At 34.8% G+C, this 72,089-nt stretch overlaps 3 protein-coding genes across 8 annotated transcripts; 2 read left to right on the forward strand and 1 right to left on the reverse strand.

Moving 5' to 3' along the window:
- The first annotated feature begins 14,096 nt into the window (after window positions 1–14,096).
- On the forward strand, window positions 14,097–39,694 carry LOC120088313 (pentatricopeptide repeat-containing protein At3g18110, chloroplastic). Of its 5 annotated transcripts, XM_039045525.1 has the most exons (8): window positions 14,101–17,746; window positions 17,864–18,067; window positions 35,357–35,447; window positions 36,104–36,851; window positions 38,290–38,362; window positions 38,562–38,632; window positions 39,122–39,187; window positions 39,286–39,694. In XM_039045525.1, the coding sequence occupies exons 1-4, from the start codon at window positions 14,175–14,177 to the stop codon at window positions 36,635–36,637; spliced, it is 4,401 nt and encodes a 1,466-aa protein (XP_038901453.1). In that variant the 5' UTR covers window positions 14,101–14,174; the 3' UTR covers window positions 36,638–36,851; window positions 38,290–38,362; window positions 38,562–38,632; window positions 39,122–39,187; window positions 39,286–39,694. The 5 variants fall into 5 exon arrangements, with proteins under 5 accessions (XP_038901455.1, XP_038901453.1, XP_038901451.1 ...); XM_039045523.1 differs by having other exon boundaries at window positions 38,290–38,632; XM_039045526.1 differs by lacking the exon at window positions 39,122–39,187 and having other exon boundaries at window positions 39,225–39,694.
- Window positions 39,695–54,163: 14,469 nt separating this feature from the next.
- On the forward strand, window positions 54,164–55,084 carry LOC120088703. Its single transcript, XM_039046126.1, has one exon. It carries the CDS (start codon window positions 54,264–54,266, stop codon window positions 54,726–54,728), a length of 465 nt encoding a protein of 154 aa, XP_038902054.1. The 5' UTR covers window positions 54,164–54,263; the 3' UTR covers window positions 54,729–55,084.
- A 4,918-nt stretch (window positions 55,085–60,002) lies between these two features.
- Window positions 60,003–64,372, reverse strand: LOC120087944 (cation/H(+) antiporter 15-like). Of its 2 annotated transcripts, none has more exons than XM_039044968.1 (3): window positions 64,268–64,372; window positions 62,314–63,318; window positions 60,003–62,128 (listed from the first exon to the last, which is right to left on the reverse strand). In XM_039044968.1, exons 1-3 carry the CDS (start codon window positions 64,283–64,285, stop codon window positions 60,971–60,973), a joined length of 2,181 nt encoding a protein of 726 aa, XP_038900896.1. In that variant the 5' UTR covers window positions 64,286–64,372; the 3' UTR covers window positions 60,003–60,970. The 2 variants fall into 2 exon arrangements, with proteins under 2 accessions (XP_038900896.1, XP_038900895.1); XM_039044967.1 differs by having other exon boundaries at window positions 63,868–64,366.
- Window positions 64,373–72,089: the final 7,717 nt, after the last annotated feature.

The raw sequence follows: 72,089 nt of genomic DNA on the forward strand, positions 1-72,089 counted from the left end.
CAAAATGTACACAATAATTTAACTGCATGTCCCCAAAAAGAATTTGGTAACTGAGCATAACTCATCATGGAACGAACCATGTCCGACAAGGTTCTGTTTTTCTTTCTGCCACACTATTTTGTTGAGGTGTGCCAGAGGCTGTGAGTTGAGACTGGATTCCATATTCTATCAAATAGTTATGGAACTCTAAGACCATATACTCACCACCTCGATCTGATCGAAGTATTTTAAGCTTTTTACCTAATTGGTTCCCAACCTCAGCCTTATATTCTTTGAACTTTTTGAATGTTTCAGACTTTTGACGAATTAGGTCAATATGCTCATACCTTGAATAGTCATCAACAAAGCTGATGAAATATTCATACCCTCCTCTAGCTCTAACATTCATAGGACCACAAAGGTCTGAATGTACCAGCTCTAAGGGTTTTTTTGGCTCTAAGACCTTTTTCAAAAAAGATCTTTTTGTCATTTTACCCTCAAGACAGGATTCACATGGCGATAATGAACTATCTTCTAACTTAATTAGATGACCGTTCTTAATCAATCTCTCGATCCTGTTGAGATTTATGTGACCTAGTCTCAAGTGCCAAAGATAGGCATTTGGAGAGACTTTCTTTTTCTTATTATGAGTTTCAACTGTTTTAAATATCTCTATGTTCAAAACGGCCTTTATTTCAGTTGGTTTTAATAAATACAAGTTATTTTCTGATTTTGCAGAACAAATTTTGATATTTTTTGAAGTAATGAACACTTCATCATTTTCGAAAGAAACCTTGTAATTTTGTTCTAGTAAACAAGAGATAGATATTAAATTTCTTTTCATAGAAGGAATGTAATGAACATTTTTAAGTAAAATGTATCTATCTCCTATAAATAACTTCATATCTCCCATTGCTTTAGCTGAAACAACTTCCCCGGTCCCTACCTTAAAGATTGCTTCGCCTTCTGTCAACTGTTTTCAGGAACTAGTTTCCTGTGAGAAAGTACAGATATGATTAACGGCACCTGAATCTATTATCCAGGTTTTATCGTTTTCCACTAAACACACTTCAATAACAAGTAAATCATATTTATCTTGTTGTTCAAATTTCACATTCTCATCTATATTGTTCAAAACTTTATATGAATTGGGAGATAGAGGACAATCCTCTGTTAAAACTCTTTTAGAACCACCAACTGCTAGTAATTTGTACATTGATTCGATTTTACCATTAACTAATTTAGAAGCAAGTATTCTAGAAGAATTCAACATGCTGAAAACATTTAAACAAATTCTAATTTAGTAAAATTGCACCTAAATCCAAAATCAAATTTTAGCAAAACAAGTAATAAGTACCCATAACCATTAGTTATTTGCAACGATACTATAGTGAGTCAGAATAAGTGCTACCGAGGGGCAGTCAAATATTCCTTCACTAAAGCAAAACAATTTTGACCAAACACTATCTCTAAAATAACTTTTATTCCTATAGTCGTTTAGTTACCATTTTTTGTCAGAGATTACTAACTCTTTAGTAATTCTGTAAGTGTAACCCTCCGTTCAGATCTTAGAGGTCAGCCCCAACGATGCTACTAAAATGGAGAGTCAAGGTTGGGAATGTACCTAAGAAATCCTATCCATTTCTGGAGTTTGATTTGTTCTGAATCCTATATTACAACCCTCCGAGGGGATAGCCTGTTGGGTTTTATGTCCTAAAACTCGTGGTTTGTAAACAATAAAACTTATTCTAAAAATTCAATAAGTTGTTATTGAATATGTGAATTGCTTATTTCGTTTTAGAAATCCAATAAACTAAAAGATCTGTGACTATTACATGAGCATTTGAACTTTATGTGGAGACATAAAAGTGGATCAAGTTCAAGTAAATAGTCAAAATAATCTATATAATATATGAATGAGGTAAGATGTCTTATTTTGGTAACACTATTGGATACGGCCCACTCTGTAGTTGGTACAAAGAGTTGTAAAGTGCTACAGACAATGTGATCCTAATTCGTACATGTTATGACATGAGAAGTGAGGGTGTCCTGTTTAATGCGAAGATCGGACCACGAAATCAGTCACTCTTACTTTATAACACTGTTTACTGTTTAATACTGATTATTTCAAAATGATGACCTAGGCAACTTGACCTTAATCCTGAGTTAACTATGTTGTTTATTCGGGATTATCCTTAGATTAGCATAGGTGAGGGTTGGCTTAACAACGTCGGCACAATAAACCTCTATTTCAGGGGTAAGACCGGGTAGATAGCTTGGGACATAGAGTGCAAGATGAAATTACCTCCTACCTACTTTCAGGGATAGTAGAGAGATTGTTCCCTTAAGTGCTGACTTCGGATCTTGAACAAGAGGGACTCGGTTTGTTGATCGGATCACAAACCAATTATTCATTAGAGGATCAGTGGACTTAAGGAACAAAAGGTAATCTCGGGGGTAAACCAATTATTCATTTGACCCAGCCGTTATTACGAAAAACCTATGAATGGTTAACTTACTAATCATGGCTTTAATGGAGTGACCCATTAGTTAACGAATTGACATAATATATCTACAGTGAGGGGAGTGCAACTATGGGCTTTGATGAAATGACTCATTAGTTAACGAATGAAGGTTAATTTGGTGTAAAGAGTTTAGTCAATTAATCTCGGATCGTTGGAGCCCATGATCTATAGGTCCACGAGGTCTCCCTACTAGCTCGTTAATGGATTAGCTTTAGAGTAGTGTGATAAATTAATTCAAAACGTTCAAATTAGAATTAAGGGAATTAACAATTATATGAGATATAATTACGCGTTTAATTTTGAAATTAAACGAAATTGGAGAACTTAATTAATATTTAAATATGATTTGAATATTAATTCATGAATAAGGATTCATGATGGTGGAATTTGTGTAAAATTACTTTAATATTTGACACTAAATTAGTTAGAATTAATTAAATTGTTTAATTGATTGTTTATTATTAATTTTATTAAAAATTAGTTTACGAAATTAATTTTATAAAATTAATAATGTTTTCAAATTTTTAAATCAAATTGATTTTGGAAATCATTTTGAAATTAGAAAAATTGGAAAAACATAGAAAATGGAAAAGTTGGATTTCTCCACTAATCAACCAAGAGCTCACACTAATCCCACTTGACTTTTGATTCAATCTTCCAAGCATGAGCTACTCCTCATGTAGCAACCTTCATTGCATGATTGTCCTGTAATAAATAGAGAAGATTGAAGTAGAAATATGATATGCATCAGTTGAGTTTTTGCTGAAAAACTTGAGTTGAAGAAGGTGTTCTTCAAGAGGGTGCATCAGTGAGCTTTTTCTCTAAATTTTCTTCATTCAAGCTTAGTTTGAGTCCCAAAACTCAATCTAAATCTCTAAGAGAATAGTAGGGAAGATCTTGAGGTGGTTCACAATAAGATTTGGAGAAGATTTGCATCTGAATTCGAGATTCTAAAGGTTCTACAAAGGTATGACTTGAAACCCTCTTATTATTGTATGAGTATGCTTTATTTACAGCCAAAATTAACGAATTAGAATGCTTATTGATCCTTGTTGCTTCTTCTGCATGCTGATATACTCCTACATAATTGTCGTTAAATGACTAGCAAAGACCGCCTAAAGTAAACCAGCAGGCGCAACGTAGGAATCTCACGATCCAAACTAACGAAAAAGACCGCAGGACACGTTGACACATATCCTTCACCCACGTACTATGAACTATTTCCCTCATTCACTTTGCTCTTGACTCATACAAACACTTTTCGAATGGAGTTCACTCCCAGAGTGACACGAAGCGTCATATGAATCTCACGGTGTGAACTTTGTAGGGACGTGAAAGTTCAAGTCAATGTATCATATACTTGATTTTTATTTGAATGACTTCCCCTTATTCACCTGAATCTTGATTTATGCAAACACTTTCCGAATGGAGGTTGCTCCCAGGGTGACACGAAGTACCACTTAAATCTCGATTGTGAACTCTTTGGGACGTGAGAGCTAATAATAACGTATCGTATATGTTTTTAATCTCCCACTGTAGTGTTATAACAACTTTATCATATAAGTTATTAAACTCCCACTGAAGTGTTCTGCTATTAATTTAGGTATATTTATACTTAGGTCCATTTTGGCCAATTAAACAACCCTAAATCTATGTGGTTTATCCAAGTATAACACTTATAAATGGATTTAAATCTATGATGTCTAGGTGATAAACCTTTTTATTACCTCACACCGCTCACGTACGCTTATAAAACCAGTTAACAACGCTCAATTATTCGACCATAATTCCTAGGTAAGAGGTGTTCCGTAGACTGTCAACTTAAGTACCTCCTGTTGGGGATGATGCCCTAAACTCTCGTGTCATGTAGTTTGTAAACACAGTTTTGAACAAACGCTTGTGATGTATAATATATGATATTTTCTTCACTCTTGTCTATGAGTATTGGATGTTTTATTTGCTTTACTACAAACCAATGAACTAAAATCCTTGGTTGTTGTTTGTAACTTAATTATGTACGTGGAGACTTACAAGTGGATCATGTCTTAAGTGATAACCAAAAAGGTAATTGCAATTAGTAGCATTTTTAGGAATAATAACCAAGTGTATAACATCATTTTAAAAAAATGCAAATATAGACAAGTCTATCAGCGATAGACTTCTACCGTTGATAGACTCCCAAGTCTTTCAGCGGTAGACTTCTATCGTTGATAGACTCTTACCAGTGATATTGTCTATCACTGATAAACTCCTACCAATAATATGGTTTATCACTAATAGACTATTCAAATTTGTCCATATTTGCAATTTTTTTAAAATTATGTTATATCTGCTAATACTTTGGGTCTAATGTCTATATTTTCAACTGTCCCTAACCAAAATGGTTTGTAGTATATGGATATAGGAGGGAAACCTTATCCTGGTAATGCTACGGATGTGGCCTGCTTTGTAGAATAGTTACAAGTGTTGTGACTTGCTACAGATGGTCTGATCCCGATCATTCATGTGGGGACATGTGAGCGGGGGCGTCCTATACAAAGGAGTTTGTATAAGACCAAACCACGAAGTATAATAGTCTTGTTATATAACACCGTTTATGATAGAGACTTCACTTCACTAAGATGACCATAGGTAACATGACATCAATCTTGAGTGAGTTAGGAACTCTTGCCTTTGATGGTCGCCAACTCAAACCTACCACTTTAGGGATTCGTCTGATTTGGGAGCTGAGAACTCAGCTATACAAGATGGAATTCACTTCTTCCCCGAAGCAGAGGTAAGTAGATAGATTGCTCCCTTAAGAGCTGATCCCGGGGCTTGAACGATGTGGCGCAACACACCTTCTCATGGCCTGAGAGCTATCCACACATAGTAGGCCTATGTTGTATTGTTCATTAGAGGGATCAATAGTACTTAAGAAGTTAGATGTAACTACAGGGGCAAAACGGTAAATTGGCCTAGCTGACGAGCATCTGTGAAGGTTTATCGTACTGTTGATTGGTTATATCCAATGGACACATAAATATATTTGTGGTAAGAAGAGTTCAGTTGTCGATCTTTAATGGAATGCCTGGTAGTTAACGGATGATGGATCTCGTGGCTAAAGAGTTTAGTCAGCTATTCACGTACCGTTGGAGCTTCGAGTCATAGGTTCATAATGTCCCCTTGGTAGTTCAATGGATTCAAGTTGAGAATAAGTTTTTGGGTCAGTTTGAAGTGTTCAAATTGATAAGAGGGAGTTCGATTATATATGATATGATTGATCTGTTTAATTATATATGATATGATTGACTTTATGTATGAGATACATTATTTGGATGAAAATGATATAAATATGATTTATATCTAGTGGAGGAGAAAACACTATGGTTTATATGTGATATTAAACCATAGTTTAATGAATATAATATGATTATATTTATTATTTTTAATTGGACAATTATGGGATAATTGTGCCGGTATTTTCTCTGTAACTGTGTGATAGTGGGAGGTTTCATTCAGTTTTTGTAACTGAATAATAAAATAAAAATCGTCTTCATTTTGCAATAGATCGTTCATTCGCTCACAAGTTGTATATTGGCTATCTCATAGCAAACCAAAAGCCTACACGATTGCTCAAAGTTTCTACACGATCGTATACATGTGCGCTTCTTTTTAACTGAACGTATAGGATTTGCTAAACAATGGTCTAGCCCTTTCCTAAATGATCGCACGCCCGAGCATTTACTAAACGATCGTCTATACGATCGTAGCCTATTTACTAAACGATCATGTACCGTTTCCTAAATGATCAAGCATTGTCTATACGATAGACCCGATATTCTCCCATTTGCTTGGTCGTGGTATACAATCTTTCTTTCCTTCTTTCCTCTACCAAATCCAACAGAGCCTCACATTCTGGATTCTCACACCGAGAATATCGAGAGTTCTAAGTGGTGGTGTCATCCCCATTGTTGTGTTCGTTTGGAGGCCGTTCGTGGGTAGATGATCGGTGATTTGGTGAATGACTGCTTGGACGTTCTAGCGAGAGCGAGAGGCGTAGTCCCTGTTCGAGAGAACGAGTTCTAAGGAAAAGGAGGGTTCTTTCAACTGGTACGTATTTCTTGTTCTCTCGTCGTTTAAGTTTCGAAGCATGCCGGTAATTTGTTGTTTATTGCATAACTGTTCTGTTAGACCGTAAATGCGATAATTCTGTCACAACGAGCTTAGAACGATTCACTTCCGCTCAGAGGTACTCTTGTATAATAGTTCCTTCACCTCCAGCCTTAGACAGAATTATATACCGGTTGAGTTTGTAACCACTTTTTATAAGATGTCTACCTATTTTAACTTATTAAAATGGTGATTAACCTATGTGAGCATGCAACTTATCTTTGTTATGGATTTTAATGTCTAACTCAATTTTATAACAACTTATAAAAATTAGACAAGCTATTACATCCACAACATGCATCAAGGCATTTCAATTTAATATAACAATTATATTAAATAACTGAAACCCTAAACATGCATTCTATACATTATAACAATTTATAACATATATATAATGCATGCAACATGTTTCCTATGGTGGGATTTTAAATCTAAATGGCATACGATATGCATAAACATGTTTAAATTTAAATACAACATACATCACATGCATAATTATTTAAATAACACTGATATGGTTCAACTTTGGCATCCTAAGCAAGCATAAAAACTAAATTATTACAAAATTGGTCCAAAAACAGCTTCAAATTGGTGTAGAACTGCTCAAACCGACCGAATCAGACCTCCAAGGCATTAACATGGGTGGAATCGATCCAAAGATGGTTGAATCGGACCGAAATTGTAGAAAACCAATCGAACCGACCCTTCTAGTTCGTCCTCTCTCAGCAAACCGGTTCAGTCCTCGATCCTCACTGCTTGGCCGGTTCAACTCGTTGTACGATGCTTGGTTGAAAACTTGCTTGCTCAATGGGCTGGGATGAACAACGTCGTGCCGCTGCATTCTAGCGTTGCGATGCTGTGGGAAGAACACCACGATCTGGGCAGCCACGAAGAACAGCGTTGCAACGCTGCCTGGACAGAAGTAGTTCTGCAGAATTTTGCTCTCGACCTTGCTTGCTTCAATCTCCAAATTATAACCTAATTCGGACTCTAATGACTCCAAATAAATTATAGACTCTAGAGCACACATTTAAGCTCATCAACAAGAGCCAATTACAAATATAACTTGGAAATCAAAGAAAAATCTAATGTCAAAGCTGAAAAACATCCATATCAGTCCATAAACATGCAATTTCAGAAATTCACCCACCAAAACTCAAATTAACATTAATTGAGTGCTTAAATTACACTCTCTAACCAATTGATAAAATATACTAGCATGCAATAGAAGCAAATAGAATCAATAAGCACTCTAATTACATTTAATTTGAGTTCTAAAGCATGTTATTTCTAAATATCAAATGTAGGTTTCAAGTTTCACATACCTTTGACGAATTCTCCCAAATCCAAGTTGCTCTTCACATCAATTCAGCTTTAAAATGTTAGTAAACCACTAAGATATCTTCTCTACTATTCTCAGACTTGAATTTGAGTGGTAAAACTCGAATTTGAGTGAATTTGTGAAGTTTATTTTTCTGGGTTCGAGAGAAAGAAGAATATGAGTGCAGGAAAAACTTTTCTTCAGCTCAATCATCATCTCTCTTCTTCAATTATGAGGTTTTTTTTTTTTTATCAATCTTCAACATGCAAGCACTCCATCAGCCATGAATGTCAACAACTAGTTCAGATTCAAGTGAAAATTGATGTGTGATTTTGCGTGAAGAACACCTCATGCTTGAGTGTTTATGGGAAAAACCCACTATCAAATTCCTAATTTTCAATATATTTTTCTAAATTCAAATTTCAATCAATTCTTTAATTAATTAAAATTTGATTTAGATTAATTCACAATTAATCAAATTTAAAAACAAAATCCAATTTCTTAAATTAGATTAAAATTGTAAATCAATTTGATATTTAATTAATTAAACACATTTCATTAATTAATTGATTTAATATCAAATATTAAATTAATCACACAACTAATTTTAAACATGAATTCTATTCATGTAATTAATATATAAATCAATATTTAAATATTGTAAGCTCTCCAATTTCATTTAATTTCAATAAATTAAATGTTAATTTTATCATATATAATTACACAAACCCTAATTTGAATTTGAGCCTATTCAAATTCAAACCCTAATTTCAATTTGAAATTCAATTTGAACAATTTAAATTGATATCATTCCAAATTCACTCAATTTAATAATTCAAGGTGTTCATGTTTTTAAGCTAGTAGAGGGAGATTATGGACCTATATATCATGAGCTCCAACGATTTAAGATTAATTGGCTAAAACTCTTTAGATCAAATTAACCAGTATTCGTTAACCATCAAGTCACACCACTATAACTCAATGGTTGCACTTTCTTCACTGTAGATGTATTTGTGTCCACATGATTTAAACATAACTAGTAAGTCGACCCTTCACAAGTTGTTCGTAATAATGGTTGGGTCAATATATTGTTTTACCCCCGATATTACGTCTTGTTTCTAAGTTCCTACTAATCCTCTAATGAACAATTAGTTTATGATCCAATCACTAATCGGATCCCTATAGGGTCAATGAGAGAGCGGGGCCCTTTGTTCAAGACTTGGATTCAGTACTTAAGAGAACAACCTTTTTCCTATCCTTAAATCGGGTAGGCGTAAATTCCGTCTTGCACCCTGTGTCCCCAGCTATCTACCCCATTTTACCCTTGAAATGGGAGGCTTATTGAGTTGGCGCTGTTGAACCAACCCCACCTATGCAAATCTAAGGATGATCCCAAATAAATAGGAGTTCGTAGTTAGCTCATGATTAAGATCGAGTTATCTAGGTCATCTAAGCGAAATAGTCAGTCTTAAACAGTGAACAACATTATAAAGTAAGAATGACTTATTTCTTGGTCTGATCTTATGCAAACTCATTGCATAGGACACCCCCATTCCTTATGTTAATACATGAACGAATTAAGATCAATTCGTCTGTAGCACCTTTACAACAACTTGTAATCGCTACAGAGTAGGCCACATCCAATAGTGTTACCAGAATAAGGCACTCAACCTTTTTTGTATACTATATACCATTTTGGCTATTTACTCGAACTTTATCCATCTTTATGTCTCTACATACTATTCAAGTATTCATGTAATAACCATGGATCTTAGTTTATTGGATTTAGATTGTATGAATGCAATTTAAATATTCAATAACAACTTTATTGAACAAATGTCGAATAACATCTTTATTGATAATAAAATGTGTTTAACTTTACAAACTACGAGTTTTAGGACACACAACTTGTTGAGATTGATGTCCTAATTCTCCCAGAGTCTCGTAGTTTGTAAACAGTTTGTACACATATTGTTATTAATAAAATAAGAGTTATTTTATTAGCATTTACTCATATCCAATAAACTAAGATCCATGGTTATTTCATGTAAACTTAAGCATGTATATGAGACATACAAGTGGATAATGCCTTAAGTAATAATCTAAACGGTATGTAGTATAAGGATAAAGAAAGGATAATTTATCCTAGTGATACTACGGATACGACCCGCTGTATAGATAGTTACATGTGTTGTAACGTGCTACAAATGGTCTGATCCTGACCATTCATGTAGAAACATGCAAGCGAGGTGTCCTATACAAAGAGTTTGTATAAAACTGGACCACAAGATGATTAGTCTCTTTATATAACATCATTGATAATTGAGACTTACATCTCACTAAAATGACCATAGATGACATGACCTTAATCCTGAGTGTTTTGGGAGCTCCTGCCTATGAGGGCGGTCCTTTGATTAGTATGGGTGAGAGTGGTCAGATTTCCAACTCAACAAGCCTATCTTTTTGGGGATTTTTCTGATTTGAGAGCTGGGAACTCAGTTACACAAGATGGAATTCATTCCTTCCCCGAAGCAAGGGTAAGTAGATAGATTGCTCCCTTAAAAGTTGATTCTGGATTTTGAACATAGTGGCCACACTCTCTCTTTGGAAGAGAGGACTCAGTCATAGTAGGACTATAAATTATTGTTCATTAGAGGAATCAGTGGTACTTAAAGACTTAGATGTAACTATAAGGGCAAAATGGTTAATTGGCCAACTGTACTTACGAGCGATTTGTGAAGGGTTATTGCACTGTTGATTGGTTAATATGGACATAGAAATGTATCTATAGTGAGAAGAGTGTAGCTATGACGTCTTTAGTGGAGTGCCCAACAATTAACGGATGATAGATCTCACGACTAAAGAGTTTAGTCAGTTATTCATATATTGTTGGAACTTCAAGCTACAAGTCCATAAGGTCCCCTTGGTAGCTCAATGGGTTCAACTTGAGAATCAAATTTTGGGGTTGATTTGAAGTGTTCAAATTAACAAGAGGAAATTCAATTATATGTGATATAATTGGTATGGTGTATGGGATACATTAAATGGAGGAATTAATATAAATATAATTTACATTAAGTACTATAAAATAGAAAAAGAACTAGATGAAATATTAAAACTATAGGTTATAAATATAATATGATAAGTTGGTTATCATATTTATTTATAATATATTAATAATATGATAATTAATTCTTTTTCTCTAATAACCGATTGAGTGGGAGGTTATTGGAAGTTTTATGGTAACCGTTAGATAAAAGGAAAATTGTTTTCCTAATTTTAGAAGTTGCTTCATTCAGAAAGTTCTCACGAAAAAAGCTATCAAGTAAAAGAATTTTACTAAGCGATAGCGTTGACAGAAACTAAACGATCGTGTAGAGTTGACTATACGATAGTCATTCAGCTGATCGTTGCTACACGATCGAGTGGCTAAGTCTATACGATAGGCCGCTGTTTACTAAATGATCGAGTACATCGTCTATGCGATAGACATTGTATCATCTCCCACTTGCTCCATTGTCTACTCGATCGTAGACCTCCAGTCTCTTCCTCAAACCAAGATCATACAGAGCCCACAACTCCTAGATTCTTACACTGAGAATACCAAGGTAACCATTGTGGTGGTGTCCTTACTCAATTCGTGAATCAAGTTGGACTCAATTGGGTTCAAGGAGCTATTGGTTGTTCGTGTGGTGATCATTGTGTTCAAGAATTGTTGTCTGTGGACGCATTGTAGACTGTTCGAGGGATTTTTGAAGAATGGTTCTTCAAAAATACGCATACTCTATCCCTTGATTCTATGGTAGAATGCTGTAATTTCTATATATGCATGACCTGTTAGTTTCTGTTTAAATACTGTAATTGTTTGTGTTCAATCGGAATGGAATTTGGAACGATCCCTTTCGCTGCTCATGGAAATCCTCATGTTTGATTTCCTTCACAACCCAATACAATTAATATTTTCCCTCATAAATTTGAACATTTCAAAAAAAATTTCAACATATTTGATCCTTGTTGGTCTGTGGTGAGCTAGCAAGGGGATCTTATGCACCTACAGATCATAAGCTCCATTGATCCAAGATTAATTAATCAAAATATTTAATTAAATTAACCTTCATTCATTAATTATAGGGCAAACTATTATAGACCCATAGTTGAACTCTTATGCACTGTAGGACAAGTTGTGTCCATGAATATAATCAGTATAAGCAAGCTGATCCTTCACGAGTTGTTCATAATTATAGCTAGGTCAAATGTTTGTTTTACCTCTGTAATTACCTTTTTTCTTTAAATGCCACCGATTCTTTCAATGAACAATTTATTTATAGTCAAACCATAAACTAAGTCCTTATCGGGCTAGTGAAAGACTGAGGTACTTTGTTCAAGACCCAAAACCAATACTGAAGGAAACTACTCATCTACTTACCCTATGCGGGAAAAAGTGAATTCCATCTTGTGAAGTTATATTCCCAACTCCCCATTTAGTCAAATCCCTAAAATAGTAGACTTATTGAGTCGACAACTTGTGCTACTCTCACCCATGCAAACCAAATGATTGACCTCACAGATAAAAGTTAAAAAATCATTCAGAATTAAGATCGAGTCGCACATGATCATCCTATGGAATATTAATCTCATCAATTAACGGATTTACAAAGAGAGATTAAATATTTCACGACCCAGTCTTATACAAACTCTTTATATAGGATACTCCATTCACATGTCTCCACATGAACGGTCTGGATCAAACCATTTGTAACTATTACAAAGTGGACCGTATCCATAATGTTACCAAGATAAGGCACCCAACCTTATTCATATACTATAGACCTTTAGGTTATTTCTTGAATATGAACCATTTGTATGTCAACTACGTACATGTTCAAGACTTCATGCAATAACCTTGAATTTTTTCGATTAGTGGATAAATTAATATTTCATAATTAATTATTAAATTAATCAACGAATAAATTATGAGGCTTTAGGGCACAAATCCTAATATATATGTATGTGGAATTCATATGTCTGTCTGTGTTTTGGGTGTTTAGAATGTTGAGTTCATATGTCAAGAATATTTGGTGCATTCTTTTTACATAAATAATTTGTTTTTATGATGATTATCTTTGTTTGGAAACCTTTTTATTCAATAATTCTACATATTTTTTTTAATAAACTATATATTGCACTTTATTTTATTATTTTTAAGCACACATGTATTGTAAAAAGTTTTGGGAAATGGGATTTATGGTTTGCTTTTGGATCATGCATTTCAATTTTTCCTTTAAATTTAAGCAACGCTTTACAAATTTATGCGTGTGACGTTCCTAACTATGTCATTTTTATTCTAACACTTTTGATATAAACCTTTTAAAATAAAAACACTTATGTGTCTAACAATTTTTTCTCAAAGTGTTTCTTCATACGAGTTTGTTTGATTTCTTACCTGATAAAAATGATTTTATTAATGTTAAGTTACTATAAAATCGGGAATTCAATGTTTTGACGGAACTTATATAATTTTGTGTCAACAAAATGTTTTTATTAAGTATAAACATTTATTGATGTTTTATATATATTTTTTAAATTAATAGTTATTTTAAGCTTTAGATTAAGGTTTTATTGACGATTTTATGTCACGAGCGTCAACAAAATAAAAAGATTGTGTGTCCACAAAGACAAGTTTGTAGTAGTCATAATTTAAAATAATGGTTGTCAGAATTGGTGGAGTGACTGCCGTCAGAGGTCGTCGGAGTTGGCCGTCAACAATAGTGGTCGAATGTTGTTGGAGTTGGTCGTAGAAGTGGTCCCAAAGTTGGCTGTCAGAGGTAGTCGCCGAAGTTGGCCATCAAAGGTGGTCACTAGAGTTGGCCTTCGAAAGTAGTCACCAGAGTTGGCCGTCAGACTTCGACAGAGTTGAAAGCCGGAAGTGGTCATTGGAGCTACCGTCGAAGGTGGTCATCGAAGTTGGTCGTCGAAGTTGAAATCATCGATGTGATAAGAGCTAAGTGCACTATTTATAGATACGAAGTTGACCCGTTCGGTTCATATCTCAACTCATCTCATTTCCCGCACCCAAAAACCCCATGATTATAAACCCAAACACTAACAATCAACGTAAACAAAACTGTAATCTGTATCACCGTTATCTTTTTATTGATAGCATTTTGTATTTCCCATTTGTTTTGTTTGCCATTGCCATGGCATGTTCAGCGGTGCTTCCGTTGGCCGTGGCTTCATCTTCCAAGGTATGTAAACCGACTTCCGCTTCTTCTTCTTCTTCAATTGAGCAACAGAGTGAAATCCATGCAAATACGACTCAGAATTTTCGCTATAGTAGAGCTTCTCCTTCTGTTAGATGGCCCAACCTAAAATTAACCGAGAGTTTTCAGTTACCGTCTCAAACCCATTTCACCGCTCCATCTCCTTCGCAGACCCACATGGTTGATGAATCGGAGGTTTCTCTAAGAACGCAGAATTCCGAAATTAGGGATGGGAGTTATGTAGAAGATGAGTCAGAATCTTCGAGAATGGTAGGCGATGAAACTCGAGAAGTTTTAGGGAGGCCTAACAAGACGAGAGTGAAAAAGATGAACAAATTGGCACTAAAGAGAGCGAAAGATTGGAGGGAGAGAGTGCAATTTTTGACTGATAGAATTTTAGCATTGAAACAGGATGAATTTGTTGCTGATGTGTTAGATGATAGGAAGGTTCAAATGACACCCACTGACTTTTGCTTCGTAGTGAAATGGGTGGGTCGTTCGAATTGGCACAGAGCTTTGGAAGTTTATGAATGGTTGAATTTGAGACATTGGTATTCACCCAATGCTCGGATGTTGGCTACCATCTTGGCAGTGCTTGGAAAGGCCAATCAAGAAGCATTGGCGGTAGAAATTTTCACAAGGTCTGAGCCTGCCATTGGCAATACCGTCCAAGTTTACAATGCTATGATGGGCGTTTATGCACGAAATGGTCGGTTCATTCTGGTTCAAGAGTTGCTTGATTTGATGCGTAAGAGAGGGTGTGAGCCTGACCTCGTGAGTTTCAACACTTTGATAAATGCACGTATGAAGTCAGGACCCATGACACCCAATTTGTCCCTTCAATTTCTAAATGAGGTTAGGAAGTCAGGTGTTAGACCCGATATAATAACGTATAACACTTTAATTAGTGCTTGTTCTCGTGAATCAAATCTTGAAGAAGCAATGAAGGTATATAATGATATGGAGAGACATAATTGTCAACCTGATTTATGGACTTACAATGCCATGATATCAGTTTATGGGAGATGTGGCCTGGCCAACAAAGCTGAGCAACTCTTTAAGGAACTAGAGTCCAAAGGGTTCTTTCCTGATGCAGTGACATATAATTCATTATTATATGCTTTTGCTAGAGAAGGGAATGTAAAGAAGGTAAAGGAGATTTGTGAAGAAATGGTAAGCAATGGATTTGGTAAAGATGAGATGACATACAATACGATTATCCACATGTATGGGAAACAGGAGCAACATGACCTGGCTTTCCAGCTTTACAGGGATATGAAATTGTCAGGCCGAATCCCTGATGAAGTTACATACACTGTTCTTATTGATTCACTTGGAAAATCTAGTAGAATAGAAGAAGCCGCAAACATAATGACTGAGATGTTGGATTCTGGAGTCAAACCCACTTTAAAGACATATAGTGCTTTAATATGTGGGTATGGAAAGGCCGGGAAACCAGTAGAAGCTGAGACGACATTTGATTGTATGCTTAGGTCTGGGATTAGACCTGATTATTTGGCATACTCGGTTATGATTGATCTCTTTCTTAGGTTCAATGAGACAAAGAAGGCAATGTTGTTGTACAAGGAAATGGTGCGTGATGGTCTAATACCAGATGGTGCCCTCTATGAGGTTATGCTTCGGAACCTTGTGAAAGAGAACAAATTGGATGACATTGACAAAGTAATAAGAGATATGCAAGAACAATGTGGTATGAATCCTCAAGTTATTTCTTCAATTCTTCTAAAGGGAGAATGCTATGGTCATGCTTCTACAATGTTGAGATTGGCCATTGACACTGGCTGTGAGCTAGACGATGAGAATTTATTATCTATTTTGAGTACATATAGTTTGTCTGGCAGGCACTTGGAAGCTTGTGAATTACTAGAATTTTTGAAGGAGAAGACTTCAAATTCCAATCAGCTGGTTGTTGAATCACTGATAGTTGTACTTTGTAAGGCTAAGCAAATAGATGCTGCTCTAGTGGAATATGGAAATACAACTAGAGGGTTTGGTTCACATGGCACAAGTTCCTTAATGTATGAATGTTTGATTCAAGGATGCCAGGAAAAGGAACTCTTTCATACAGCATCTCACATTTTTTCTGACATGATGTTCTGTGGTGTCAAAATTTCGGAAAACTTATACCAAGTCATGATGCATATGCACTGTAAAATAGGCTATCCTGACACAGCCCATTATTTGCTTGAACGTGCAGAGCTTGAAGGGGTTGTAGTAGATGATGTCTCTACTTATGTTGAAATTATTGACGCCTATGGTGAACTAAAACTATGGCAGAAAGCTGAAAGTTTGGTTGGAAATGCGAGGCTAAAACTAGCTATCATTGATAGGAAGATCTGGAATGCATTAATACAAGCTTATGCTAAAAGTGGTTGCTACGAACGAGCAAGGGCTGTTTTTAATACCATGATGCGCGATGGTCCTTCTCCCACAGTGATTTCCATTAATGGTTTATTGCAAGCACTAATTGCTGATAATCGATTGAAGGAGCTTTATGCTGTAGTCCAGGAGTTGCAAGATATGGGCTTTAAGATAAGCAAAAGTTCTGTTCTTTTGATGCTTGATGCATTTTCTCGAGATGGAAACATATTTGAGGTGAAGAAAATTTATCATGGAATGAAAGCTGCAGGTTATCTTCCAACAATGCATCTTTATAGGAGTATGGTTGCATTGTTATGCAAGGGAAAACGAGTTAGGGATGTCGAGGCCATCCTATCAGAAATGGAGGAGGCCGGATTTAAACCTGATCTGTCCATATTGAATTCTGTCATCAAGTTGTATGTAGGAGTTGAGGATTTCAGAAATGCTTCTAGAGTGTACCATTTAATACTAGAAACTGGACTGACACCAGATGAGGATACTTATAACTCTTTAATTACAATGTATTGCAGAGATTGTAGACCGGAAGAGGGGTTGTCACTGATGCATGAAATGAAAAGGCGGGGTATGGAGCCTGTTTTGGACACCTATAAAAGTCTGATTTCTGCACTATCTAAAAAGCAGCTAGTTGAAGAAGCAGAGGAGCTTTTTGAAGAGTTGAGAGCTAGTGGATGTAAATTAGACCGGTTTTTTTATCATGTAATGATGAAGATGTTTAGAAATACAGGAAATCATTTGAAAGCGGAGCGCTTACTTGTCATGATGAAAGAGTCTGGAATAGATCCCACTGTTGCCACAATGCATTTGTTAATGGTTTCCTATGGCAGTTCTGGCCACCCTAAGGAAGCTGAAAAGGTTTTCAATGATCTGAAAGCAACTGGCATGAACCTTGATACATTACCATATAGTTCAGTAATTGATGCCTACCTCAGAAACAAAGATTACAGTGGTGGAATCCAGAAATTGATGGCAATGAAGGCAGATGGTATAGAGCCCGATTATAGAATATGGACGTGCTTTATAAGGGCTGCAAGTTTGTCGGAAAGTACAAGTGAAGCCATTATCATTTTAACTGCATTACGAGATACGGGATTCGATCTTCCAATCAGGTACTCAATACTTTTTCTAGTGTTAAAGCAGCAAGACAATGTTTTACATTCTCTTCTAATATGATGCTATCAAGTATTTCTTGGAAATAGCCATTTGAAGGTGAGCTTCTCTTGTAGGCTATTAACACAAAAATCGGGGTCGCTGATTCTGGAGGTTGACCAGTTTCTAGAGAAACTTGGAGTTTTGGAAGATGATGATGCAACATTTAACTTTGTCAATGCTTTAGAGGATCTGCTGTGGGCATTTGAACTTCGAGCAACTGCATCATGGGTTTTCCAGTTGGCAATCAAGAGAAGTATATACCGAAAGGATATATTCAGGTAAATACTATTTTGTTCCAGTTTCTTGTCTATCACATTTATTATGCCTACCATTAGGAAAGGTGGTGTGCACATATAATTATGGGACGCAGAAAGGAGGTTTTTATAGTTCGTCCAACATTTTTATGTCCTTGTGTGCTAAAACCTCGCAACTGTGAAAAACCGTTGATTTATTAATAAGTATAACACCTATTAATGGCTTGGACTGCATTCATCATCAAAAGGTTTTGAATCGTCATGGAAAACTGTTAAAATAAAGAATAGGGAAGAGAAGAACAACAAGATTACGTGGAAACCCTAGTACAAGAGGAAAAACCACGATCTAAAGACTTTTCTTATTCTTTTAATTTGATACACTGAATACACAGGGATACACTTTATAAATAGACAGTAGAAAACCCTAGGGGTCTACACAATTACATAAATGCCCCTAGGTTAATAACCCTATTTTCAACACTCCCCCTCAAGTAGGAGCATAAATATCGACAAGGCCCAACTTGCTTACACAATAATTAAAATTTTGTCTCACTAACCCTTTTGTTAGTACATCAACAACTTGTTGGTTTGAAGGAATATAAGGGATGCATATGTTTCCACTGTCCAACCTCTCCTTAATGTAGTGTCTGTTTATCTCTATGTGTTTAGTTCTGTCATGTTGAACTGGGTTGTTTGCAATATTGATGGCAGCTTTATTATCACAAAACAATTTCATCGGAAGCTCATTATCTTGCTGGAGATCTGATAATACTTTCTTCAACCAGATTTCTTCACAAATCCCTAGACTCATTGCCCGATACTCAGCCTCAACATTACTTCTAGCAACAACTCCTTGTTTCTTACCTCTCCAGGTTACTAGATTTCCCCAGACAAATGTACAATAGCCAGATATCGATCTTCTATCAACAATAGACCCTGCCCAGTCAGAATCAGTGTAGGCTTCAACAGATCGTTTATCTGTTTTCCTGAACATTAGGCCTTTACCAGGAGTTCCTTTCAGATACTGAAGAATACGTTCAACTGCTGTCATATGATCCTCACAAGGAGCTTGCATAAACTAACTCACAACACTTACTGCATAAGAAATATCAAGTCTTGTGTGAGACAAGTATATCAACTTTCCAACTAATTGCTGATATCTTTCTTTATTTACAGGAATTCTATCATTCTTATCACTGAGTTTCGCATTGTATTCTACTGGTGTGTCAACAGGTTTACACCCAGTCATACTTGTTTCTTTTAGCAAGTCCAGAGTATATTTTCGTTGAGAAACTGATATACCTTCTTTTGAACGAGCCACTTCCATTCCCAGAAAGTATCTTAGCTTCCCGAGGTCTTTAATTTCAAACTCTCTGGCCATCTCTGTTTTTAGCCTCATGACCTCTACATCATCATCTCCAGATAAAACAATGTCATCAACGTAGACAATAAGAACAACTATCTTCCCTGATGTTGATCTTTTTATAAAAAGAGTGTGATCAGAATGCCCCTGAACATATCTCTGTGCTTTCACAAAAGTTGTGAACTTGTCAAACAAGGCCCTTGGAGACTGTTTCAATCCATATAGTGACTTCCTCAATCTACACACCTTGTTTTTTAATTGACTCTTGAACCTAGGAGGGGGACTCATATAGACTTTCTCCTCAAGTTCCCCATTCAAAAACACATTTTTAACATCAAGTTGGTGTAGAGGCCAATCTTTATTCACAGCGACTGACAAGAGCACTCGGATAGTGTTAAGTTTAGCCACAGGTGAAAAAGTTTCAGAATAATCTACTCCATAGGTTTGAGTAAAGCCTCTTGCAACGAGTTTAGCCTTGTATCGGTCAATCGTCCCATCTGACTTGTACTTTATAGTAAACACCCATTTACATCCAACTGTATTGTGCCCTTCAAGCAAAGTCACTGGTTCCCAGGTTCTATTCTTTTCTAGAGCTCTTATTTCTTCCATAATAGCAGACCGCCATTCTGGTTTTTTCATTGCAACACTTGTGTCATCTGGAACCACCTCAGTGTCCAAACTAGTAGTGAATGCTTTGAACTCGGATGCCAGATTACTATACGTCATGTAACTATGCATAGGGTATTTCGTACATGAACGAGTACCTTTCCTCAGAGCTATAGGAAGATCAAGTGAAGCATCATGTTCTTTCACCTCTCCAGGCTCCTCACCATGATCGACCATCTGTGTATCAGAAACTTCAGTAGTATCTTCCACATCATCATTAGCAAGAATCATTTCATTCTCTGTAGTTTCAATCATTTCATCTTCTGCAGTTTCCCCTTCTATCACTCTTTTAGTATTACTGCTACCTTCTCCCATGTCTTGCCTGCCTTCATCAGTCTCCATACATATATCAACATCATTAGGAATATACATACCTGGATCTGATGGCGGGTCTGACTCCTGCACTGGAGCCGGCAGTTCTGTTTCAACAGGTGACACTGCTTCCTTCTTGAGATTCTTCCTGTAGTAAGTTTTCTAAGGAACTTGATTGATAGGAAGGACCAGACTATCATGCTCAAAACTAGGGTTCGACAAGGTTTGAATGGACGCTGACTCTAAAGGAATAGCATAAGATGACTAGTTAGACTCTTCATTTATGTTCTCCCCCTGAAGATGACTAACAGAAAAAAACGACTGATCCTCGAGAAAGGTGACATCCATGGAGACATAGTATTTCCGAGACGATGGGTGATAACACTTATATCCATGTTGATGGAGTGGATATCCAACAAAGACACACTTCTGAGCACGAGGAGTAAATTTCGTGCGGTTTGGACCATCGGAGTGAACAAAAGCAACACAACCAAAAACCCGAAGAGAAACATCAGAGATCAATCGAGTAGTTGGAAAGGACTCTTTAAACAATTCTAAAGGAGTATGAAGATTAAGGATACGAGAGGGCATCCGATTAATGAGGTGGGTAGCAGTGAGAACTGCATCTCCCCAGAGGTACGACGGAAGAGTAGCGGATAACATAAGAGACCGGGCTACTTCAACCAGAGACCGGGCTACTTCATCCCATTTTGTTGCGGAGTGTAAGCACACGAGCTCTGGTGGACAATACCTTTAGAAACAAGGAAATCCTTGAAGGAGGAATTAAAAAATTCTCGCCCTTTATCACTTCTTAAAATCTCAATCTTTGTTTTAAATTGAGTTTCGACAGTTGTATAAAACTGTTGGAAAACAGAGGACACTTCAGATTTATCAGTAAGAAGGAAAATCCAGGTGAGGCGGGTGTGATCATCTATAAATGTGACGAACCACCGTTTTCCAGTGGAAGTAGTAATCGGTGAGGGACCCCATACATCACTATGAACAAGAGAAAATGGACTCGAGGGTTTGTAAGGCTAAGAACGGAAAGAAACACGATGTTGCTTGGCACGAATACACACATCACAATTAAAGGAAGAAGTACTAACATTACGAAATTTAAATGAGGAAATAAATACTTCATATATTGAAAAATTCGGATGTCCTAAGCGGAAATGCCATAACATAACATCATGTTCAGAAACAGAGAAATTTAAAGACATAAACCCAGTATGGTGATCATTCCTAGAAGAAGCTTCGTCAGAAAGGAAGTATAGTCCCCTATCGTGCCGGGGCAGTGCCAATCGTCATCCTCGATTTCAGATCCTGAAACAAAACGGAATCTGGTGAGAAAATCGCCCTTACACTTAAAATCTCTTGTTATTTTACTGACAGATAACAAATTATACGATATTTAGGCACATGTAAGGTATCACGTAGAATTAAACCATTAAACGGAGAGATATTGCCTTTTCCCGCAACAGGGGCAAAAGACCCGTTTGCAATTTGAATACGCTCATTACCAGCACTTGGGTTTATAAATAACTCTGAGGAATTCGTAAGATGATCGATGGCCCCTGAATCACAATCCATGGTTTTTTACCATTTATACTAATCAGGCCAAAAGAAGGGAAAATTACCTGACTGTGCAATTGCACTCACCCCAACCGTACTCAAGTTGTGCTTACTATCATCGGGAAGATTGCTTCTGAGTCGTTCATCTACTGAGTCACTTACCAGGCACGACTAGTATTTAGATTTGTCATGAGACTGTCGTCGCCTACTGTTTGGGGGCTTCCCGTGTAATTTCCAATACTGATCCTTTTGTATGCCAAAGCTTCTTACAATGTTCATAAACAGGTGGGGTTTTTTTATTCACCATCAGCACCGGATGGCTTGGCGACGAAGGCGGCTGCGTCAGTAGTAGGAATGAGATTATTCATGGCACATGACCGATCCTCTTCCAGCCGTATTTCAGAGCAGACTTCTCTGAGTGAAGGAGTCGGACGCTGGCCCAATATCTGACTACGGACACTATCAAAATTTTAGGGTTTAATCCAGCCAAAACACATAAACACGATCTGCCTCCTCAATCTTCAAGTATTGGGTCCCATCCTGTGGACAGTTCCATACAATCTCTCTACACAAGTCCATCTCCTGCCACAACATTAATAGTTTATTAAAATAAGAAGTAATATCCATGGACCCTTGTTTGCATTCATGGACCTGTTTGTGGAGTGTATATAGCCGAGAGGCATTTTGTCTCTTAGAGTATAGATCTTGCGCTGCCTCCCAGATATCCTTGGCGGTTGCAGCATATAGTAGTGGTCTTCCTATCTGGGGTTCCATACTATTTACCAAAACAGAATGTAACAACGAATCTTCTCCTTTCCAAATTCGTTCTTGTGGATCACCTGGGGCCGACTTTGGAATTTCCCCTATCAAATATCCAAACTTGTGTCGCCCTTCTAAGGCCATTCGGATTGATTGAGACCTGGAGAAATAGTTCTGACCATTTAATTTTTCCCCTATGATAAATCCTGCAGAATTACCCATCAAACCAGATAAGTAGGAAACATTAGGCACAATAGGTAACGAGTTTATCGGATTTTCTGAATAAACCGGTTGAGGATTTGCATCGAACATTGTATCCAAATCATAAATCTGTTGTTGTAGGTAAGCCAACCGTTGTCTCACATCGTCTGGGTAACGGGTTGAACTACAAGTGGCTGGAAACGGTGCTGGCCGGCTGGGCTGTTCAAGGCTTCAGGCGGTGAACATGGAAGGGTTGGCCGACGCACAAACCACCGGATCGCAGGGCTGTTCAAAACTTCGGGCGATGAGCGTGGAAGGATTGGCCGGCGAAAAAACCATCGGATCGGAGCGGAAGTCGAAGGATCGGGTCTGCCCATCACTGGTCTACCCTCGTTCAACCCGGAACGGTCCGGTTTGCTCCAGACCGGTTCCGATTCTGTTCAGATCGGACCGAGGAGTTTGTTCTTCGCGTCCAAGGCTGTCGCTTCTGCCCAGATTGTGGTCAATTCTCCCACCGTAGATCGTCTGTTCTTCGCGGCCAGCTCCGATCGTGACCGGACACTCCACCCGCTGATCGATTCTTCTCAGAACGTTGTTCGTCTGCTCTTCTCGGCCACCTTCGATCGCGACCGAACAATCTACCTACGATTCCCGAGTTCAGCTCGTTTCTGCGTGGAGAAGCCCAATCGGCGCGATCTGATGTGGTGGCTCCCACTGATGACGACTCTCCGATGATTGCAACTGGACAACAGAAAGTAACTCTGGTAGGGCATCCTGAAAACACTCTTCTACAGCTGCTCGGATAGTCGTTTTCATGTCAAAACTCGAAGACCCATCAACAGAAGAAGATTGGGGTTGATTCTCTTCCATAACGGCTAGGGTTTCGTCACCTAGCTCTGATACCATGTTAAAAATAAAGAATAGGGAAGAGAAGAACAACAAGATTACATGGAAACCCTAGTTCAGGGAGAAAAACCACGTTCTAAAGACTTTTCTTGTTTTTTTAATTTGATACACTGAATACACAGGGACACACTGTATAAATAGACAGTAGAAAATCCTAGGGGTCTACATAATTACATAAATGTCCCTGGGTTAATAACCCTATTTTCAACAAAAACCATTGAGTTTCACACTTCAATGATGTGAAATAATGCTGCCACCTCTTCGACTAGCAGATCTTATCAAACTGCATGACCCTATGGTTAAGCCAAGTGGGCTGAGTGATTTGAGGTAGCCTGCTGTTGGTGGTGGTTAGTGGTGGCTCCCCTTCAAAGATGGATTGGATTCTAGGAATTTATATTTGATGAAATATAGAAGAGGAAAAGAGAAAAACAACACACAGTTACGTGGAAACTCTAGTACAGGGAAAAAATCACGGTATAGAATTCTTTCTTATTAGTTAATCTGATACATAAAGCACACAGGGACATAACATATAAATAGACAGTAGGAAACCCTAGGGGCCTACAAAATTTTACATAAATGCCTCTAGGTTAATAACTCTATTTTCAACACTCCCCTTCAAGTTTGGGCATAGATATCAACAAGGCCCAACTTGCTTATACAATAGTCAAAGCTCTGTTTTAGTAACCCCTTTGTAAGCACATCTGCAACTTGTTGATTTGAAGGAATATAAGGGATACATATGTTTCCATTGTCCAGTCTCTCTTTAATGAAATGTTTATCAATTTCTACGAGTTTAGTTTTGTCATGTTGAATTGGGTTATTTGCAATACCGATGGCAGCTTTTTTGTCACAAAACAATTTCATCGGAAGCTCATTATCTTGTTGGAGATCAGATAACACTTTCTTCAACCAGATTTCTTCACATATCCCTAGACTCATGGCCCTATACTCAGCCTCAGTACTACTTCTAGCAACGACTCCTTGTTTCTTACTTCTCCAGGTGACTAGATTACCCTAGACAAACGTACAATACCTAGACGTCGACTTTCTGTCAACAACATAACCTATCCAGTCAGAATCAGTGTAGACTTCAATAGATCGTTTATCGGATTTTCTGAACATCAGTCCCTTGCTAGGGGTTTCTTTCAGGTACTGAAGGATACGTTCAACTGCTGTCATATGATACTCACAGGGAGCTTGCATAAACTGATTGATAACACCTACTACATAAGAAATATCTGGCCTTGTGTGGGACAAGTAGATCAACTTCCCGACTAACCGCTGATACCTCTCTTTATTAACAGGAACTCTATCATTTTTCTCACTGAGATTTGCATTGTACTCTACAGGTGTGTCAACAGGTTTACACTCAGTCATGCCTGTTTCTTTTAATAAGTCCAGAGTGTATTTTCGTTGAGAAACTGAGATACTTTCCTTTGATCGAGCCACTTCCATTCCAAGAAAGTATCTTAGCTTACCGAGGTCTTTAATTTCAAACTCTTCGGCCATCTTTGTTTTGAACCTCATAATCTCAGCATCATCATCCCCAGATAGAACAATATCATCAATGTAGACAATAAGAACAACTATCTTCCCTGATCTCGATCATTTTGTAAATAGAGTGAGATCAGAATACCCCTGAACCTACCCCTATGCTTTCACAAAGGTTGTAAATCTGTCAAACCAGGCCCTTGGAGATTGTTTCAACCCATATAGCGACTTTCTCAGTTTGCACACCCTGTTTTTGAACTGACTCTCGAATCTAGGAGGAGGACTCATATAGACTTCCTCTCCAAACTCCCCATTTTTAACATCAAATTGGTGTAGGGGCCAATTCTTATTTACGGCAACCGACAAGAGCACTCAGATAGTGTTTAATTTGGCCACAGGAGAAAAGGTTTCAGAGTAGTCCACTCCATAGGTCTGAGTAAAGCCTCTTGCAACAAGCCTAGCCTTGTACCGGTCGATCGTCCCATCTGACTTGTATTTTATAGTAAACACCCATTTGCATCCAACTGTTTTGTGCCCTTCAGGCAGAACCACCACCTGTTCCCAAGTTCCATTCTTCTCGAGAGCTCTCATTTCTTCCATAACAGCAGACCGCCATTCTGGTTTTTCCATCACAACACTTATGTTATTTGGAACCATCACAGTGTCCAGACTAGTAGTGAAATTTTTGAACTCGGGTGCCAGATTGCCAACGTCATGTAACTGTGCATAGGATATTTAGTACATGAATGAGTGCCTTTCCTTAGAGCTATAGGAAGATCGAGCGAGGCATCACGATCCTTCAACTCTCTAGGCTTCTCACCACGATCAGTTATCTGTGTATCAGGAATTTCAGTAGTATCCTCCACATCATCATTAACTGGTATAATTTCATTCTCAGCTGTCTCCTCTTCTACCATATTTTCAGTATTACCACTTCCTTCGCCCTTATTCTGCCTGCAATTGTCAGTCTCCGTACACACATCAACATCATTAGTTTCAGAAATACACGTACCTGGATCTGATGGTGGGTCTGACTCATGTACTGGAGCCGACGGTTCTGGTTCGACAGGTGACACTGCTTCCTTCTTGAGATTCTTCCTATAGTAATTTATCCAAGGAACTTGATCGATAGGAAGGATCGGATCGTCATGCTTAGAACTAGGACCAGACGAAATATGAATAGGAGCTGACTCTAAGGGAACAGGAGCTGACTTTAAGGGAATAGCATAAGAGGACCAGTTAGTCTCTTCACTCATGTTCTCCCCCTGAAGATGACTAACAGGGAAGAATGGCTGATCCTCGAGGAAGGTGACGTCCATGGAGATAGTATTTACGAGATGACAGATGATAGCACTTATACCCATGTTGGTGAAATGGATACCCAACAAAGATACACTTCTAAGCAGAAGGAGTAAATTTTGTGCGGTTTGGACCATGGGAATGAACAAAGGCAACGTAACCAAAGACCCGAAGGGGAACATCGAAGATTAACCGAGTGGTTAGGAAGTGATAAAAATAAAAAGAGGAAGGAGAATCGAAACACAAAGGTTTACGTGGAAAACCCTAGGCCAGGGAGAAAAAACCACGATCTAGACTTGTTTTTTATTATTCAAGTGATACAGAAATACAGGAAGACTGCTCAAATAAATAGACAGACAGGAAGTCCTAGGCCCATAAGAGAATTACAAATAAGCCCCTAGGGCAAACCAACTCTTTTTCGACACTCCTCCTCAAGTTGGGGCGTAAATATCAATCAGACCCAACTTGCTGATACTGTAATCAAAACTCCGTCTTAACAACCCCTTTGTAAGAACATCTGCAATCTGCTGATTAGAAGGGATGTAGGGAATACATATGCTCCCATTGTCCAATCTTTCTTTAATGAAATGTCTGTCAATCTCGACGTGTTTGGTCCTATCGTGCTGGACCGGATTGTTGGCAATACTTATTGCTGCTTTATTGTTACAGAACAATTTCATTGAAAGCTCACTGTCTCGTCGAAGATCTGTCAATACTTTCTTCAACTAGATTTCTTCACATATTCCCAAACTCATGGCCCTGTACTCGGCTTCTGCACTACTTCTGGCAACCACTCCCTGTTTTTTACTTCTCCAAGTGACCAGATTGCCCTAGACAAAAGTGCAATACCCAGACATAGACTTTCTATCAACAGCAGACCCAGCCCATTCCGAATCAGTATATGCTTCTATACCACGTTTACTAGACTTCCTGAACAGAAGACCTTTACCAGGAGTGCCCTTTAGATACGTAGAATGCGTTCGACGGCTGTCATATGTTCCTTATAAGGAGTTTGCATGAACTGACTAACAACACTCACGGTATAAGATATATCAGGTCTCGTGTGAGATAAATATATCAACTTCCCGACTAATCACTGATATCTCTCTTTACTAACTGGGGCTCCATTGTTAACATTACTCGTTTGGCATTATACTTCGCAGGGGTGTCTACAGGTTTACACCCAGTCATTCCTGTTTCCTCGAGGAGATCCAGAGTATACTTTCGTTGTGAGACAGAGATACCCTCCTTCGACTGAGCCACCTCCATTCCAAGGAAGTATCGCAATTTTCCCAGATCTTTAATTTCAAATTCTTTAGCCATCTTTGTCTTAAGTCTCATAATTTCATCAGTATCATCATCGGTCAGTACAATGTCATCTACATACACAATAAGTACTAAGATCTTTTCTGAACCAGACTTCTTTGTAAACAACGTGTGGTCTGAGTGCCCCTGATCATACCCCTGTGCTTTAATAAACGTGGTGAATCTGCCAAACCAGACTCTTGGAGACCGTTTCAACCCATACAGTGACTTCTTCAATCTACAAACCCGATGCTTAAACCAGTTTTCGAAGCTGGGTGGAGGGCTCATATAGACTTCTTCTTCGAGTTCTCCATTAAGAAACGCATTCTTCACATCCAATTGGTGCAAAGACCAATCTTTATTAATAGGAACAGATAATAGCACTCGAATCGTATTGAGTTTGGCCACAGGAGAGAATGTCTTAGAGTAATCAATACCAAATGTTTGAGTAAAGCCTTTGGCTACCAGTCTCACCTTGTATCTGTCAATCAAGCCATCAGATTTGTACTTGACAGTAAAAACCCATTTACATCCAACCGTCTTGTGCCCCTCAGGAAGAGCAACCTGTTCCATGTCTCATTTTTCTCTAGAGCTCTCATTTCTTCCATAACTGCAACCTTACACTCAGGAGTTTCCATGGCAACATGTATATTACTTAGAACCATTACCGTATCTAGACTGGTAGTGAGAGCCTTGAACTCAGGAGATAGGTTACTATATGTCATGTAACTATGCATAGGGAACTTTGTACATGACCTAGTCTCTTTTCTCAAGGAAATTAGAAGATCGAGAGACACATCATGGTTTTCCTCTTTTCCAAGTTTCTTACTGCAGCTAGCCGTCTGATCTATGGATCTTTCTTTAGAAGGACTTCCCACACCATCACCTTCCCTTCCACTGTTCTCGTTAGCTGGAGTTATTTCAGTGTTGTCTTTTCCATTAGCTTCTCCACCCTCCTCAATTCCCTTTATTTTTTCATCATTTTCACCAATCTCTATATCTCTATCCACTCTGCAATTATTAGTCTCAACACAATCATCAGTATCACAAACAGGGATGTTCATACCTGGGATTGAGACCGAGTCAGACTCATGAACTGGAGCCGGAGAAGCGACAGGCGACACTGTTTCCTTCCCGAGATTCTTCCTGTAGTAAGTTATCTAAGGGACTTGATTAATGGGAAGAACAGGACTAGGGAGAACAGGGCTAGGATGTTCAGGTTCAGCCGACACCTCTAGGAGAATGGAATATGTGGACCAGTTAGCCTTTTCACTAGGACTCTCCCCCTGAAGAGGACTAATGGGAATGAAAGGCTGATCCTCGAGAACGTGATATCCATAGACACAGTATTTTCGAGACGAGGGATGATAACACTTGTACCCACGTTGATGGAGATGGTACCCAACAAAGACACATTTCTGGGCACGAGGACTGAATTTCGTACGATTGGGACCGTGGGTATGGACGAAGACAACACATCCAAACACCCGTAGAGGTACGTCAGGAATTAATCGGGTGTTGGGATACGATTCTTTGAAACAATCGAGGGGAGTATGAAAGGCTAAGACACGGGAAGGCATGCGGTTGATAAGGTGGACTGCAGTGAGGATAGCATCGCCCCACAGATAGGAAGGAAGAGAGGTAGCTATCATAAGGGAACGAGCGACCTCTACTAGATGCCTATTTTTCCTCTCGGCTACTCCGTTTTGTTGGGGAGTATAGGCACACGAGCTTTGAAGGATAATTTCTTTAGAGACCAGGAAGTCCTTAAACGAGTTATTAACGAATTCACGCTCGTTGTCACTCCGTAAAATGGAAATTTTTGTGTTGAACTGGGTTTCTACGGTCGCATAGAATTGTTGGAAAACAGAGGCACCTCAGACTTATCGGTCAAAAGAAAGACCCAGGTCAGTCTGGTGTGATCGTCAATAAAGGTGACAAACCACCGTTTGCCTGTAGAGATAGTGGTTGGTGAGGGACCCCAGACATCACTGTGGATAAGACTGAAAGGTTTGGATGGTTTGTAAGGCTGAGAGTGAAGAAACATGACTTTGTTTAGCCTGGATATACACATCGCACTGTAAGGATGATAGATTAATATTATGAAATAAATGCGGAAAAAGATACTTCATATATTGAAAATTGGGATGTCCCAGATGGTAATGCCATAATATAAAATCGGTTTCAACAGTAGAGAAATTCAAAGAAATAAAACTAGTCCTATAACCATCCTTAAAGGAAGTTTCATCAGTCAGGAAATAGAGCCCCCTATCATGCCGGGTAGTGCCAATCGTCGTCCCCGAGCTCATATCCTGAAACAAAACAATGTCGGGTGAGAAAACAGTCTGACAGTTCAGGTCCCTTGTAATTTTACTGACAGATAGTAAGTTGTATGAAATTCTAGGAACATGCAACACATCACGTAATATTAGACCCTCAAACGGAGAAAAATGTCCTTTCCCTGCGATAGGGGCAAAGGACCCATATGCGATTCTAATCTTTTCATTTTCGACGCTCGGGTGATATGATATAAAATGATCAGAAGACCCGGTAAGGTAATCTGTTGCTCCGGAATCCACAATCCAGGGTCGTTTTCCATTAATGCTAATAAAACCAAAGGACTGAGTCGTACCTGAGTGTGCAATTGCACCGACCCCAACAGCACTTAAGTTACTTTGACCGTCAGCTTGAAGCGGAGTCGAGGCCCTGTCATTCGCCGAGTCGCTGACCAGAGCCCGTCCAGGACCAATCTTGTCCTGTGACTGACGTCGTTTGTAATTTGGAGGTTTTCCATGTAGCTTTCAGCACTGGTCTTTCGTGTACCATGGTTTTTTGCCATGCTCACAAATAGGTGGAAGTTTCTTGTCACTGTCAGATCCAGAGGACTTGGTGGCAAACGCAGCGGCCTCAGTAGTTGTAACTATTGAAATATTCATGGCACTAGACCTGTCTTCTTCGAGGCGTATTTCAGAGCACACCTCCATCAGTTTGGAAAAACCGAAATGGGGGGTTTTTTTTTTTTTTTTTTAAGGGGAAAAAACGTTGGGCCGCAATATCCTACTAGCGAACACGTCAAACTTCGAATTTAGCCCAACAGAAAATCGTACACTCGATCAGCTTCTGCAATTTTTGAATATTGAGTCCCATCATGTGCACACTTCCAGATAATTTCACGGCATAAGTCCATTTCTTGCCATAACAAGGATAATTTATTGAAGTACGATTACGTCCATAGTCCCTTGCTTGCATTCGTGGACTTGCTTGCGTAAGGTATATAGATGGGATGCATTCTACTTCTTTGAATACAGCTGCTGTACTACATCCCAAATGTCTTTGGCAATTGCCGTATAGAGCAACGGTCTGCCTATTTGAGGTTCCATGCTAATCACCAGAACCGACCGTAGCAATGAATCTTCTGCCTTCCAGATGCGTTATTGGGGGTGACCAAGTTCAGGTTTTGGTATTTCCTCGGTAAGATAACCAAATTTTTGTCCCCCTTCCAAGCTATTCTGATGGATTGCGACCAGGAGAAGTAATTTTGGCCATTCAGTTTTTCACCAATAATAATTCCTGCAGAATGTTCCATTGATCCAGACAATAAGTTTGTAGTAGGTAAAGAATGGAAAGAGTTTACCGGGTTCTCGGAGTACAATTGAAGATTGGACGGCTCTGGTTGAGCACTTGGTGAGTTCGTGCAAAGAATCATACCAAAATCCGCAAGTTGTTGCTGAAGAGAAACAAATCTTTCCTGAATCTCTCCGGGAAAAACCTTACTTGCGGCTACCAGAGAACTTGCCGGAAAAAGAACGGGCCAGCGCCACTGCAGTCGGACTAGGCAGGTTGATCCACCGGCGGCTACTGGTCAAACTCGAAGCCACGACTGGTCTGCTGTGCCCGAGCACCCGACGGATCCACTGGTAGTCGAGGACCCGAGAGTTCGCCGTGAAATGGGTCTGCTACGCGGCTGGCTGCGCTTCGAACGGACGTCGATTTTCGTCTGCATCCGACGGATCAGTCTGCTGCACTCGATCGGAAAGAATGGTAGGGGCTTCGATCAGACTCCGATGGTCATCGGCACTTGGGATTTCGGCAGATCTGAAGTGGGTCTGGACGTCGCCATCGATAGGGTTCTTTCCGCGCGCAATTGGAGTGCCGTCAATGATTCTGGGCTAGGTGCGATCCTCCATGGCTGTCTCTTATACACATCTAGATGTGTATAAGAGACAGATACGAGAGGGCATCCGATTAATGAGATGGGCGGCAGTAAGAACGGCATCCCCCCACAGATATGACGGAAGAGTGGCAGATAACATAAGAGACCGGGCTACTTCCACCAGATGACGATTTTTCCGCTCGGCTACTCCATTCTATTGCGGAGTATAAGTACACGAGCTCTGGTGGACAATCCCCTTAGAGACAAGAAAATCTCTGAAGGAGGTGTTGAAGAACTCTTGCCCATTATCACTCCGTAAAATTCCAATCTTCGCATTGAACTGAGTCTCGACAATTGTATAAAATTGTTGGAAGATGGATGATACCTCAGATCTGTCAGTGAGGAGGAAGACCCAAGTAAGACGAGTGTGGTCGTCTATAAACGTGACGAACCAGCATTTACCAATAGAAGTGGTAATTGGTGAAGGGCCCCAAACATCATTATGAACAAGAGTAAAATTACTCGAGGGTTTATAAGGTTGAAACCGAAAAGGAACCCGACTTTATTTGGCATGAATACACACATCACAATTTAAAGAGGAAGTATTAACATTATGAAATAAATGTAGAAACAAATACTTTATATATTGAAAATTTGGATGTCCTAAACGGAAATGCCACAACATAAAGTCATTTTCAGAAGCAGAAAAATTTAATGACATAAAACCTATGTTCATCTCTAGAGGTAGAAAGGAAATAGAGTCCCCTATCGTGCCGAGCAGTGCCAATCGTCATCCCCGATTTTAGATCCTGAAACAAAACGGAGTCAGTGAGAAAATCGTCTTACACTTCAGATTCCTTGTAATTTTACTGACATATAAAGAGATTTTAGGCATATGCAAAGTATCACGCAAAACTAAACCGTCAAACGGAGAGATATGGCATTTCCCTGCAACAAGGGCAAAGGACTGGTCTGCAATTTGAATACGCTTATTTCCCGCACTCGGGTTGTAAGAAATAAATAGATCTGAAGAACTGGTAAGATGATCTGTGGCCCCGAGTCCACAATCCAAGGTTTTTTACCATTGATACTAACAAGACCAAATGAGGGAAAATTACCTGATTGTGCAATAGCACTCACCCCAACCGTACTCAAACTGTTCTTACTGTCAACTGAAGACTGCTTCTGAGTATGTTCATCTGCTGAGTCACTCACTAGGGCACGACCAGTGGTCCAGTGTTTGATTTGTCATGAGACTGTCGTTGCCTGCTGTTTGGGGGTCTCCCGTGCAATTTCCAACACTGGTCCTTTGTGTGCCAGGGCTTCTTACAGTGCTCACACACAGGAGGGGGTTTTTTATTGCCATCAGCACTGGGCGACTTTGCAATGAAAGCTGCTGCATCAGTTGTAGTAATAGGGTTATTCATGGCGCATGACTGATCCTCTTCCAGCCATATTTCAGAGCAAACTTCTCTAAGAGAGAGTGTAGGACGTTGGCCCAATATTCGACTACGGACACCATCGAACTTAGGATTTAACCTTACCAAGAAAACATACACACAGTCTGCTTCTTCAAGTTTCAAGTATTGAGCCCCGTCTTGCGCGCAGTTCCAGAAAATCTCTCGACACAGGTCAATCTCTTGCCTAAGCATTGATAATTTGTTAAAATAGGATGTAACATTCATGGACCCTTGTTTGCATTCATGGACCTGCTTGTGAAGCGTATATAGCCGAGAAACATTCTGTTTGTTTGAGTACAAATCCCGTGCAGCCTCCTAGATATCCTTGGTGGTTGCAGCATACAATAATGGTCTGCCTATTTATGGTTTCATACTATTAACGAGAACAGAACATAACAGCGAATCTTCCCCTTTCCAGATCCGTTCTTGAGGGTCGCCTGGGACCAGCTTTAGAATCTCTCCCGTCAAATACCCAAATTTGTGACGCCCTTCCAAGACCATTCTGGTCGATTGGGATCAGGAGAAATAATTTTGGCCATTTAATTTTTCTCCTACAAGAAATCCCGCAGAGTTGTTCATCGAACCAAATAAATAAGAAGCATTTGACAAAATAGAGAACGAATTTACTGGATTCTCCGAGTAGATTGGTTGAACCGGTTGGGAATTTGCGCCGAAAATCGTATCCAAGTCTGAAATTTGTTGTTGGAGATAAGCCAACCGTTGTCGAACGTCATCAGGGCATTGGGTCGAGCCACGAGTGGCTGGAAAAGCAGCCACCAACGGCTGGACAGATGTTGTCGGCGGCTGCAGGTGGTCCTCGTATCTGCCCGACGCACAAGGTTGCTTGGCTCGTTCGAGCGACTGAATGGCTCGATTGGCACCTGGTTTGACCGGCAGGAAGGCTCGAGCGAAGTACTTGGCGCAGACGGCAACACCCCACTGCCATGGCGATTGATCAGACCTGGCGCAGAGGACTCGAATGGTGCGATCGACGCGGACAGTAGCAACCCATGGCTGGACTCGATCGGCTTCGTCTTCGTCCGACCGTCGAAGGCAGCGTCACTCTAGTATTGATCTTCGATCGTGGCTTCTATCTGGCGCAGAGGCTTCCATCGACTACGGTCCTCCATTGACGGCTGGCCCCCGCTCTCCATCGACTGCAGCTGGACGGCTGAAATCAGCTCTGGTAGGGCTGTTTGAAAGCATTCCTTCACGGCCGCTTGAATGACTGTCTTCATGTCAACACTTGAAGTTCCATCGAGTGAAGAAGATTGTGGTTGGTTCTCTTCCATGACGGCTAGGATTTCGTCGCCTAGCTCTGAAACCATGATGAAATATAAAAGAGGAAAAGAGAAAAACAACACACAGTTACATGGAAATCCTAGTACAAGAAGAAAAACCACTGTATAGAATTCTTTCTTATTAATTAATCTGATACATAGAGTAGATAGGGACATAACATATAAATAGACAGTAGGAAACCCTAGGGGCCTACAAAATTACATAAATACCCCTAGATTAATAACCCTATTTTCAACAATATTACTACTCAGCCTTTTTCTACCATGTACAACTAGTTACTCATTCGTTCCAAGATTTGGAAAAGTGTTATATGGATTGAGACTTGGGCACTCTGGTTGCTTTTGCGCTTGATAATGAATGCCTCTTCCCAAGTTGGAGCTACGATGTCATGTGGTGACTTTAGGGGTCACTAACGCAATCATGGGTGACCATGTTGTACAGATGAGCGGATTTAAACCCTTAGTTTTTGATTTGTTTGTTACTTATATGTTACTTTCTCACGTGCTAGTGTAATAATGCAGGGTAGCTGACAAGGACTGGGGTGCTGATTTTAGAAAGCTGTCTGCTGGTTCAGCCCTTGTTGCTCTGACTTTATGGCTTGACCATATGCAGGCTAGTTCTTTTCCTATGTTGTGGCAAATAATTTCCACATTAAGCTACCTCTGCGATTATTGAAACTGTTATCTGAATTGCAATTGTGCTTTATTTTATTTTATGAATTTACAATATAAAGTTATTGATATAGACCTTTCCAATGGTTCATAAAAAGATTTACTTTTTATAATTCTAGACTTTTTACGGACCCTTATGTGATCATTATTAGATATAAGTATTTGGGATCGGATTCAAAATATTTTTCTATAAGACATATACTAAGTGCATATGGGGTGGAATTTGAACTTCACATGTATTGTATTCCAATTGTCATTAGTCTTTTAATCTTAATAATTAATTTAGTCATTATGCTTCTATATACTTGTATATAGTAATTGTCACTGACATTGTAAAATGTTGACGTGACTTGCTTATTAACTAAATTTTGACTAAGTTGGCATAAGTTGGTGTGAAGTGTAATGAATAGACTTGGGAGTAGACCAGCCAAGTGGGAGGAGGGTCAAATTAGGGCTAAAGGATTAATTAGGCGCTTCTTTCTTCTTCTTCTTCCTCCTTTTTTTTTCTCGCAATATTTATGGAATGGCCTGCTAGGCATCTGCCATGTTATGCTAACTCAACTAATGCACTCTATAATGTCTCCTATGTTATCGCAGGATGCATCATTGCAAGGTTTTCCAGAATCTCCAAAATCAGTTGTTCTGATCACTGGAACAGCAGAATATAACATGGTTTCGCTCAATAGCACACTAAAAGTATGCCTTTGGGAGATGGGTTCTCCTTTTCTACCTTGTAGAACACGTAGTGGTCTTCTTATAGCAAAAGCTCACTCTCTCAGGATGTGGCTAAAAGATTCCTCTTTTTGTTTGGACCTTGAGTTGAAAGATGCCCCAGCTCTCCCCGAGCTTAATTCGATGAAGCTAATCGATGGATGCTTTATAAGACGAGGCCTTGTTCCTGCATTCAAGGACATAACTGAAAGATTGGGCTTTGTGAGGCCTAAGAAATTCTCTAGATTGGCTTTACTTCCTGATGAAAAGAGGGACAAGGTCATTAAAGCTGATTTAGAAGGTAGGAAAGAGAAGCTTGAAAAAGTAAAACAAATTATCAAGTCAGGGAAAGTAAGGAGGATAAGGAAGATTAAAAAGAGGGCATACTATCGTAGACTTGACGCTGTAAAGAAAAAATAGAAAACTTCAGATGGTATTGCTTATGGAAATCAAGTTATTCCTTTTTTGGCCTCTTATCACTGCTAGCCATGAACGACAGCTGCAACCATTACTTTCAAATTCAACAATGTTCACTCTCTACATAGCTTGGCATTGATGCAACAATTGTGCTGTTTATCCTTCTTTGGATACAACTGATCCTCTTGCAGGCCGGAGAATTGGGGAAATAAAAAAGGTTTGAATTTTCTTTATTTCTTTTATTTTAAATCAATTGGGGAACCATCATTTCAAGCATAGGATAATTTCACAGTTTTCCTTGGTTGAATTACAGTAGACCAATGCTCAACATAATTTTTTTAACGGACAAATTCTGGTGTAGATTTTCTTCTCTGTTAGGAACTAATGTAGTATGGGATGCCTTTGTTCCACGTTGGTTAGAATGGGATGACCAATGTGGTACTTAAGTGGCTTGGCTCTCCCACCCCAATAGCTAGCTTTTGGGGGGTGCTTCTCCAAGGTACTTAAAAACTTACAAATGATATTAGAGCCGGTTGTTGACGTTCTGGAGTGGAATCGGTGGAGAGTTCTGATCGGGTGTGGCCAAGTGAAGTACCGCCGGGATGTAGGCTTTCCGTTGATGGGGTATTAAAGGAACCAAGGTAGTATGGGATGCCTTTGTTCCACATTGGTTAGAATGGGATGACCAATGTAGTACTTAAGTGACTTAACTCTCCCATCCCAATAGCTAGCTTTTGGGGTGTGGTTCTCCAAGGTGCTTAAGTACCTAACATTCTCGCAGAAAGAATATTGGAAAGAGTTTAGTAACACTTGCTAGAACTCCATATGTTGTCGGTGCTTTGCATCTTAAACATAAACAAATATAAAATGATACTTCTGTTTATGTTTTGGAAAATATTGGATACAAAAATAAGAAACTTGGAAGTTGGATTCTGTTTGATAAACGTTTATCAAACAAAACTTTCTTTGTTTTTATTTTTGAAAATAAAACTTATAACCACTACATCCATTTATAAATTCTTTTGTTTTGTTATTCACTTTCTATTGACAAGCCAAGTTTTTATAACTAAAAAAAAAAAAAGTAGTCTTTAAAAGCTTGCTTTTGTTTTTTAACTTGACTAAGAGTTCTGATGCCTTTTTAAGACCTCGTAGTCAAATTCTTTTTTTATACGATTTTTCGAATGAAAGGTTTCAGTCAGCTCATCAAAAATAGATTAACGTTTTCAAGATATGATTAGAAGAATCTGTTAGGATACCACCTAACAAGGAAATACTCAAGAATACAAGAATAAACTCAAGTATACATAGATATGGAAATAGGTGAAAATATATTGAGATAAGCTATATTATCATAGAACATGGAACAAGATAACCTAGCCTTTCGAGAGGGCTAGTCTCTCCCTTAATTCCCCAAACCTTACAAAATTCTCCACCCCTCTCTTAACTCACTCTTATTTATAACCAAAAGCCCTAACCAACTCACTATCTAATTACTAATTTGCCCCTTCTAATACTTATCCTAATATTTACTAATAATCCTACTATTCCCAAGACTAGGGGTCTTACAGAAACATGGAGTCATCTCAGCCTTTATGATGTTACCGACATTGAATTTCTCTAATTGTAATACCCCGTTTAACTATTTGTTGTTTCAGGTTATGTATTCCTCAGTGGTGTCCTCACTGAGGGCTTGCCAAAATCATATTGGAACTTCATTGATAAGACAGGGTCAGTTGTCTAACCTGTCTACAAGGCTGTATGAAATAGTTATAGAGGCTAGTCTGTGGATATTGCTTCACTTTCTTTGTACTTCTCAGATAGTGAAATCTCTGGTTAAAGAGAATCCAGAGAAACTTCCCTCCATTATTTCATGTGATATATTCAACCCAGATATGTATTGATGCCCTAGCTCACAATGTGAATGCAGGATCGACCACATTTTCTCTTTACTTCTCTTTGACATTCGTATCATTCATTCATCGTTTTGCACTGCAGAAAGTAAGTTCTCACTTAAATTTTCTTCTTTACTATGTTCCACTACCATGGTTGGCCCATTAAAATTGTCTTCCTTGGTTGGAGCTGCCATTATTTGGAATTGGTGTTTTCTTTTCCCCATTTGATATGTATATGTTTTTTAATTATAAATTTTGAGAAGATTCACAACTTTTATTAAATGTTTAGGCACCGTTCATTTTATTTTAAAAAATTAAGCTTCTAAACTCTACTTTCACATATAAATTTCTATGTTGTGAAGTCTATTTTCGACCAACGTTTTCAAAAACTACTTTGTTTTTAGTTTTAGATTTTGACTAAGAATTCAAGTGTTTCTTTAAGGAAAGTGAAAACATGGTATGGAATTTGGGAGAAAATGAGCATAAATTTTAAAAACAGAAAATTAAAGACAAAATAGTTAGCAAACGGGACCTTAGTTATCCACCGTATTTGTCGCTTAGATTTTTATTCATTTAGTTCCTGTTGCTATATCAGAACTTCATTCATGCTTTTCTACGTCATGGATGCTCCCGATCACGCCTGTTTGACTTGCTGTCAAAGGTACAGTTTGCTCTAACAATTTTTTTTTTTTTGTCAGGCTTTTGTTGGCATTTTTCAGGTAGCTTTTCTGATCTTTATTCATGTTAATATAATATCAGTTGAAATCTGGAAGATGACATTCTGAAGTATTTGGGATGATGATGGTAGGCGGTCATTTTGTTTGCATAGGAAAGTTTCAACCAAGGGCCAACCACAAACTCTTACATTGGGTTGATTCTTGGTGGTATATTTTGGTCACAACTTCTACCACCTTCCAAAGATAAAAACTAAATAGTGCTGAACTTAGAATCTATTTGAGAGGGGCACATGCCCCGGCCCCGGCCCCTTGATAAATTCACCCCTGATTTAGATAGATATATAGATGTGGTCAACCGATCTCCCACTCCAAAGCATTCACTTTGGGCTTTGGTATGGGCTATGCTTTATTTGGGTATATGTACTTGTTAAATGTTTGTATTGGTCTGTTTGTCACGTATTTTTAAAATGTCTATTTCAGTTCTTGTGAACCATTTTGGTCCAGTTGATTGAATCCCATCATATTGGTGCGGGTTAATTTTTAAATAATCTAAAGGAGGAAAATGTGTTTTATCTACAAACAAGTACTAGTATTGAAAAATGTCTAAATATTTTTATATTGGTGCAATTTTAATTATGATTTTAGGATATGATAGTGAATAGTTTTCTGCCCACTTGTATACCTAGTATATACGAGTATTCACAGTCAACCTATTATTATTATGCATCTTCAAATTTCATCTCGTAGATTTTTATTTTTAAATTATTTATCTAAATCATTGATATGAATTAGTCTCCTTTATTATTATTTTTTTGTTCTTTTTCAATAGTAAAATCGTCCTCCAAAGAAGTTATTTCATAGTGTAAATATTATAAAGTCAGTGAAGGATTGAATACTATGAAGAATTTAGCTTGCATTGATGATTTTAGGAGAGAAAATATTAAATATTTTTCATTCTACTTATACAAAGACCTAAACTCTTTCCACTCTGGTATATGCGTTGAAATTTAGGGGTGAACATCAGTTGATTGGAGTTAGTTTTTTTACCACTGAATCGACTATGATCGGTTTAATAAATGTTCAAACCGACCTTGACAATCGAAGAGTAAAAGTCGGTCGATCAATTTGGTCGGTTTTGTTCTTTATATATATATATATTCTTTTAAAAAAATCAACTTGAAATTTTCCCAAATGAATACCAATTGATCTTCTCGTCTGATCGATCAACTTCGATTTGATCAGTCGGCTCGATTTTTTGGTCTATTATGCTCACCTCTAGAAAATATCCCGACCAAAAATTTAATTGAATTGAAATCATTTTTATTCAAATTCATACTCATCTACTTTAATTCCAAATGCAAATAAAAATTTGAAATCATTTTCCTCTTATTTATTTCGACCTAAATTCACGGGCAAGATAGAGCATAAATTTCCATTTTGTTGGAGCAACTAGATAATTTTAAAAACAAGATAAATTAAAAGGAAAAGAGTTTGCTTCATATACTCATAAAATTTCTATCCTTAATTAGGATGTATCTTGGTAACACCGCAGAACCTGTTATAATAAAGAAAGTTATAATTAGAAAAACAACAAACGAACTTGGCCTCTAAATTTTCAAGGAGCAATTATTAGGTGTATTTTTCATTTTTCAAACTTTCAAATTTGTATCATGTAGACCGGTAAATTAAAAAAAATAGAAATTCAGGTACCAAATTTGTGATTTTGATGATTAAAAAATTAAGATCTCATTTGATAATCATTTTATTCTTTGTTTTTTTGAAAATTAAGCCTACCTCCAATTCCAAATTTATTCTTTTGTTATTTACTTTTCACCAATGGTTTAAAAAGTCAAGCCAAATTTTGAGAATTAAAAAAAAGTATTTTAAAAAGTTGTCTTTATTTTTGGAATTTAACTAAGAATTTAACCATTGTACTTAAGAAAGATATATATCTTTGTAAGAAATGTGGATAAAATATGTTTATTTTTTAAAAACAAAATAAAAAATAAAATGATTACTAAATGGGGCCTACATAAACATAAATTTCAAAGTTCAAGAACTAAATTTGTTACCTAATATAGGATAAAATCCAAACTTGTTTTTTCAATTATTGTTAATGGTTATATCATGTATAAATTCTCAATAGAAATATAGTGTAATGGAATTGTCTATTATGGAACCGTGTATCAATTCTCAATTGAAATACAATATAAATGGGACAGTTATGAGACTTCAATCTAACGGATTCAGGAGATAAAGGTGCCAAATTATTCTCACATTTTAAAATTTGAATTGGCGATTTCATATCTGTTTTGATTTGATTTAACCACTTTTCGAAAATATTCAGAATTAATCGATCTTTAATTTTTTTTATCATCATTTTGATTTTTTGTAATATATCTTTAGATTTTACATTATTTTACTAATTTTTTATTATTTTAAATTCGGGTTGATCTTTTTTATCTTGATTAGGATTTTATTTAATATTTTATACATATTATCATCTAACAAATTGTATATTTCATTTAAATTTTATCTTTTTTTTATCATCTTTTATTCATTTTCATCTTATTATATTATTATACCATTAATTTATCTTTTTGACAAACAAATAAGTATTCACTTTTGTAATCTTGTTCCTTTTTCTATGTCTCTACAATGAGTTAGGCTTCTCTCATAGGTTTTGTGGTTGATGAAGTTATAAATACAGTGTAATTATTGAAGCTTAAATGAAAATGGAATTATGAGTACAGTGTAATTGTAAATAAACGAGCTCTTATTTTTCTCCCCAAATTATATTTGAATTTATATTTTACTATCAAATTAGATTTTATCTAACTACTTATCAAATTAATCACAATAAACAAAAACTTCTGATTTTTCTCTCCAATTTATATTTGAATTTATCTTTTATTATCAAATTTGATTTTATCTAACAAACTTTCAATTTTTTTAAATGTTTGTTACAAATTGAATTGCATCTAAATATTTTTTTTCATTATTTTATATACATTGTTATCAAATTAATTTGATTTTTCTTTTCATATTTTCAATGTTTTCAATTTTTCATATGGAATCACATCAAAATGGCTTGTTGTACTTAAAAAGAAATAATATATATATATATATATATATATATATTATTATGATCATCATCATCATCATCCTCATCATCATTAAAATAAGATAATAGAAAACCATGAATCTCATCTTATTCAGCAACTCTTTCTTGAATTCCATTGTCTTGGCTAGCTTTTGACGACTACCCTCGAAGGTCACCGACTTTTTTTCACTCTAACACATGTTTCCTGCTTTTTTTTAACATCGTTTTCAACAACGATGTTCTAGGACTATAGTGTTTAAAGTTGGCTTTCAAGATCCTATGAGCAAAATGATCACTTGGAATGAAGACGATGAAACTCCGTTCAACTAGTTTGGTGCCAAACACAATTATATTTCCAATAGTCACATCGTCTTGAAGTTGCAATTCCTTCAAATACTCACTTGCCAAAAACAACTATACAAGGAGCAAAATGATCACCTGGAATGAAGACGATGAAACTCCGTTCAACTAGTTTGGTGCCAAACACAATCATATTTCCAATAGTCATATCGTCTTGAAGTTGCAATTCCTTCAAATACTCACTTGCCAAAAACAACTGTACAATCAACTTTCCTTTTTCCCACCCTAAAGGAAGTCCATCATTGTAGACATCCATAAGTTTCTAATGACTTGCACCGCCTGGTTGTCATCCTCTCTCGCATACACTCGTTTTATAGGCAGCCGGAAGTGTTAAGGATCATATTAAATGATTTTTAATTTTTGTTTCTGGAATGTTTTAGATATTGTGTATTTGTGGTACTAGAATATTTAGGTAGAATATATTTGTGGTACTCGAGTTATTTTTGAAGAAGTGTATTTTTGTATTCTTATTCATACTTAATTTTGTTGTTTTATGGTAGTGTTGTCATTTACTAATTAGTATTTTCTATTATATAAATTTATTTTGCTATTTTTATAATTTTGAAACATTTTTGCCGTTTTTCCAAATGAAACCTTAAAGTTTCCTATTTCTCTTGTCAGCCCATAAAAGAAATGCGGAAAAATTTAAGGCATGTCTGGGTCTGATTAAAAAATTGTTATAATCATCTATGTCAATTTTAAATTCACTATGAAATATGTTTTTAATCATTCAAAACTAATTTTGATGATATGAAAATTGCATTTAAAAGTGTAACATATTAAATTAATTTTAAGTAATTAAAGGTGCATTTTAGAGTAGTTTTGAACATGCACTTTAAAATCACTCTCAATCGCATGTACCTAATACACCTAATTAACTAAAATCAATTAAACAAACTTTGATGCTTATCCTCAAAGCTATGTATTTGAAAAATATGGTTACAACTTACAAGAGCTACCATTTTTTCATAATACGCTTATGACTTACTTATAAGATAGCCCATGGCAAATATATATAAAAAGATAGGCATATTTATATCTACTAAGATTAATTAAATATGATTAAGATGAATTTGGAGTAAGAAGAGGAAGCCTTTTGATTGACCTGATGCAGCAGAACATCATTATTAGAATTGTAGCAATTGTGCAAGAAAAGGAGTCTTTTTCCAACAATATTGTATGATTAATTATACATACATGGTTGCATTCAACCATATAGTAAACTAAAAGGAACATTATCTTTTTAGTCCTCGAACTTTGAAAAAAAAAATTGATTTTTGTTCTTTAATTTTTAGGATGTATCTTTTTAGTCATCAAATTTTTAAGAAAAAATATATAAAATGTATTCTTTTAGTCATCCAACATTTTAAACATAGGTGTAAAAGGTCAATGCAATCATTTTGTATTATCTTTAATTATAAAAATAATTAAAAAAAATTATCTCATCTCAAAAATTATTTTAAAACTTACTTTTCTAAATCAAAATGTCATATAATTATTTAAAATAATAATAAAAAAAATACTTCAATGATATTTTATACCTATTTTTAAGAATCGAAGGACTAAAATAGTACATTTTAAAAAACTTTTAAACCAAATAATTCATCTATTATAAAAATTCGAGGATTGAAAAGAAATATTGTGAAAATTTAAGAGCCAAACACACTGATTCTTCAAAACTCGAGAATTGAAAAGATAGGTTTTTCTAACTAACATTAGTTCTTAAAACTTGTGGCCAAACATAGGACAATTAGGAGATTAGATGACACAAACGTGGGTTGTACTGACAAAAGATCTCAAGCAAACACTTAGATTAAAAAATAATATAGTCCAAAACAAAGGGTTGTTACAAAGACACATTAGAGGTTTGATATGGAAATACCACACAATGTGAAGGGTCAACATAAAATCTCATTGCTTACCTACTCAAAGATTTTGCTTTCATTTTCAATGGTCAATAAAAGATTGTCTTACAAATTTTTTTTTGGCTATATGTATTGTTTAGAAGAAAGTTTTACATCATATATCATGGACAAAAGATTACTTTAGTCACATTCCATTGCATTTGGGAGATGACTCAAAGACAAAAAGGTCTACTTTTTTGGGACAACAAAGTATGGTTATTTGAATCATATATTGTCATAAAAAATTGGATTATTTGTTGTGTAGGTTCAAAGAGTCTTTAGTTGATTTGATGGCTAATTATAGTTAGACTTAGAAGGACTATATTGAATAAATTTTGATTAGATATTGGCTTAAATCATCAATGCATAGTCTAATCTCGTGCATTATTTGATTCATGCTGAAAATTTACATGACAAATGTTTTTTTTTCTTTTCCCTTGTTTGAATGTAGTGATATAAATTGATAGATCTAACTTTCATACCTGCACCTCGAAAGTTCGAATTTGTAAATTGATGTCAAAGTGTTAGTACTTCTTAAATTATCTTATCCGGTTGATTGAGCTCTCTCCATCTCTTAGACCATATAGCGTCAAATATTTAAGTTCATCATGGTTGCACAAATCTTTGTACAACTCAACTAATTTTCCAACCAAAGTTTACTATATGATAACTTTTTTTTTTTTTTTGGGTATGATTGAAGTGGTTTATATGAAGAGGGTGCAACTCAAATGCACTCATAAACATTGCTTTTTTACCATTAGTTTACCAATTAAGACAAAAGTATTTAAATCTTTTTTCAAGGGTGTTCGATCCAAAGATCTTTGAGTTGTACGACTAAAACAATCAATTTTATGTCTTATTAATTTTTTACACTATCAACTCTACGACTAAACAAAACTTCTAAAATTTTACAACTCTCCAGACTTGAGACTTCACTACGTTGGTTTGTTGAGCAAACATATGTACAAATATGCTTATATGTAGTACATTATTTTTGTCTTTGTTTTGTAACAAAGATATTTAGGATTAATTTGTGAGAGGGTTGGTAGTTGAAAAGGGTAATAAATGGCACACGGTTTGTAAAGTAAGAAAAGGAGATTATAAAGTACATGTTGGATGAGAAGGACCATACCATGGATCTGCGATCTTACCAACCATCCCATCAACAATTAGAGAAACCCCACTAACCCACGTGCCCCAACTCTCTTCTAAAATTATTTTCGTCAAATTTTTATGGAAGTAACAATTTAATCATTAAATTTTGGTCGGTAATGATTTAGGTCTTGTTTGATATACATTTGAACTTTTATATCTTATTTTTTAAAATTAAGTCTAAAGACACTACTTTCACCTCTAAATTTCTTTTACTTTGACCAATGGTTTAAAATAGGAGTATTCAAAAAACTGCATGACCTGAAAAAATCGATCAACCCAATCCAATTCATACAGTTTGAGTTGTGTTATCAACACATTGAGTTAGATTGGGTCAAATAAATGAAAATTTTGTGGATTGGGTTGATTCATGAATTCGCCTAAAATAACCCAAACTAATTTGAGTCAACCCAAACTTATTATTAACTTTAAAATGTATATTTTTTTTCGTTATGATATAATTATATATACATATATTTATTTTAGTTTTAGGGTTGTTTTTAAATATTAAAAAAAAATCAGAATATAGTAAAATTTTAGAACTATCAATGATAGATGCTGATAGACACTGCAATGTGTATCAGTGACATTGATAGACTGATAGACACTGATAGAAGTCTATCAATGTCTATCAACATCTATTATTGATAGTTCTAAAATTTTTCTATATCTTGTAAATATTTTCAACAGTTTTTGAAATAATTTTTCTTAGTTTTATTTAATTTCATTATTTTTTTTTTTTATAATTTATTCTCTAACAACTCTTTAAAATAGTTTTTTTTAGCATTTTAAAGAAAATTTTTATTATATTAAATTAAAATTGAGTTTTTAATTTGAATTCAATATATGAAAATAATTCAATCAAATTTTTAGTTAACATTTTATTTTTTTCAGAATAAAAAATTAAATAAATGATCCGATTAACACAATCCAAGCCAACCCAAATGCTTTGTGGTTAGGTTGGATTGGATTCATTTTTTTAATAAGGGTTATTTGGGTTGAAGGAATTTATAATGTGAAGGATTGGATTTGGTTAAAAAAATTCTTCAACCCGACCTAACCCAACCCACGAACACTCCTAGTTTAAAAAACCAAGCCACATTTTGGGAAAAAAAATCCTGTTTGGTAACGATTTGATTTTAAAGTTTTTGTTTTTGAAAGTTGAGTCTATACACATAAATTCCACTACCAAATTTCTTCTTTTATTATCTACTTTTTACTAATGATAAAAAAAGCCCAACCAAAATTTGAAAACTAATAAAAGTAACTTTTAGATTTTTTTTTTTTAAAATTTGGGTAAGAATTCAACCATTGTACTTAACAAATATGTAAATCATGGTAAGAAATAGGGAGGAAATAAGTTTAATTTTCAAAAACCAAAAACAAAAAACAAAATCAAACAGGGTCTTAGTCTCTATACTTTCAAATTTATAACAATTTAATTCTTAAATTTTAATAAGTAATAATTTGGTCTATTACTTTCAAAGTTGTAACAATTTAGTTCTTCTCGTGAAAAATATCATTGAAATTAAGTATCAATTTTTATTACATAACGACTAAGTCTTTATAGCATATTTAATAAATTTGATTCCTAATCGGTTTTTCAATCTACATGTGTAAGAAATTTCATTAATCCTATAAATATTTTTCACAATAGGGACTAATAGTTACTTTTTAAAGTTTAAGGACTAAATTATTATAAATTTAAAAGTATAGAGACTAAATTGTTATCAATTAAAATTTAGAAACTAAATAGTTACTTATTAAAGTTTAAGGACTAAATTATTATAAATTTAAAAGTATAGGGACTAAATTGTTATCAATTAAAATTTAGAAACTAAATTGTTACTTTTATGACAGTTCAGGGGTAAAAAGTCTTTTTTTTTAATCTAAAATGAATTAGAAAGGATTAAATTTAAGATTTATTGAGAATATAAATACTAAATTTGAACCTTTTAAGAATATATGAGACTAAAATGAAACAAAATATCTAAAATATAGAAATTAAAATGACATTTTAACCAACTATTTTCTCTTATATTTTTCTTCCATTTTTTTTTCTCTTTCTTTTGCGTTAATGTTGTCTTCACTCTCTGCTTCATTTGTAATTTTAATAATCCTAAAAAATGTTTCAGTTATGCTTTCTAGACTTTGTAATGTTTCATTTTAATCTTGAATTTTGAAATTATTCCAAAAACTATCTTTGATGAGCTTTTTTGAATGACAAAAATTCATGACACCTAATTTTGTATACATGGCTTAAAGCATCATTCAACAAAATCCAAACCAATTTACAGTTTACGTGAAAAATATTGTAAATGATGTCGTGCATGTTCTCTAATTTCTATATATCATTCAACATCTTAATTTTTGTTCATCATTTTGATAGATAAAAGTATCTCTCCAAATGTATTATTTACAAGTTTCAAGGATTAAAATGAAACTTTTCAAAGTCAACGAACATGATTGAAACATACTCCAAACCCAACTTTTAGGTTCTTTTATATCATTTAGCCAAAATATCTTTAGTTCATGATTTTTTCCTCTTGAGTTAAAAAAAAAAAAAACAAAAAACAAAAAACAAGACGGAGATTTGAAAGTTTGATTTTTGGTTGATGGTGTATATATGTCTTAACCTGTTGAACTATACTTAGGTCAATACTATTTAATTCATAAACATGTGTGATGTATAGATTTAAGTATATAACCAATGGTGAGTTTAAGAAACTTAAGATAATTACAAGGTTATATTCATTGGGCGAGTAACATTTCAATTAGGGATAATTAAATAAATAACCTAGTATATTGTTACTATAATTGAGTTGGCTGTTTAATTAAACAAACAACCTAGTATATTGTTACTACAGTTGAGTTGGCTGTTTAATTAAACAAGCAACCTAGTATACTGTTACTATAGTTGAGTTTGTTTTTTTTTTTTTTTAGACAAAATGTCTTGCATCATGTCTTTATATTGGCCAGTAGCATCATGATAGTTTGAACTATTTTTATTTGGAGAATATTTTTCCTCATTTGTTGCAAATCTTCAGAAGTTTCTTTCTGTTTATGTCTCGATGAAGATTCTCTATCTTTACAAAGTTGTTTCCTTTTGCTACTCACATATTTTGAGACATTTTGTATCTTTTAGAGTTAGCCCTTTTGATTTTATGAATGTATTACATGAGTTGTGATTATTGACTATAAGGGTGTGTGAACCTCTTTGTGAGGTTGTTGTCGTTTGTTGTTAGTGATAGGCTGAAGTGTTTGATCAAGCTTCCACTTCAATGAAGAGTTGTTGTATCGATTCATACTTAGAGAAGTTTGTCTAAGTTCGAGTATAGAGAGTGATTATCATATTTAGGGGGAGCCTAAGCAAGCTTATTTGAAGCGTATTTTGAAACAAGAGGTGAAAAGAAGAGGGATTCTCAAGTTTGCAGGGAGCCTAAACTCATTATTAGGAGTGAGCTAATTAAGAGTCACTGTAGAGGTTGTCTAATAGATAAGTACCTCATTATAATTGCGTAACTCTACATTAGTGAAGTTCTTTTTATTGAACACACATTGCCTTCTAGACGTAGGTGATTTTGTACCAACTAGATTACCAATCTCTATGTCTTTACGTTTCTATTATTCTCATAGTTTAACTTATTGTCTCTCTTGTCGTTTTTGATATTGTAAATGACTTGTGTAGTCATAGATTAGATTTACCTATATGTCATATATTTTTAGACATACAATCTTATAGTGTACACATTAATTAATTAAAGTCATAAGTGAAATGCATCTTAAGAAGTATGTCAATCAAACTCAACCCATACGAGTCAAATACCTTCACATGGATAGGGAATAAAAATTGACACCTTAATGTGAGATATTATATATATGGGAAAAAAAAGTTTGAAATGGATGCATTGAACCAAATATATTACAATCAAATTGCCAGCTGTTGGAATTAAAGATTCAAAACTACAAAACATCTTGATCAAAATTATAATGCACCTAGAGATTATAACCCCACTTTCAAAATGGAAAATTATTCCATTTCATAAATGCATATGGCCCTATTTGGTGAATTGGCTAAGGAAAATCAAGTACTACGGCAAGGAAAAATAGTTGGCCTTCAATATAATAATATAATCAAATCAAATCCAATTATAAAGTAAAAAACTCTCTAAAATTTTTAAGATTATTGCTCTCTTAGACGATATCATTATAGCTATAGAAGTCGAGTTTTTTTTTTTTTTTTTTTTTTTCTCTTTTAGGATAAGACTAAATTCTTTAATTCTCTAGAATTTATTCGAAAATTGAATTGTTTAAGTAACAAAGTCTAAATCTTTATCAATGATATACTAGCTTTTTATTGTCAAAAACTCATTCTGAAATTTTTTTTAGTCTTAAAAATAGTAATTCTATTGTTCATAGTCTCATGTTTGAAGGACCGATTTCTCATATGTACAGATTGAAACCTAACTTCTATAGGTGGAAGTTGTTGTGTCTTGTGACATGTGAAATTCTTTAGTTCGGACTTTGTCTTATTTTTAAATTTAAAATTAATGTTGGTTGTTTTAATTTTGGAATTAATTAAGGGGTTTTCCAACTAGGCTTTCGTGTTCACTCACGTTCTTCAATTATAATGCAAATGATTCCATTTCTCTTTGTTTAGATTCAATCTGGCAAAATTACAATTAGTTGAGGAATCTTTTCAATGTGGCCAACCCTCGTGCGTTTCCCATTCGCCAAACCTCATTATTGTTTTTTCCTCTTACTTACTTAATTTTAACTAATTAATTACTATTTCTTTCTTTCTTCTTTTTTAATTTACATGTTTAATTCATACATTTTTAGTTTTATGTCTATTTAATTTTTAAAATAGTAAAATGTCTTCAAAAAATTATTCAACTTTTAATTCGTTTGATAATTATAAATTTTAATGTATGAACTTTGAGATTGACTATGTAACTGTTAAATTTTAAATTTTCTTATATAAAAAATTACAAATTTAAAACACAAAATTTTAATCTAAAAAAAATTAAATTTATTATAAAGTTGTTAGACACAAAATTTAAAGTTTAATATGCGAAACTATACTAAACATAAAAACTGAACACGTAATTTAATTAACAAGTTGTTCAATGACCAAATAAACACAAATCTCAAAGTTCAAGAAATGATCGTGTAATTTAACCTTAGCTATAAAATTGAATTTTACGTCTAACTGTATCCTAAATTTTCAATTATATGTCTAGTAGATCCATGATTTCTTTAAAAAATGTTGAAATACTCAAAGATTTATAACACACAAAATTGAAAAATCAAGAACATATATTAGACACAAATTTAAAAAACATATATTAAACATTTTATATAGTTTAGAAATCTATTAAATAAAAAAAAATTGAACAATTTATTAGATACATTTAAAACCTTAAGGCCAAATAAATACAAACACGAAAGTTCAAACACTAAATCCAGAATTTTTTTAACCCTTTTCCTTTAGGTTGTGTGTTGCATTATTCATTGGACATGGTCGGTGCCTCTAAAATAAGGTCCATTTCGTGGATGCATGTCCCACGAAGCTTCGTCCCCCATTATACCAACTTTATAATAAATGTAAATTAAACTTTATATTATAATTTAATCCCTTATTAAAAAAATAATTATAAAGCAACAGGCAGAAAAAATAATTTGATTTCCAGTCCCCACTGAGGCAACAAACTTAACTACTTCTCCATTCTCTTCTTCTTTTCACTATAATCCCTACCTTTCTAATGTTTGCCAATAAACCCACAATCCCCAAATTTAAAGTTTTAACATTTGGGAAAATCAATGTCCAATTAAGTTAATATTTTTTTAATTTAGCCACTATACTATGCTTGTTTCTTAATAGTGGGACAATCATAAATATTAAATTAAAAAAAAAAAAAAAGTAAAAGCTTTTGTACTTGAAAATTATAACTATTTTATGGTTGATTAATTGTTTTTAGTCCAAAACATAGTGTTAATTTATGTTCATCTTTTTCCAGTCACATATTATTCCATGCCTTAATTTACGATCATGAGCTGTGTTATAAAAATAATGTTATTTGGAAAATTAAAATAACATATTTCAATTATTTTATATATTAATTATGAGATGTACCCATTTTAGAATTGTTTCATTATTGCCCTTATCCTTATATGTGTATACTTCTATGATTGTTTTTTTTTTTTTTTGTATGATTAAATCTGCCACATTTGTGGGGCTCTCAATAGTGAAGTCCCTCTATCTTTCTATTGAAAATATTATAAATTCAACATTAATATGTTTTTAAGTTAGGTTAGTCAAACACTAAGCGAGCGTAATTTAAATGATATAAAAATTAGTTTAATAGTAATTATCATACAATATTTTTCTTAACTCCGAATATTTTATTTCATTAAAAAAATCATAAAATGTAACGATCCGAGTTCAGGAAAGGTACACAAATGAACCGATATCACATTCGAATGAGTATCGGTTAAGAAAGGCTTAAAAGAATTGAAAGTTACTACCTATACCAACAAGGTGCACCTTCCTTTTCGGTGGTTCAATCATAAGAACTCCAAAGTTAAGCGTGGAAGCATTCAAGTCAAGTGAGGATGACGTAGCCAGGTCGTAGGGGGAATGTCGGGACCATTAGGTGCTGAATCCGGATTCCGAATCCTGGGCCTGGGGTGTTACATAAAGCATGTATCATTGATGAAGAGGTTGAAGATTTGAATCTTTCACCCCATATATTATGGAACTAGAAAAAAATGGTTAATTACAAATTTAGTTCTTATAATTGAGGGAAGGTTAAAATTTAGTTCATATGATTTTCAAGTTAAAATTTAGTCCATACTGTTTGATAAAACCTTTTTTTTTTTCAAATCATAAGAGTTAAAGTCTAACTTTTTAAATCATATGAGTTAAATTTTAATTTTTTCTAAACTATCCAACCAAATTTGTAATTTTATATATATATACAAAAAAAAAAAAAAAAAAAAACAGAATCAATTTACTAATTAGGATTATTAAAGGAACTAAAAGCATACATAGAAAAAGGTTCTACTTTATATAAACAACTTGCTCCATAACATAAATTTTCATCAATCCCTAGGTCTTTAAAAATATGTGTGCCATGAATTCAAATACAAGGTAAGATAATGGTTAGTTTTATTTAGTTTAATATTGTAACATCGACTTTTAAAATGATCACTATTGTTTCGTTTATTGATTTATGTTTAGATTAATAGAATTGAAATAATTGAAAAATTGAGCTTAATTAGAAGTCACACGATCACGTTAATTGAATTTAATTATGTTGTATATATGGATTAGGCCTTTGCTTAATCAAAACTTAAGGAATGAGAGAGAAAATTAGTGGTTGCCACAATCATGTTGTATTTATTATATAAATTAATTGATGGCCCTTTCCTAGGCCAGGTGCCTCATAATTTTGGGATACCCTTAAACCCGCTTGCTTATCCTCGTTACCAAACAGGTCCCTTCGATTTTTTCTTAAAATGCCTTTTTTTTTTCATTTTAGTCCTTATATTTTCAATTATTTAATTGTTAAATTTTAGTCCATATATTTTTAATAAATTTTAAATCATTTTTAATATTTCAATAAATTTTAGATTTAGGACCAATTTAAATTGACTAGAGAAAAATGTTTTGTTTATTTAAATTCTTTTATTAAAAATTGTTTAAAATATATTTGAAAAGAGTTTCAAAAGCTATTTTGAATGGTTGTCAAACATTTCAATTTTTTTTTCAAGATGACTTATTTTCAAAATTAAACACTTGAAAAGTTAAATCAAACACACTCTTAACCTTTTAAATTTAATTTTTGGAAAAATTGGTTAAATAATGATAATAATAATTTTCAAATTTAATTTTTATTGAAATTGGCTTATTTTTTTAGAAAAACCAACAACAAATTAACAGTAGTAGTATATAGATACTTTGGTTCTTATACTTTCAACTTTAGTTCATTTTGATTTCGGTACTTTCATTCATTTTAGTCCATTTAGTTTCAATTTTTGTTTATTTTAGTTCTTATACTTTCGAAATATCTTGTACTACTAAAAGTGATCGTCTTGGTCCTTTCATTCTAAATTGACCAAAATGATTATTTTTTAGAAGAACGTGAACTAAATGAACCAAAATTGAAACTACAATGATTAAAATGAAAACTTTGAAAATAGAGATAAAAATAAATAAAAAATTAAAAATACATAGATTAAAATAGTTTTTTTAAAGTACAAAAATCAAAATAAATAAAATTGGGGAACAAAAACATAGAGTAACTAATTATTTTTCAAATACAAACAAAAAGGCCACCGGAATTGGAATTTACACCAAGGGGCAAATTGGTAATTTAGACCCAATTTAATTAATAAAAATGCCCACCTTGTTGGTTTTGTACGTACGAGTAAATTTGTTGGTCTTTATAAATCGCTCATTGTCCTTCTTTCTTCTTCCCCCATTCATAAAATTCACACTTTTTTCTACAGACTTCAAAATTTTCGTAATTTTTTGAAATGGGTAACAGTTTAAGATGCTGTTTAGCTTGTGTTCTTCCTTGTGGAGCTTTAGATTTGATCCGAATCGTCCATTTGAACGGCCACGTCGAAGAAATTGCTCATCCGATCACCGCCGGCGACGTTCTAAAAGCCAACCCAAATCACGTTCTTAGTAAGCCTTCTTCACAAGGAGTTGTTCGCCGGATTCTGATCCTCTCGCCGGAATCGGAGCTCAAAAGGGGAAGTATTTATTTCTTGATTCCGGCGACTTCTCTGCCGGAGAAGAAACGAAACGCCGGAACTACCCTTAAAACTCCGTCAAGAAAAGTCAAACATTGCACCGTCGCCGCCGTGTCCGCCGCCGCAGACGGTGATTCTTACCTCTCCGATGTTGTCTCCGACAAGAAACCGTCCCGACGGGAGCGCCGCGGCAGCCGAGTGGTCGTATGGCGGCCCCATTTAGAGAGCATTTCTGAAGACTAAAAAAATTTATACTTTACATATAAAAATTATATTTTTGCCGGCGCCGGAATCTGAATTTCCGGCCGGGATGAAAAAAACGAATCGGAGCGGTAATCTGGGTTTTTTTTTTTTTCTGGGGGGTAAGTTTGTTATTAATCATCCAGTTTTTTTTTCCGAGTTGTGAAATCTTGAAACGAAAAAGAGAAGACTCGGATTTTTTACCATTCGTTTTGAAGCGGTAAAAAAAAGGATCTGTTTAAGTTTCTCATGGAAATTTGAGAAAAAAGCCATGAGATTTGAGAAGAAATGTTGGGATTTTGTATTTACAGTGTCTTTTTAAGTTGTAAAGTGAATATATAGTTTTTTTTTCCTATTTATCTTTTTTCCTTTTCTGTTTATTATCATTATTATTTAATTTATCCTTCATTTTCAGCCATTGTAATTTGGTTCCTTGTTTGGATGGAGGAGAATATTTAATAATCCATTGTTATTTTCTCAATTTTAATTGTTGTGTGATTCTAAAATGATTGTGGTAAAAGATTTGTCCATTTGCATCAATTTCAATTTGGATTTTTAATTTATATGTTAATGGTGAATGTTGGAATCCATACATTTATTTAACTAAGAAAAAAATTTACCATGTGATAGTTAAATTTTATATGAATACACAAAGTTGATTTTTTAAATATAAATTGTACTAATATTAAAAAATAGGAATCTTATTGAATAAGGTAAATCACAATGGTTGAGACGCTTGAAATAAATTATTTTATTATTTTTTGAGTAAAATCTCTATTTTTTTTTTTTAAAAAAAAGACGAAAATGAATCTATTATTGAAAATTATAGATTCAGTCAAGAGGAAGTATTCCTTTCTCGTGAAAAGAATTGAAAAGAAGTTGTTAATAATAGATTATCGAGAGATATAGGTAAAGAAATTTCCATTCGAGATTTAATAGTTGATCTATTTTTATTCGAGGCAAAATCCATCTTATTACTATATAAATAAACAAAAACAAAAATACGTCAATCACCGGTGAGTTATGTTGAATTTATTAAAGTAATTATTTTCTTTTTTATGAACCAGTATACATATAAAAATAAATTTAAAAGTTATAATTTAAGGTAATGGATTTTTGTGGGTAATATTTGACATTTGCAGTTAATTAGAATAAGACGAGGAAAATTTGTAATTAGGGTCAGATCCAATTCAATGATTGACATTATTTTGACTTTGAGATACATATGGTTTTTTTCTAATTTAATGTATTAAAATCAATAAATAATTTTCTTTCAATCATGGAGGCAGTTGATGAGCTGCCATTCACTAAATTAATTTTCTTAATACTGTTTAATCTTTGCACTGACACAATATGTTATTACAAATAATAAAATAAAACTAGCTTCTTGTCATTTAAAATGAATTTGTTATTATTATTTATAGAAAAATTTGAAATTCATTTATGCATGGTTCATAAATTAATTTTTTTAATGATCAATCTAACATAATTCAACCACTTAATAGAATATATCCCATTGACTCATATATTGTTGAATTAGAAAAAGAAATTTAAAACCTTAAAAATAAAATTCTAAGCTTCATAGTAATGAAACAATAAAAATCCACCATAGAATCAAATTCACTATAATTCAAACCAAAGCGACCTGGCTAGCATACGTATTAGAGACTACGAGATCTATGATTTAAATTCTCTCATTCTTATTGTATTAAAAAATTTGAGTATAACTCATTTGGTTAAAATATATTTTCAATATGTAAATTTGTCCATATATATTGTCAAATTAAAAGAAATGTTTATTGTGACTTTAAATTTTCTTACCTTATTTCTTTTTGGTAAAAAATGAAATAAAAACTAAAGCCTTTTAAAAAAAAAGTAAACTTATAAAAAATTAAACAACAAAAAATTCATCCACATAGTCAAGTTAAACATAACTCAATTGACTAAAACATAGACACTCGAAGAAGAAAAAAAAAACTAGAAGTTCGAATTTTTCTATCCATATATTGTTGGCCCAAAAAAATCTTTATTTTGGCTTCAAATTCTTTTTCCTTTTTTTTTTTTTTTTAGTAAAAATGTAACTTTTTTTACATTTAGATAAACTTTGACATTAAATCAATAATATAAATTTTATTATCAATTGAGAAAAATAATTATAGTATGATTGATTTATGGTTTTGTTATTATTTTTAAAATCAAAGGTTCTTTTGTTAAAAAAAAAATAAAGAGAGAAGAAAAAGATTAACTTTTGATACTCTTGAAACCAGAGCAATTTACTTTATTTAACTAATTTCAATAACCAAGATATTTGATTCTTTTCATCTCACTTTGCATTTAAATATCTTGATTTTACAATTTAAAATTAAGTTAATAACCTAGATGTTGATGAAGAACAAAAGCACCAAACTGTTAAATAATTTACTATATAGTATAATATTCATAAACACACACATATATATATACTGACACATTGAAGCTGAATTATGTACAATAAGCTGCAAAACTAGCTGGCAATATATATATATATATATATATATATATAAAATATATTTGAATATTATAAATTCATAACTTGGTCTTCTCAATTTCACATGGATTCCCCCATTTTTCATACTCCCATATTAATATAATACAATTCTTGGCTTAAAAAAAAAAAAAAAAAAAACTTCCACGATTACAATAATGTATACATGTTAATTATTTAATTAATTTTGTCTTGGACTACAAACCTGACTTGATTAACTATATTACAAACCCTTAATTGAGTATAATATAATTTTAGTTTTTTTTTTTTGTTTGTAATGATTTATTTATCTTAGTTAATATATAAATTTCATTTTTAATACCAAGTGATTTGCCTTGGATAAGGTGCCATCATACTTGTTTGAAAAATCATTGAAAGGATAATAATGGAAAGGGGATTCCTTCTATTCATGGAAATAATCAAAAACTTTATTTATTTATTTATTATTATTATTTTATGTTTATGAAATTTGGATGAGTGGAGATCGATTAGCCTGATTCAAGTAACCTGTCCAAACTATATGTTGCATTGTTATAAATGATTTTTATTCTAAATCTCAAGTATGATTGAGAAAATTTGATTGGAAGAGATTGAATTATCTCTTTAAACTATTAAAAAGTGTGAATAAAAATTTGAGAAAATCTCAGTTTGGTTCTATCAATTTAATCTCTAAATTAATTTAAATCTTAAACTTTTGTAAGTATATCAATTAATATTTTCTTTTAATCTTAATTTGAAAAATATTGTACTAAACATAAAATTGTTTCAATTAAAATTTTAAATTGTTATAAGTGAATTAATTTAGACCATTTATTAAGATTACATTTGAAAATCAACTATGCATTCAATTCTTATATGTGTGTAGACTTCTTCAAATGTCAAATTAATAAAATGGATGATTAGAATTAATGTATGGAGAATTTTTAAAGAAAATCCTAATTGAGTGTCTAAACTGGTTTACTTATGAAAGTTTTGAAGTTTAATTGATAAAATTATAAGTCTCACATTATCTAAATAGAACGGAATGAAGAGTGTAAATTGATACACTTACGAAAATTCAAAGTTTAAACTAGTATGATTATTAATTCAAAGTCTCAATCGATATAAACATCAAAGTTTAGGGGTGTAAATTTGATTTTTTTTTGTTTTTCTAAAAACTTTCAATGAGAATTTAACTTCTTTTTAATTTGATTGAAGTTTGAATGCTTAAGCTTTTCTTTATTTTCTCTCTCTCTTTTATCTTTTAGGTTTGTATGCTTAAGCTTGTATAGCTTATAATTAAATTAAACACAACACCTTTATTTCATTTGTACGCTTATAATTTGTAAAAACTAAGGGTATAGTACCAAAGTACACGATATATCTCATTAAATTGATTCATACAACACGAGTTCACATAGATAAAAAGACAATTTATAAAGTGGAACTTTTTAAAGTCTAGTGTCATAATTGAAATCTATCCAAATGTACGAGGATATTTTGTATATTTTAACTATATTATTATTATTATTATTATTTTGTCTAGTTAGAAAAAAATTGACTTTAGTCGAACTATGAAAACTAAGACTCGATCGGATAATCTTATAAATATTACTTTCACTAATTTATTTATTTATTTTGTTATCTAATTTTTAAGATTGATTTCAAAAATCAAGACCAGTTTTGAAAACTAAAAAAAATATTTTTTTAGAGGAAAAAAAGTAATTTTTGATATTTGTCTAAAAATTCGAATGTTTAATTAAGAAAGATAAAAACTCTAATAGTCAAATGTTTACTAAATGAGACTTAAGATAGAAAGGTTAGAAAGTCAGAAAAATCATACTAAAATACATAAACCAAAATGGCAATGTAACGGACTAACAGTTAACAAACTTGTAGTCCTAAAGAAGTAAACTCACTCACACTGAGAAGAAATTTAAGAGTTCTAAAATCAAGGATGAAAATATCCATCGATATGCCGATATATTCGTAAATCGAAGGGTTCGATATCGATATTAAATATCTGTGTAGAACATAAAAATGTCATCTTTTTGGTCCAATATGAACAAGAATACTAATAACAATATCCATAACTTAGTTTGAGAGTAAAAACAATTAATTATTAATCTAAATAAATGTTATAAAATTCGTGATTTACAGGAATATTCATCGATATTGATATTTTGTCGATATATCCGTTGATATATTCGTAAAATTAAAATGTCGATACCGATATCGAGATTGATATTTTTATCCTCGTGTAAAACTTGATATTAAATTAGACTAATCCATTAACTAAAAATAAGGTTGGAAGTGAATCCCAACTGTAGATGCATGTGAGTGTTGCAGAAGCTTAATATTCACAAGACTAGATGATTGGAAAGAGCGCACATGTAATGTTCAGCCATTGAAAATGGCAAAAAATAAATATAAACAGAAATAAATAAATTAATACTACTTTGGCCTTTGTACTTTTAACTTTCGTTCATTTTGGTTATTGTATGTTTAAAATGTTCACTTTGGTCCCTATTGATCTCGATATTTTCAAAATGTTTATTTCGATCATTGTACTTTCAACTTTAGTTTATTTTTGTCATTCTTTAAAAAAGTGATCCTTTTAAATCGTTAAAAATAAAATAAATGAAAATAAAGAGACCAAAATAATTACATTTTAAAATATAAGGATCAAAATGAATAATTTGAAATTACATAAATCAAAATAAACTAAGGTTGAAAGTATAGAGATCGAAAAAAACATTTTGAAAGTATAAAGACCAAAATGAACGAAAACCAAAAAACCGAAGCCAATGCAGTAGTAAAAAAAATAAAGCATTGATGAGGACAAAGAGGATCTGGGTTTATAGATTGAGGCTTCAATTCCCGGAGAAAATGGGAGAGTCTTCCCCATATTGAAGACATGCCCTTACTTCCCTGTTTAACGTGCACAGCTTCAGCACAAATTCAACCAAGGGTCTTCTTTCTCACAGTTTCCAAAGCAACAAAATTACATCTTTATCAAAATTGCTTCAATTCTCCATGTTTTCCATACACAAAACTACAAAACCAAACTACATTAATCAACAAGAATAATATATCATGGCCTCAGTTCAGAGTCTTCAGCACATTTCAATATCATGGTCATGGCCTGGTTCAGGTTTTAAGTTTAACATTACTACATGTAGAGGAAGAAGGAACATATCTGCTTAAACTTGGCCACTGATGCTCTCTGCAACTGCAACCAGATGAAAAAAGTTCATTACAATGATGTCGCTCGATCACGATACTGTGTAATCCTTACTTCCGACAGTCGATGAACTTGTTTCTTCAAATGACTTTGATGAAGTCAAGAGGAGCCTTTGACATATATCATTCGTTGATTTATGAATCTGATCTTCCTAGCAAATCAATGGTGTTTTCCTCGATAGATCATGGTGTATCTATGGAACGGATACATCAGCCAGATGATTCAGATTCTGCTTAGTAATATTTTGACCTTTTTGAGTCTGTATCCAGATAAAAAGTAAATGTTGATCAATGACATTGTAAGTTTTTAACTTCCAACATCTTTCCCAATCGGAGTTAAAATGTTCTCTGCATTATGTTTAACATATCAAGAAGGGGAGAAACTGTGAACCAAAAGTAGAGGCACAACTCTTGAACTATACTGATGGAGGGATAATCTCTATGCAACAAGATAAGTCAGATTTCATGGCAGATCATGTTAAATGTCCCAGAAAAATGTTTATATTTTCACTCTTCTCAGATGCATCGACTCTTCGGGGTCTCGCAGTCCCCATAATCTTGTCTGCTGCTGCACCACAAGTATGGATGTCCCGCTCTCATGATCGAATGAAGCAAGAAAGTCTCCCACAGCCCCCAAATCGCCCTGCCATTTATTCCATTGCCTAACATCAGACATCAACCAAGATTCGGCATGTCGCCTTCCAACCATTACAAGGTCATAAGCATTTTCAAGAGACTTGAGGACACAAATCAAATCCCTACAATCCATGACCACCTTGTCTTGGCAAGATATTCGGTTATTTTGAGAGGCTTTCAGCTTAAACTCACTCGAGAACTTTGTATCAAGCATCTTGCTTCTAGCTGTAGTCCCAACAATCTCTTTTGAAGACGAGAAATGGAATAGAGTGACCAGTATTCTATCCTGTTCTGACACTCGTGCTGCAAATGCTAATGCCTCTCGATCATCCGCGCCACCAAAGAAGAGCACTACCACTCGATGGAGTGCCAGATGCGAAAAATTATGGGAAGACCTGATGGTTCCATTGTCAATTAAAACTCCAACAGTGCAAGGTGCTTTGTCAAGTACATTCTTGTTTAGCTGTCTTATAGCATGGGAAGATTTTAACCCTTCGCCAACCATACCTTGCCTATGGAAAGGGATGATGATAAAGATCGTTCTCTTGTCGAGTGCTAATGAGCATACATCATTGTACATGGTTGTGTATGGTGAAATACCTTTGTAGCAATTTATTATGATACGGTCACCAAAATGTTTTGCAAGCTTTCTAAAAGCACTGAATATCTGTTCTGACAGTGTTTTGTATGAAAACGACCTTTCACGAGGCTGGTGAGCAATTAAAAGTGGAGAAGAACGGCCTACAAGCTTAATAAGATGTAGGACAATCAAATTAATGGGGCTCTGATGAGTCGGATTGGATACCAAAATAAGATCCAGAATTGCCTGGGCATTCTCTAATCCATGGATGCAAGCGAGTATTCGAAGTTCTTCATCATTTCTAAGATGCAAGATAGTCCTCCGTTTGCAAGCAAGGAACTTCCTCGAAGGATTATATATGGCCTTGACAAGAGGTGAAATAAATCCTGTTTCAAGGATCAAAGAGACAATCATAATGGTGAAGCTTTCATCGTTCATGACCTGCATTCGGTGTAATTATTTCCACTGAATAAGCAAACATTAAACAAAAAAAAGTAGTAATAAAAGAAGCAACAACTGCCCATTTCGTTTGAGTTTCATTATGATTTAGTAAACTCTTTGATGGAAAGCATCCTATCTGATAATATAATCCAAAAAGATTTTGAACAATAGGGAAGTTTACTTACATTGTGTACTTTCCAGCTAATCAAGATTACAAGTTCAATAGTGCCTTTGCAGTTCATAATAAGACCGAGAGTGAGTGCATCTCGAAATGGCATCCTACAGAGAAGGGGAGGCAGTATGCTCCCCACAACCTTTCCAAAGAGTGACACAAGAACAACCAGGTGAATAACACCCACATTCTCCAAATTCTGTATAGAGAAAACATTCATTCTTAATCCACAAGCAGTGAAGAATACTGGCATGAGCAATACTGATCCAAAGCAATCTAGCGTATCTGATAGTGCAGCTCCTAAGGGTGGACCATCTGGAATGACCAAACCCAGAAAAAATGATGTGAAAAGAGCGGTTAGACCAGTAACCTCACCCAAGAGTCCACAAATCAGCAATGCTACAAAAACTGCAAATATATAAATTTCCTTCACAGGTCTGCCTTCTGGGCTATTTTGAACTATCCAAAGAGCTCCTGGACGTATTCCAAACACGATAATAGACATAAGTAGACCATTTGAGAGAAAAAAACCAACTAAAGTTTCTGGTGACATTTCCTCAAGCGATGTTACGGTATAATTAAAAGACATGACAGACCAATAGCATATTTCAGACACCATAGAAGAAGAACAAGCCAGACGACCAATCTCTGAGTTAAGAATCTCAAACTCGTCAAGAAAGCAAGCAACCACAGGAAAAGAAGTCATGGACAGTAGCATCACCACATGAGGTAGCACATTCGACATCTCTTTGTCCAATGAGAGATTATGCTTGAGAGCAAAGGTAGTGAGTCTAGCTAGTGCATTAGGAAGAACAAAGCTTAAAATTCCAACAGCCAATGCCTTTTTGCCCGATTTCATTATGACCATTGGGTCCATCTTCACTCCAATTTGGAAGATACAAATCATGAGACCAAAAATAGAAAAAGTTTCTAATACATTTATTCCACTCAATGGGAAAACTCTGCTTGCAAATACTGAGTAGGAGCCAAGAACCGAAGGTCCCAATATCATCCCAGCCTGATGAAAACAAAACCATTTAGCTTCATATCTCATAACTTAATATCTCAAAAAAAGAAAAGAAAAAAAAAAAGATAACAAAAGCAGGCAGAGTTATAAATAATAGTTTTCCTCTTAACGACTCAACAACTTCCAAAGTGCAGTATTTGTATGATCAAAACACCTCTGACAACCAGAGATTGAGGTATGAAGTCACCATTGTCAAGTACAACTTGAAGGCACAACAGACAATCCACATTTTGTATCCAACCATTGTTATTTTTTAATAAGTGACATTATAACACTCCTCACAGCTTAACAGTCAGCCAAACATTGGTAGCTTCGAATGCAATGCACAAAGGTAAGCAACCCATGTGAAACTATCCTCTATTTAGATAAAATTTCCCAACAAGAAACTACATAAACAATCATAAAAGTAGACAAGACCCATTACAGGAATCAATCGACAACACTAAATAATCATCAGAACGAGCAACAATCAGGGCCAAAACTACATACTAAGAAACATTCGATACAAAAGAAGACAGAGAGGGAGAGAAAGAGAGTTACAAGAATCTGGGAAACAAAGGAGGGTTGAGCAAAGCGCTTGAGAAGGAAAGAGAGAAAGCGAGTTAAAATGGAGGCAAGGGAAAGCTGCAAGAGGAGGAGAGGAAGGGAATAAGAAAGAGGGTTGTCTCCGGACCAAAGGCCTTTGGAGTTGATTCGATTGGAAGGTTGACAGATAAAATGACTGCCCAGTTCCATCTGCATTTCCATGGCGGATTGGTGGGTTGGCGGAAGATTGAGAGAAGATTCTTGATTTGGGGAGATTGGGTTGGAGTTAGAGGTTGGGAAGAAGGAAACTGTGAAATGCCATGGAATTGGAAGAAGGGAGAAGAATGGAGATGGATGGAGGAGGAAATGAGAGGGAGTTCCATGTAATTCGTAGAGAAGTTTGAGCAAATCAAACCTTTCCCATCTTTTGCATTCAAGAATTAAATCATCAAATCCTATGTATGCAATTATGCATTGCTCACCAAAAAACCAGGAAAAACAAGAAACTGTTCTGTTATAAAAACATTTTTATCGACATCCGAATTACTCGAAATCCTATTATTTATAAAAGAAATGACAAAAGATAAAAACATGAGTAACGAAATTTCAATTATATGTAAGGGAAAATTATATGGATGTCCCCTTTCGAGGGTCAAATGAAATGTGGCACAAAATTCAAAAACACTCTGAATTTAGCCTTTTACTTAGGTTAACAGCATGTGAATATATTATTTTGACCCCAAAACGTACGCAAGGGTTAGATACACTCAAATTTCTCACTCTTTCCTCTCGTTCTAGACTCATTCCTCTCGCTCCTTCCTCTCGTTTCTTCACATTACTCTCCCTCATTTTCAATTCATTTTCTCTATTTTCGCTCTCTCTTCTTGATCTCACTCTCTTTTCTTGATCTCGTGCATTGGTCTCGTTCTCATCTTTGATTCCATAAGAAAGCCAAAGAAACCATTCATCGACGGTAGCAAAGCGATTGCCACTGGGTGGTGACAGAAGCAAAAGGCCAAAAAGTATTTGTTTTCAAATCTAGGTCAAATTTCATTTGGGCCTCTTATTTTGAGTTATCTATGTCATTTTTCCTATATGTAATTGATGACGGAAAATTAGGTGTCAATTACTCGACAACTAAAATTCCGTGGACGCAATATGCGATGCATGTTCTTGAAGTATACGTTGATTGTCATGTGTCGATGGTCATGCGTTGGAATGACTATGCGTTAACAAATGTATGCGATGACCATGCGTCTTGTCACAAGTTTTCTTACGCTCACGCCAAGTATAGTGCGAACGCAAGTTTCTCGGGTGAACCGAGGTCGAACTCAGGGACTTGTAGCTGGATGAATGCGGTAATGTGCATGCAGAAGTTGAATAAAAGAATGGATGAGAGGTTTCTAAGCTAACACTACTCCTACTCCTAGCTAACAGACAACGCAATGAGAATATAAAAGAGAGGTAGATACACGACAACTCATGACATGAAACAAATGAATGGGAAAATAGATCAAATGTGGAGATGATTTCATCGCAACCCTTAAGAGTGACCGCAAGGGCAACCTTAGTCAATGCAAGCCATGCGATCATGCTACACACACTAAAAGCCTAAATTTAGGACGTATGCGGTGGGTATGCATAAGTATCGAGATGACTGCATACAACCACCATATCCTACTTTCTGGATGCATGTAATATCCTATCCGTAGGGTGCATATGTTGTGTGAAAGCAAATGGAGCTTATCTCTAAGTTTCCCATTCTTGTCTATACATTCCAATCCGCTCTCTCAAGTCTTAGATTTGGGCTTTAGACTACTCTCTCAAGTATGCCTACATGATGAATGATGCGCTCATAAGACAAGGTAATCGCATGAACTTTGCTGACATAAGATTATTCCTATCTCTAATGAACAATAACTTACATTGCTTAATGCGACCAACCACTTACCCTATCGGGCAGTTAGTTGTTGCTGACTTTACTCATAGACAAGTATTACGTCCGCCTATAGACAAGCGTTGCTACAGCTTCACACTAAACAAATAAGGTTTTCTCACACACTCACACAATGCACACCTCTCGGTGGTTTTCCATGCTTCATATCTCTAATCCACATGACTAAGTATGCGATACTCTAGCAATCTCACTAAGTGATGCAATGAAAGTTAAAGATGCTAAGTAAAGAAGATGGAGATGGAGTCGAAGGAGACACAGAAATGCATTGAACACATCATGTATTAATTCCTTAATCACAAAATGTAATACAATACAATATAAGAAAAGAAGAGAAAATGAAATGACCGGCTGGAAGCAATGACTAGCTTCCAGCGGATGTGCGTCAAGGCTGTCGGTGGTGCCATGGATGGGCGGAGGAGCTAACTCTCTCAAGATCTAGCTTCGGTCGAAGGCTCCGATCGTCACTCGGAATGGAGGAAGGAGATGAAGAACTCTCAAGCTTTCTTCTCACGCATTAGTCTGGATCGCAGGGGAAAACCCTGGATCTGCCCTAAGGCGAACCTCAGGCGAAAACTCCTAGATAAGTTGAAATTCTGCTCATCGGCTTCTTTATATAGAGCCTAGATTGCCGACAACATTAATAGACTGCTCTGATTTTGACGTTCGCGACGCGTTAGTCCTTTCTGAATCTCTACTGCTAACAACGTGGTAGGTTAGATGTCAACATCATCTTTTGATTTTCCCAAGGTAGATGTGTTGATGCGTTCATTCCGCCAACCTTGCATTGATCCCTCTATTATGTGTTATCGTGTAGCTGTAATCATACAGTGACCGCATTCGCTTAATACTGCAACTTTACACGATGACCGTAATCGCTTGACGATCGCAAATCCCATGCGATGGACGCATGCGGCTGATTACCGCAACACCCATGCGTTGATCAAATGCGTTCGCCTTTTCAATAGAGAGTTTCTCCGCATGGTTGTCTATGCGATGGTCTGGCTTCCGCGTTTGTGTCCACTTCCTGCGTTAGCTACAAAAATAGAACATTGAACGCATAATAATGGGTTAGTCGAGATTCATCATGCTGAACGACGCAAGCTCATTTTCTCATGAATTCCTAACATAATTGCCGCAATTCTGCTTAACAGCCCTCATAATTCTAAATAAAAGGCCTAAGATGACATGCATTTCTGTATGTCATCAGTAATCATAACCATAAAACTAGAAAACTTGAACTAAGCTAAAGTAGCCAATTCCAAAAAGAATTAAAATTAGTTAAAATTTGAATCGTCGAGGGGAGAGGGAACAAAATAAAAATAATTAATTGAAATTTTCTCAAAATTTCCTTGAAATGGAGGAAAAACGAAATTTCTGTTGGGAAAATGATATATGTGAACTACATATTAACAAACTAATACACCTCAAATAGAAATGCTAAACTCAATGTATAATATTTAAACTCAAATGTATAGATATGGAAATAACCAAAGACTTGAAAGAACCCCAAAGTCTTTGGAGATTCAAAATGTAATCAGGGCACACTTCTGATAAGCGTTGTCTTAAAGACAATTATTCGCCTGACACGGGTTGTAAGTAGACTACAATGGCCATTTCAGCATGATACAATGACTAACTCTAGTAGAAATTCAACCTCGAACTACTCGGATCTAGCAAAACTCTTGGATACTTGCTCTCAACTCAACTCAAGACCAAAAGACCAATTCAACCTCAACCTATTTGTAAGTTACCCTAAGGGAACAAGAGGTGGTTACTTCTATGATTCTAAAGATAATAAAGTGTTTGTGCCGACAAACGTTACACTTTTAGAAGAAGACCACATCACAGAGCATAAACCACATAGTAAAATAATGTTAAAAAAGGTTTCCAATGAAACTACTGAAACTTCAACAAGAGTTATTGAAGAACCTAGTACATCAACAAGAGTTGATGTTAGTTCATCTAGTCGGTCAAATTTGCCTTAAGGGTTGAAGGAGCCTTGACATAGTGAGAGGGTTCCGAACTCACCTATTTGTTATATGGGTTTAACAAAAACCCTGGCCATCATATCATATGTAGATGTTGAGGATCTATTATTCTATATACAGGCAATAGAGGATGTGGACAAAGATGAATGGATTAAAATCATAGATCTCAAAATGGAGTGTATGTACTTTAATTTAGTGTGAGATCTTGTAGACCAATCTGATGGGGTTAAACCTATAGGTTGTAAGTGAATCTATATGAAGGAAATCGGATTCAAGATTTCCATGAGCAGCGGAACAAGATTATTCCAAATCACAATCATAACTGAACATTACATTTACAGTCGACTTCCAAACAAGCGGTTATACAATTCATACAGAAATTACAGCATGAAAGTTACAAATGCACAAAAGGAATAATCGTACTAACAATGGCAGAAGCGTCTCCACTCTCCGCTGCGCACGAACGCTCGAACAATAGCAACCTCGAACGCTCGATCTACACTCTGTCTCTTATACACATCTAGATGTGTATAAGAGACAGCACTTCGCGCTCGTCCTCAATGATCGCCTCGGCCACGAACTCCTCCGCAACACAAAGGCCTCCACAGCACTACGAACGGCCTCCAGAAAACCTCGGTGTCGAGTTGAGTCTGACACCACCAACAAGGCTACCTTGGTATTCTTAGTGTGAGAATTCAGATGGTGGACTCTGTTCGGACTTGGTATGAGGCAGACGAAGGGATGAAACACCGATCGTGTACACGACTGGGCAAGTGGGAGATGGCAGAGACCTATCGTATAGGTCGATACCCAATCGTTTAGATAAAGCTATGCGATCGTTTAGCTCATCATTTAGCTTGGTATGTCGCCTACAGACACTACACGATCGTTTAGCTCGCCCAGCCGTCGTTTAATAAATCTGTATTTACTTGAAAATTACCGTGAGATCTTTTACGCTGAGAGAAAAATTTCAAAAACTTTTTCAATCATTTTTTCAATCTCTTTCAAAATAGGAAAACCATTTTTCTTTTAAACTCACGATTACCATGAATCCAATAACCACCCATTACTTTGGTTATTAAAAGAAAAAGAATTAATTATCTAATAATTAATATAATTATAAATATAAATGATAATCAACTTACCATATTATATTTATAACTTATAGTTTTAATATTTCATCTCATGAAACATATAAACCACAGTTCTTTTTCTATTTCATGGTACTTAATGTAAATCTCATTTACATCAATCCTCCACTAGATGTATCTCATACATCATACCGATTATATCATATATAATCAAAATACCTCTTGTCATACGAGCGATCTGTGAAGGGTTATCGCACTACTGATTGGTTAAGATGGACACATAATATATATGTGGAAAGAAGAGTTCAACTGTCGGTCTTTAATGGAGTGTCTGACAATTAACAGATGGTGGATCTCGTGACTAAAGAGTTTTGTCATACGAGCGATCTGTGAAGGGTTATCGCACTACTGATTGGTTAAGATGGACACATAATATATATGTGGTAAGAAGAGTTCAACGGTCGGTCTTTAATGGAGTGTCTGACAATTAACAGATGGTGGATCTCGTGACTAAAGAGTTTAGTCAATTATTCACGTATCGTTGGAGCTTCGAGCTACAGGTCCATGAGGTCCCTTTGGTAGCTCAATGGATTCAGTTGTGGATCAGTTCTTGGTGTTGATTTGAAATGTTCAAATTTGAAAGGTCCATGGACTATTTTTTGTTTAGATTTCATTTAGTTATATGACATTTTGAATTACAAAAATTTGTTTAAAAAATAAATTTAGAGAGAATAGGTAATTTTTTTAAAAAATAATTTTCTAATTTAAATAATAATAAAAAAATACTGTAGGAAATTTTAAACCTATTTTTAAAAACTCATGAACTAAAAATATGTATTTTGAAAATTTAGGAACTAAATGAATCTATTCTAAAAATTTTGAAAGCTAAAAATTTGTGTATTGAAAACTCAAGGGTCAAACACACATTCTTCAAAACTCGATGACAAAAAAGGTAGTTTTCTCTGAATAAGAAATCATAAATTCCAGTCCCTTAAAGTCAATTTTTATTAAAATTTACTAAATAATAATAACTTTCATTTGAGAAAATATGATGTGTGATTTAAATCTTAGAGCGGGAATGCTAATAAATAACAAACATTTTTTTTAAAAAAATCAATAATAAATAAGCAGTAGACTAATTTGAGATTTCTTAAAAATATAGAATCTAAATTAAAATTGGACGGCCAATTGAAAGTTTATAAACTAAAATTGATTCAATTTCAAAATATCGAAACAAATGGTATTTTATTAAATTTTTTTTCCTCTTAAAGTACTGTTGAAGAGGATTGAAACATCAATGATGATGATGATTTTGTGGTGTGGGTACATAGTCAAATTTTCTTGCTCCATAATTGGACCAAGTCTACCCTATTTTTTATGGCTAAATTATATATATTTTTTTGCTCTTTTAATAATAGTTAATTTAAAAAATTAGAAGTTGAATCCTCTCTCTTATTTTATAATTAATGAAGTTTTATTTACGAATCTTTTTTTTCTTCTAATAATCAAACCATTTTTTATTTGAAAATTCAAGTTCAATGTGTATGTATTTACTTAAGACAAATAGCTTTGCTAACCTAAACATATAACTTAACACATGAAAGTAATAGAACCTTTGAAAAGAAAAGAAAGTAATCTTATTTGAAGGTAAAATGTTCAAATTTCTCATAGTTAAAGAGAGAAAAAATAAACCACAAGTTCAAATGAATAGAATAGATTATAATAAATTTATTTATATTTTCATATTCCAAAAAATTTTGAAAAGTACAAAATCAAGAGTGTTATAATAAAAGAGATTCTCCAAGATATTTAAAATTTAAATGTCTAATAAATCATTAAACATTAAACACAATCACCAACAATATTTGCTTGTATTTAAGTCGTTAGGTACTAGTGAATTATCACAAACCAATTAAACATATTTGAACGTTAAAAACCAAGAAATTAACAAAAAAAAAAAATTGAAAACTTTATGGACATAAATATAATTCAACTGACATAATAGAGTTGAGAAGTGGGGAGTGAAAAAATTGGTGGGACCGATGCTAAGAGGTATTGTGAAGATGGAAGAAGGAGAGTAAAGAGGTGGAGAAAAGGGCGGCATCAATGGCGGATTAGACATGGCTGCGGCGGGACGCTCGGGCACTCTCCGGCGGCCAAAGGTGGGGCCGCCAGTAGATCCTCTACGGTAGCCGAGAAAAAGAACTCCATAACCATGGGAGATCAATTGAAGAATCCAAGAGAAATACACAAAAGTTGAGAATGAGAAGAAAATGGATTATGTTATTACATTAAACAAAAAGTAAAAATAAAAGAAATTTCTGTGAAGTTTATACAAGGAGTTGGAGTTTTTTACTGCGTGGAGAAGAAATTTTTAATTTTTATTTTTATTTTTTAATTTTTTTTTTTTTAATTTTTCATCTTGGTCAAATGCACTTTGACCTGCTTGGGATGAAGAAGATGATGATACCATTGGTTTGAAATTGCATTTTGGTTATGATAATGAAATTGTTGATATACACTACAAATACATATTTTTAAAATTTTTTTTTTCACGTATTTAGGATTTATTTGATAATCATTTTAGTATTCATTAGATAATTATTTAGGTAACTATTTTGTTTTTTGTTTTTTTTTGTTTATTGTTTTTTAAAGTTAAGTCTATATTCTTTCATTTTTCTTATCATAGTTTGTATCTTTTTTAGTATGATAGTTGAATTTTTAGCCAAAATCTTAAAACAAAAATAAGCTTTTAAATTTTAGTTTTCAAATTTTGGCTTGATATTTAAAACATATGGGTAGAAAGTAGATAACAAATCTAGGGGTAAAATGAGCATTTGTAAAATTTAATTTTCAAAATTAAAAACAAAAAATCAAGGTTCTTGTAACAATTTTAAATCATTGTAAGAAATGTGGATGATATAAGCGTAATTTTCAGAAACAAAAACAGAAAACAAAATGGTCACGAAACGAATCCAAAAGGTTACCAAATGGGATCTTAGATTTTGATGTTTGAAAATTTAGCTTATAAATCTTCCATCCACTTATAACTTTATTTGTTTTGTTATTTATTTTCTACCAATGTTTTCAAAACTCAAATCAAGTTTTGATATAAAAAGAAAATAATAAAAGAATGTAGTCTTTAAAGTTTGTTTTTGTTTTTAGAGTTTGATCAAGGATTCAAATATTTCTTTTAGAAGA

This window comes from Benincasa hispida, chromosome 10 (genome assembly GCF_009727055.1).
Source record: "Benincasa hispida cultivar B227 chromosome 10, ASM972705v1, whole genome shotgun sequence".
Classification (NCBI taxonomy): Eukaryota; Viridiplantae; Streptophyta; class Magnoliopsida; order Cucurbitales; family Cucurbitaceae; genus Benincasa; species Benincasa hispida.

Bases quoted from the DNA above. Each gene is read 5' to 3' on its own strand.
- LOC120088313 (XM_039045523.1), top strand. From the start codon at position 14,175: ATGGCATGTTCAGCGGTGCTTCCGTTGGCCGTGGCTTCATCTTCCAAG. The intron at 17,747-17,863 runs GTACTCAATACT...CTTCTCTTGTAG, and splicing joins GGATTCGATCTTCCAATCAG to GCTATTAACACAAAAATCGG. The intron at 35,448-36,103 runs GCTAGTTCTTTT...ATGTTATCGCAG, and splicing joins TATGGCTTGACCATATGCAG to GATGCATCATTGCAAGGTTT.
- LOC120088703 (XM_039046126.1), top strand. From the start codon at position 54,264: ATGGGTAACAGTTTAAGATGCTGTTTAGCTTGTGTTCTTCCTTGTGGA.
- LOC120087944 (XM_039044967.1), bottom strand. From the start codon at position 64,074: ATGGAAATGCAGATGGAACTGGGCAGTCATTTTATCTGTCAACCTTCC. The intron at 63,319-63,867 runs GTAACTCTCTTT...TGTTTTCATCAG, and splicing joins CCTTTGTTTCCCAGATTCTT to GCTGGGATGATATTGGGACC. The intron at 62,129-62,313 runs GTAAGTAAACTT...CACCGAATGCAG, and splicing joins TTAGCTGGAAAGTACACAAT to GTCATGAACGATGAAAGCTT.